The sequence below is a fragment of the Lactuca sativa genome, chromosome 5 (assembly GCF_002870075.4).
Source record: "Lactuca sativa cultivar Salinas chromosome 5, Lsat_Salinas_v11, whole genome shotgun sequence".
Classification (NCBI taxonomy): domain Eukaryota; kingdom Viridiplantae; phylum Streptophyta; class Magnoliopsida; order Asterales; family Asteraceae; genus Lactuca; species Lactuca sativa.
This window is the reverse complement of record NC_056627.2, coordinates 331,434,082-331,506,170: the sequence shown is the minus strand read 5'-3', so window position 1 is coordinate 331,506,170 and position 72,089 is coordinate 331,434,082. Positions and strand designations below refer to the sequence as shown.

General features: G+C 35.8%; 1 protein-coding gene, 1 long non-coding RNA gene and 1 pseudogene across 2 annotated transcripts; all 3 read right to left on the bottom strand.

Annotated features, from left to right (window-relative positions):
* Positions 1–30,314: 30,314 nt before the first annotated feature.
* On the bottom strand, positions 30,315–31,092 carry LOC128125985 (uncharacterized). Its single transcript, XR_008223585.1, has 2 exons — positions 30,997–31,092; positions 30,315–30,546 (listed from the first exon to the last, which is right to left on the bottom strand). It is a non-coding gene; the product is annotated as an uncharacterized LOC128125985 (long non-coding RNA).
* A 1,482-nt stretch (positions 31,093–32,574) lies between these two features.
* On the bottom strand, positions 32,575–33,442 carry LOC111887586 (kirola). The gene is made up of 2 exons (XM_023883759.3): positions 33,188–33,442; positions 32,575–33,059 (listed from the first exon to the last, which is right to left on the bottom strand). The coding sequence occupies exons 1-2, from the start codon at positions 33,372–33,374 to the stop codon at positions 32,788–32,790; spliced, it is 459 nt and encodes a 152-aa protein (XP_023739527.1). The 5' UTR covers positions 33,375–33,442; the 3' UTR covers positions 32,575–32,787.
* A 23,102-nt stretch (positions 33,443–56,544) lies between these two features.
* Positions 56,545–57,418, bottom strand: LOC111887589 (kirola-like; annotated as a pseudogene).
* Positions 57,419–72,089: the final 14,671 nt, after the last annotated feature.

Sequence of the window (72,089 nt, the reverse complement as noted above, 5' to 3'; positions counted from 1 at the left end):
TAGGGGTTTTAGGAAGCAACCAACGGGAGTTAAAGAAAGCAGAACGATCCAAATTGTTGCGGTCTAAGACGGAGGGGTTTTGGGAGTTCTTCGTGTATAGCGGCTGACTATGCTTTTAGGTCACTGGGAAGGGAACACGAATGAGGGAAGAAAGAATAAAGACGGAGGGGTAGGATGGTCTAATTTCCAGTCAGCGACTGTCAAAGAACTGAACGAGAAAGCAATTTGGTTCAGCTGATCTTACCGAGAAAACACAAATCAAACACTTCCGGTCTGACCGAGTCAGCCCAATTTGCTGACTCGACCCAATCAGACATTTATCAAACATTGCCTCAAGCTGAATTAATTTTTTTTTTTTCTGTATTTTGTCCATCCATTTTTCGAGTCCAATTTCCATTCCGACCAATTTACCTTCGATCCATCACTTGAATTCAATCTTCACATCTAGATCCACCTCTTGAATTTGGATTCACTTTTTTTCTTTTCGAATTGATTTTTTCTTTTTTTCAAATTGTTTTATTTGTTCCTTTTCAATTTTAAAACCAATTTCCATTTTATTTTTATCCCATTAATTTTTTTATAACAATTAATTTTATTTAATACCCAATATTTTTTTAAACCCATTAAGTTTTTTTAAAATCAATTATGTTATTTAACACCAATTTTAGCCTTATGGTTTAAAGCTTCATTCTTCTTGTTGATTACGAGTGAAGACACATTTATTTCAGAGATTATTATTTGTGTGCTCTTTCTCTTTCGAGAAACTCGTATTTACAGTGTCAGATTTATGTGTTTTAGAGATTCGGATCCACATATTTTCATTCGGAAACTTGCATGATCAACAACTTTTTCCGACGTTTGGATCCTTCCGATGTTCATATTTTACTTCATTTGGACTGGTTACATATGGTCTCGAACCATCATTCAGACCGATTAGAGATTTAGACTAGTTCATTTCGACCTTGATTGGCGAGTCATTGGTTGTGCTTTGGGAGTTCGGGTTTGTATTTCGGTTATCAACATTACTTCGGTTCAAAATTTATGGTTCTTCAGCAGCGAGTTTTATCATATATATATTCTACAATGTTTATTCAGTTCGGCAATACATCTTCAAGTCTACCCATGACTAGAAAAATAATATCATCGTTTTACAGGTAGATGCTCACATCAAGGGGGAGTGTGCGATGTTGCATCATATCTGACATATTCTTTTGCCTAGTTTCATGATTATTTTTTATCTTTATTGCATGGTCGATCAAAAATAGGGGGACAATCATGAGCATCCATTGTAATTTTATTATCGGAGTTTGAATTTTAGAGACATTTGAAGACGGAGATTGATTTAGTATTGTGATGTGGCACTGATTTTTGATCTTTACATATCGAATTTTTGGCATTACTAGATGTTCTTTGGATTACAATTATTTATCTTCAGACTCTACATTTTGGGATGTATCATTTGTGTTTGCATACGGATCAGGTCTTATGATTGTTTGAGTTTGGATCTGCGATACTTTGAAGACAAATATTCTTTTAGTGATGCGACGTGACAATGATTTTTGATCTTTTGATCAATTTTTTTGGCATTGCTAGATCTTTATTCAGATCCATATTACTTATTATTTAGACTTTACTTTGGGATGCTTCACATTTTTAGCAGGTTATTCTTCAGAAATTATTTGGTGCATTATCACTCGAGTTCGGAATGTTGAAGACGTGTGATCCGAAATTGTGCTCTTTGGTTCAACAGTCGAGGGGAGATTGTGAATATGATTAGTTTTTGGGGACTGATCAATTTCGAAGATTGGGATTTCATTTTTTTTTCAGAGATTGGGGTCCTCTGTGAGTTCTTTGATGCTAGAGATTGCATTTCTAGATGCTGAGATCACGATAACTTCAGCTCTATCGAGACACTTCAGCACCAAATCCTACCCATCGAATGTTCTACCTATTATCATTGCTTATTACCCTCACAATTTTCGAGCATTTATGGGAGATTGTTAGAGCATGAAAATGCTCTACAATGTTGACTGATTTATTAGGTTAGAATATTCCATTATATGAGAATATATTTCCTTTACTAGTATATAAAGTGGAGGTGAGTGGTCATTTATGTAAGAGTGCACTTATGTAGACTTTAGACTAGAGAGAGTTTGGACGGGGTCTCTCCCCATCCATGTGTAACATTCCAAAATACGGGCCGAAAATTTCATTTTTAACTAAACACTCTACAAAACATTTGTAAATAAAACATTGTCTGATCAAATCATTTCGCATCCATACATCGTGTTTGAAAACCAAAATACGAAATCAACCAAAAGTCAGAGTACAATCCCAAAACAATCTCGGAAGGCGGAAAAACAGAGTGTGTGTATGATGTGTTGCTACCGCGCCAACTCCTTCCCCTTCGAAGAAGAGGTACCTAAAACCAAAACTAAAAACTGTAAGCACGAAGCTTAGTGAGTTCCCCCACTGTACCCCATACCATATAACCACATAACATACATATATTGTCAGGCATATCTGGGTGCCCGACCTACCCCTTCGGTCCTCTCGACCGGATACTGACTAGCATAACTGGGTACTGGTCTCCCCTTCGGTCCTTTCGATTGGATACCGGGGACTATTTCACCCCCTACTACTACCACATAACACATATCACATAATCTATCTAGCATAACAGGGCATGACTGCCCCTTCGGCCCTATCGACCGGTAATCTGGGGACTATCTCCCCTGCTGTCACTAGCACATAGCATCATATTATACTAGCACGTAAACATATCACAGGTAGTAGCAACCCTAGATGAATATCACAGAGACAATCATCTAATCATACAGCTCCTACTGGTGGGCCGGCATTGTGGCCGTAGACCCACCGCTACTGGAATGTAACTCACCTCAAAAAGTAGGTGCTGAAAGTCTGCTTGCTAAGCGCCTGACTGCTGAACTGGTAATCCTCCGGCTATAAATTATAAACATAGATTAGCCACTCATAAATACCCTTAGGTCAGATGACTGACCCACCCCTGGTCCAAGGTCAACTCCTTGGTCAAAGTCAACTTCCAGTTGACTGGACTCGCCGAGTCATGGCACAAACTCGCCGAGTCCTTTTCCCACTAACCCAGTCCTACTCGACAGTCCCTCTTCTCACCCACTGAGTCACCTTTAACTCACTACTTGGGACGATAGAACCGAATCGCGATCCGACTCGCCGAGTCCCCACGAGCAAATCTCCTACTCGCTTCCAAATCCTCACCAGAGCATCCTTTATGAGGATTTAGGTTCCTGGGACTATTGTTACACGTTAAATTGCTGGTTCCAAATCCTCACCAGAGCATCCAACACCTAAACCCCTCTTACTCAGTAACAGTTCATATGACCCGCCGAGTTTGAAGTACAACTCGTCGAGTTCCAGGAAATCTTCATAGGACTCACCGAGTTGTTCATCCAACTCGCCGAGTCTAAGACCATCTTCATAGAACTCGCCGAGTTCCACTTTGGGACTCGCTGAGTCCCTTCGACCCACTTCCCTTACAGACCAAATCTGAGACATGCAGCGCTTCCAAACCATAGATCTATGTTCTTAGGGCATGCTTATCACGTAAAGTTGCAAACTTTACGTGCATGTATGGCCCTATAAGCTCCAAAAGGCAAATTCAAGCTCTTTATGAGGTCATACACTCAATAGGGACCTCAATCACTTCATCCACAGAGACTTTATACTTCTAACACGTCCATAAGGTCTAGATCTGAAGTCCTTTCAGATCATAGGGCACAAACACATGGAGTTTGGTGTTTTAGGGCTTGAAAACCACCAATTAGGGACAAAAGGTGATCTAATGAACTAGTGATCAAGGTAGGGACTTTTCTACCTGAATGGAAGCCTCTTGCAGGGTAGATGTCGGATCTACTTCCCCTCCTTGCACTCTTCCACCTCCTTCTTATTCTCTTAAGCTTCAAACTTCCTTCACAAGGCCAAAAATCACTCACAAGGACAAAAGGGGGCTAGGGTTTCACTTTACAGCTCTTCTGAAAGTGTTAGGGACAAGGGAGGCCGAGTTAGATTGTTTAAATAGGGTGCAAACACCCGGGTTAGGGTTTTTGCCCAAACAGGGCCTACCCGCCGAGTCCGGGAACCGACTCGCCGAGTCCAAAGCTTAGACCCCGCGTCTCATCCCGCTCCTACTCGGCGAGTTGGTCCTTCAACTCACCGATTCCAAGGCAAAATGCATAACTTAAGAAATATTAATTACAAGGAATATGTACCAGGAACCAGGTGCTACACCATGAGTGTTCTTCATGTAATATGTTGTTTCTCGCTATATATTCATCACAATTTACTCACATATTTTGTTAATCATTGTTCATATACGATTTTCTTCTTGATATTATTATTCACACCAATCCAATTAAGAAAACGGGAACCTACACATATAACTTTTCGAAGTGATAAGGAGGATTATGCATCTAAACATGACTCAAAACCTGCTCGGCCATAATATACCTGCGATTCCGATACCCTGAACAACTGTTCTGGTGTACAGATGTCATGGAGAGGACCCATAGCGGACATGACAACAGAAGTCGAAAGCATGATCTTGAGCATGTGATTGGTCGTGCACCAGTCGTCACACCTGAAACCCCAACCTATCACGAAGGAAGGAGTTCAGGAAATGATGCAAGCCATGCTAGACCAACAGTTGGAGGAAACAAGGTGACTACTTTAGGAGAATATGGATGCACTCACCGCACCAATTGTGAAACCTGAACTGAATGAGGAACAATCCAAAGAGGGAAGCTACAGTAGGACTGTTGACCAAGCTAAAGCACAAAGGGTTAGAAGGAACAACCCTAATGAGGAGATTGAAAGGAACGAATGCAAGTATAAGGACTTCATGACTGGCTAACCGTCAACTTCTAATGGAAAGGAAGTTTTAATTGGAGTTACATATTAGATTTATGAGATGAAACTAGCCTTCATAACATGTGGTTGCAAGGGTAAGTTGTAGACCACTTATGTTGTGCATTAATTTAGGGGTGGAGCTGTTCATTGGTGGAAAACATTGGGAAATATCATAAGCCCTAACGGGCCGCTACAAATGACATCAGAAAAATTCTTAGTACACTTCAAGCGCAAGTTCCGCTCAAACCAAAACATGATAGAGCTAGAGAATAAGTTTCTGACATTAAAGAAGGGCAACTTGTCTGTTGATGAATACACCAATTCCTTTACAGACAACATAGAGTTCACCTTGCACCTTGTACCCAATGAGCTTAAAAAATCAATAGGTACTCTAAAGGACTACCATAGAAGTACATTGTGCCAGTTAAGTAGGTTGTCACTTTTGAAGCAGCCATCCGGGCTATAAGATACATGGAAAACATGATAAAAGAAAGAACCACCGACAAAGCCAAAGTTGGAGATAAAGTGAAGAGCGAAGGATTCTCAAAATTCGATAAAAAGAGTAAATTATCGAAGTCTGTCCCCAACTACAATAAGTCTGGAAGTAACAAAGAATTAAAGCGGTGTGAAAAATGTAGAAGGAAGCATTTAGCTCAATGCAAGGAAGAAGTGACTTGCTACAAGTACGGAAATCCATAATCCAAGTTGTTGATAAGGAAAAGCACAAGATCGTGTTCGATGTAACCGGAGGAGATCTAGTGGAGGATAAATACAAGACCATGAAATTCATATTTCATACTGAAAAAAGGGAGATGCACAAGTTCTAATTGTGACACATATGATTCTTATCGCAATTCATGGAATTTTACAAGATGATGTCCGAATTTCTATCAATAAGATTTTTTTTTTTTTTTAACAACATTCACTCAAAGGTTATTGATGTAGAAGATTTGGATCAATGGAAGAAAGACGTTTATGTTACACTTTTTGAACTAGAGATGTGCTTTCCACCCTTATTTTTTGATATAATGGTTCACCTCATATCTCATATCGTACAATAAATTAAGGCTTATGGTCCTGTATTCTTACAGAACATGTACCCTTTTGAAAGATAGATGGGTATCCTAAAAGGTTATGTAAGAAACCGTAATCGTCCTAAGGACAATATTATTGAAGGGTATACCTCTGAAGAGGTGACTGAGTTCTGCCAAGGTAATCCTATTAATAATATATTACAGTTCTAATAATTTATAATATATTACATATAATATAATTTTTTTATAGGCTATATGAAAGATGTCGAAAGTGTTGGTGTTCCTAAAACTCGGCATTTGGGTCGAGAAGGTAAGGGAGGAGTCGGTTTGAAAATAACCATGCCAACTTATGAAGAGTTACAAGTTGCACATTTAGTGGTCCTAAAACACATAACATGTCTTATTCCTTACATTGATGAACACATGGACATGTTAAAGTCGAAATACTCGTGTAAGGAACAAATGTGGTACATAAAAAATCATAACGAAGAGTTTTTGAGGTGGATGGAAAGGAAAGTTGCAGAGACTAATGTTGATGAAACCATGAAAAGGTTGGGACGTGGGCCAGATTGTAGATTTAAATCTTATCAAGGGTATGACATTAACGGTTATATGTTTTACACCAAAGATCAAGATGAAAAAAGTACAATGTTGAATAGTGGAGTTATAATGACAACATCAATGACCGAATTCGACAGACGGGATCGTGATACTTTGATAAGAATAGCCAAAGATTCATATTATGGAGCTATACAAAAAATATGGGAGTTGAACTATTATGACTTTGTTATTTGTGTGTTCAAATGTAAGTGGGTGAATAACTGTACATGTGTTCAATTTGATAAAAATGGTTTTACACTTGTCGGCCTTAAAACTAATGGCTATGTATATGAGCCATTCTGTAACGCCCCGATCCTCAGGTATGGTTTAAATAAGATTTCTTGGATTAAGGCCTACTTGACGAGTTGGTTGCCCTACTCGTCGAGTAGCAATGAGGCGGGATCACGTGATAAGTGACCTACCCGACAAGTCCATATTGGGACTCGGTGAATAGGAGCTGGCAGATGAAACCCTAACTCTCGGGGTTTTACTGTAACGCCCGTAGATCAGGGCTAGTCAGTTTAGAGACGATAAACATCAAAAATGACTTTTTGATAGAAGATTATTTAGGATGAATATTCTTAAATAAGTTGTAGTATATGTTACAAGGATTCCGTACATATAAAGAACGCCGAAATCCGAGTTATAACGAAGAAGTTATGATCTGTCGAAGTTTCGCGACAGAACCGACAGGACACAACACGATGTAAATAGTGAATTTATGTTAGAGCGATATTTGGCCTTAGAAATCTAAATAAAATTTGTAGAATACGTTAAACCGAGAGCGTGCATAAAAAGAACGTCAAGATCTGACTTCGTATGAGGAAGTTATGATTTTTTAAGTTTCAGCTTAGCAGTATGCAGCCCAAAACTCGAATATGAGATCGAGTGATTTCTAGCTGAAGCAATCTAAACAAGAATCGAAGATCTCATTATTAGTAGTGTAACGGTAAAAAGACAGACGAAAACGGACGTCAGATGAAGAAGTTGCGAATTTATAACGGAGTTTTTCTGTCCCGGCCTACTAAAATAATATGATAAAAATAAATTCAAAATTAGCCAACGGAGTCTAATTGAAAGTTGTAGAGCATAGTCTCACCTACGTGTGGATATAAAGAACGTTGAAAACGTAGTTCGTATGAGGAAGATATGAATTTCGGAAGTTTTTAAATAATTAAAATATATTTATTTAAATATAAATTCGGATATTATCCGAAGGAGGAGGAATCACCGGTCTGATCCGGATTACGCCCAGCGTAATTCCTCAGTACGCCCAGCGTAATCCGATGATCCAGAACCTATATAAAGGGTGCGAGGGCAGCCGACCTTCTTGCTCATTCTCTCTTCTCTCTCTCCCGTTTTACCTCGTTTTTCGTGCTAGAAATATCCCGAAGCCCGGGTATCATCCCCGAGCCCCGAAGCAAATTCTGAAGCCCCAAAGATCCCGAGAAGTGAAATTCCCGAGCCGAAGCTCTGGCCGCGAGAAGCCCGGTTTTTGTGAAGATCTCCTGGTTTCACCGAAGAATACTACTACAAGCTGTAGTGGTGTCCGATCATCTTCTGATCAAGTGAGTGTGTGGTTACTTTCTCCTAACACATACATATGAAGTATTTGCTTTGAAATACGTGTTATGTGTGTGTATATATATATATATATATATATATATTGTTGTTTATTTGGAGTGAGTGTATAGTTACTTTCTTCTAACACATAAGTATGAAGTATTTGCTAGGAAATATGTGTTATGTGTTTATATATTGCTGTTTATTTGAGATGTTGGAATGAATAAATTATATAGGTTTTAATGAGTTAAACCATATATGTATTTTGTATCTACAAATATGTTGGGTATAACATGGGTAGATGAATGTTGAGGGATAAAAGATGTTGTGAGTAAACATTGACAGCTATAATCTTAGTGCCCAATAAATAAACACCGGCGGCTATGGACTTAGTGCCTATTGGACAAACGATGGTAGCTATGGACTTAGTACTTAATAGGTAAACACATGTAGCTATGGACTTAGTACTTGTTAGGTGTTGGTAGCTATGGACTTAGTACCTGGTAGCTATGGACTTAGTACCTGATAGGAATTGGTAGCTATGGACTTAGTACCTATTAGATAAACACCGGTAGTTATGTATTTAGTACCCAATGAATAAACTATAGCAGCTATGGAATTAGTGCTTTACGAACGAGCATTGGCAGCTATGGATTTAGTGCCAGTCCTATAACCCTGGAAGCAAGGGACTTCGGAATAAACGAATGCGGGATAGATGACTCTTAGGATAGATCCTTAAGAGTAAAGAAGATAATGGGGATGGGTAATTGGGTTGATTGTTTGATTGTTTAAACATAATAATTATATTATTGTGGGTTGAAAACCCTATGTACTCACCAGGTTTCCCAACCTGACCCACTCATCTTATTTATATCACAGGTGTTGATATGAAGTCACATTACACTGAGAGATTAAGGAGATATAAATCACTAGTGATAATGAATGTAAGTTCTGTTTATGCTTATGTTTTTGTATTGACGATGACATCCCAAATGTTTTAAAATGAATAAAAATACTTTTCTTCGGAAATGCTTTGATAACGTATTTATCATGTTTTACTGGGAACAAATTCCGCAACATTTTTATTAAAAGAGGTACTCTGATTTTTATAAAGCATAAACAAAATCGGTATTTTCTGGCCGTGAAAATGGGGATGTCATAGTTGGTATCAGAACATTAGTTTAAGCGAACTAGGAATATGGATTTATTTCGAGACTTAAACTTAGAATGCTAAGCAATGATTGTGAGGAGTGTGTCGAATAAATTTAGGTAATACACCTGAATAGACACAAGCACTAGCTTATTTTTGGAATGATGCCTAAATTGCTTTTACGTGCTAAATGATTTGTTATGTTTTATGTTATAGTTTGATCGGATCTATGGTTTGTTGCCAACCGGATCTGGAAACCTTATGTGTTTAGGATTCTAAACATACGAATACGATATTAGAACTAGCATATAAACGTTACGGAGTGATAAGGATGATTTAAAACGTCAATCCTAAATTAAGATCTAGATTCACCTTATTCGGTGTATAGATCAAAATGGAAAGAACCCGCAGTGGAGATGGGAATATAAATGGGAATAGGAATCAACCCCCGGTGATTCAGCAAATACCTGTTGTAGTAGAATATGTACCCGAGCCAATCACCATGGCTGGAGTACAAGCCATGATTCGGGCTATGTTAGCTGAACAATGGGATGAAATGAGGCGGATGTTGAATAGGGACGAACCTACTATGCCCATTGAGCAACCCGAGCTGATTCCCGAGCAATCAGAGGAAAGGAACTACGGACGCCAAGTAAGTCAAGTAGGGACTCAAAGTGAACGAAGGGGTGGCCCGGAGAGGAGAAACGACAAGGATGTGCGAATGTACAAGAATTTCTTGGGTGCGAAACCACCGAGTCTCTCTGGAAGCCTGAAGCCGGTTGAGATTATGGATTGGATCTCCGAGATGGAGATGGTGTTTGAGAGCTGCAGCTGTAGTGAGAAACAGAAGACTATCTTCGCAGTAAGACAACTGAAAACTAGAGTCTTGAGATGGTGGAAGGTATTGGCAGATACGATGCCACGAGGAGAAGCCCTAAGATGTCATGGGAAGAGTTCTTGGAATAGTTGAAAATGCAGTACTGCTCAGAGATAGACCTAAACAACGAGTTTTAGAACCTGAAGAAAGGGAAGATGAGTGTTGATGAGTGTGCCACCGCATTCACCGAGAGGATGAAGCTATTTCCCTACTTGGTTCCTACTGAACTCTCAAAGATTGATAGGTTTGCTAACGAACTGCCCACAGACTTTGGCTCAATGGTTAAAATGGCAACTACTTTGAAAACAACCGTTAGAGCAGCTAAGAATGTAGAGACCTAGATAAGAGAAAAACGTCTAGAAAGATATAAGGCAGGAGAAAAGCGGAAGTTTGAAGGATCTTCAAGGTCCAACAAGGAGATCAAATTCTCAAAGCTTGGAGGAGGAGAAAGAGGTGAAGCGAGATGGTGTGATAAATGCAAGAAGAAGCATTATGGGAAGTGAAACGAAGAAGTGACTTGTTACAAGTGTGGAAGGACTGGTCACTACTCCAAGGATTGTACACATAATGATAAGGTATGCTATGGATGTGGAGGCAAGGGGCACCTGTCTAGAAATTGCCCAAAGAAAAACGAAGCAGCAAGGCTAAACACACCACCAAGGCTAAGGGCATTCCACATGATCCTCGACGAAGCGGAAAACAACATGGGGAACCAAGGATGAGGAATTCATACCCTAAGACCGAGTTATGAGGTAGCCAAAGAGATAGAACCATATGATGTAGCCTATTAGAGACATAGTCTAGGGTGAACTTGAACACCTATGTAATAGTTTCAAGAAATAATAAAGCCTTCGTTTTGTTATCTGATGTGTTAAACTGTTATGTGATTTTCTTGCATGATGACTTGGAAAACTGCGAGACAATACTTGGGACGAGTATGAGTAGGTGTGAAAGGTAGTAGATGCATATACTACCGGAAGCACATGACTCACGCTTGGATTACGGAAAATCACAAGGCTACCAAGAAGCTAGTAATTGATTCCGTTTTATTCAAGTATGTCGTTACCATCGTTTCGGTAATGACTAAGAAGATTGTTGGTATTCCGACCCTAGTGGTCATATCGAATTGAGTCCGACTACGCTTAGTATGTTATGTGGTTTGGAAAATCAAGTTCGATGTAGCATCTGACTTAAGACGGAAGATTGGAATAAAAAGCGATCAGTAGAGGTATCGTGAAAAGTTGCTTGTAGCTATAAATGCTACCTTTTAAGATGTGGTTAGAACATGAAGGAAGGTATAGTCTGTTCTGGAATTTGAATCTAAAAGACCTGATTCCAAGCGATGCATCATACGATGAGAGGTCGTTAGAATATGACCCATCGGTCTATTTTGATAATCGAAGGAAGAAACTTATCTCAAGTTTCTTAAAGAAGGAGTCTCCAATAAAGATCGAGATCTCGACATGAAGATCATGATTGGAAGTCTAACATGAGATAGAGAGCGGGTCCAAGATCGGGCACCACCTACAGCCAAGAAGTCATAGAGTTAGATACTCGTTCGAAGAAACATGAAAGTTACGGTTATTACTTAGGATGAAGAAATAACGTATGGATTCATCATGTGAGTCCTGTTTCGTTGATGATTCTGGGACGTAATCTTCCTAAGGGGGAGATAATTGTAACGCTCGTAAATCCGGGCTAGTCAATTTAGAGATAATATGGGTCGAAAACGACTTTTCGACAAAACATTATTTAGAATAAATAATCTTAACCAAGTTTCAGAATATGTCTCAATGGTTCCGTACATATAAAGAGCGCCGAAATCCGAGTTATAACGAAGAAGTTATGGCTCATCGAAGTTTTTCGGCAAAACCGGCACGACACCAGGAGACATAAAATCATGAATTTACGATAGAAGACTTTTTGGCCTTAGTAATATAAACCAACGTTGTAGTATACGTTAAACCGAGAACATCCATAAAACGAACACACAAATCTGACTTCATATGAGAAAGTTATGATTTTTCTAAGATTCGGCTTAGCAGTGCACGGCCCGAAACTCGAATTTTAGTTCGAGCGATTTTTGGCTTATGCGACCTAAATGAGAGTTGAACATCTCATTAATAGGAACTCAACGGTAAAAAGAAAGACGAAAACGGACTCCGTATGAAGGAGTTACGAATCCTTCGCGGTCATTTAACAGTCTAAACTCCTCCTACTGTTAAACTTGAGATCGGTCGAGAATTAGCCAACAAAGTCTAAATGAAAGTTGTAGATCTTGTTTTTACCTACGCGTGGATATAAAGAACGTCGAAAACGGAGCTCGTATGCGAAAGTTATAAATTTTTGAAAATCGGCTGATTTCCACCCTGTGTGCGATGCCACGTGTCAGCACCAGGCTGTGACTTGGAGCCCAAGCTCACTCACAACGTGAACATCAAGAGATTCACGACGTGAAACTTCCTCCAGCCCCTATAAATAAGTGGTGAGGCCTCCATTCATTCTCACACCTTCCTACTTCTTCCCCTCTCTCTCTCTAGAACCTCTATCTAGCCCCCGACCCCCCCCCCCCCCCGAAAAGCCTAGGGAACCTCCCTAGCACGAGGCGAAAGCCCCGGAGCGCCCGACGGCTCCGAGAAGAAGAGCCTTTCGGCTCAGGAAAGATGCTCCAGCGGAGCCCGATTTTCTATAAAACCCGCTGTAAGTGAGCTACGCCTACGTAATTTTTAATGTAGCTTTTATTTAATTAAAGTAACGTTATTAGGAACTTATAATAATTATTTGGGCTATTATTATGAGTTATATATTGTTGTTTAACGCTTATATATAATAATAATAATAATAGCTAGATTATTAATTAGCCTCTATGAATATTAGACTAAACACTAGTGGTAATTATACTAGGTTTTGTTGAAGGAAATTGTTTTAAGAAGTAACGAAGTGCTGTCCGAGTGCTGAGTCACCACCTTAACAAGTGAGTGCATAGTTACTTTCATCTTACACATAGATATGAAGTATTTAATATAAATTACATGCAATGTGTGCATATTATCTGTATACTTGCTATCTATGTTGCATGAATGTTTTTATACATGTTTTAATTGATTTAAACTGTATACGTATTTTATATCTACAAATATGTTGGGTATAACATGGGTAGATAAATGATGAGAGATAAAAGATGATGTGAGTAAACATTGACAGCTATAAACTTAGTGCCCAATAAATAAACACCGGCAGCTATGGACTTAGTGCCTATTGGACAAACGATGGTACCTATGGACTTAGTACTTAATAGGTAAACACAGGTAGTTATGGACTTAGTACTTGTTAGGTGTTGGTAGCTATGGACTTAGTACCTGGTAGCTATGGACTTAGTACCTATTAGAGAAACACCGGTAGCTATGAATTTAGTACCCAATGAATAAACTATAACAACTATGGAATTAGTGCTTTACGAACGAGCATTCGCAACTATGGATTTAACGCCATTCCTATAACCCTGGAAGCAAGGGACTTTGGAATAAACGAATGCAGGATAGATGACTCTTAGGATAGATCCTTAAGAGTAAAGAAGATAATGGGGATGGGTAATTGGGTTGATTGTTTGATTGTTTAGACATAATAATTATATTATTGTGGGTTGAAAACCTTATGTACTCACCAGGTTTCCCAACCTGACCCACTCAGCTTATTTATATCACAGGTGTTGATATGAAGTCACATTACACTGAGAGATTAAGGAGATATAAATCACTAGTGATAATGAATGTAAGTTCTGTTTATGCTTATGTTTCTGTATTGATGATGACATCCCAAATGTTTTAAAATGAATAAAAATACTTTTCTTCGGAAATGCTTTGATAACGTATTTATCATGTTTTACTGGGAACAAATTCCACATCATTTTTATTAAAAGAGGTACTCTGATTTTTATAAAACATAAACAAAACCGGTGTTTTCTGGTCGTGAAAATGGGGATCAGAAAAACCTCATTGCTTATCATCAAGACATTAATGAACCTTTTCAAGATGGTTTACTTGATATGGTTAGTCTTACAAACCTATTTTATGCTTCGATTTATTATGTTTGTTTTTAGATTTTTATGTTTGTATATAATCATATCTAAGTACTAATGTTTTTTTGTTTGTTTTTAGATATTATCTATGAATCCGCCACAAGTAGATTTAAATGCACCCGCAGCCGGAGCCGGAGCTGAACCCGAACCCGAACATGAACACGAATAAGAAATCCGAATCCGAATCTGAATCCGAACCTGGACCCGAACCCGAATTCTATAAACTTGAAGACCCTGAGCTGTGTATAGCCTTGAGAAAAGTACAACAATAAAGACCTAAAATTCTATCTATTGCTTTTCAAGTATGACAATTTTTCGGGAATGCAAATGTCACTAATATTTTTTCACCCAAAGGGATGTATCGCCGCAGGGTTCAAGTTACCATCGCATATATCCAGGCATTACAACTATTTTTGAGAGATTTGCTTTATTATAGCCTTATGCATTGGTTTGCGATGTAATATTTTTTAATACGGTATAATAACATTTTAGATATAATTAATTTTACTAACAATGTGTAATAACATTTTAGATATAATTAATTTTACTAAAAAGAACCTGTTGCCCGTCTGTAACACCCAAAGTCAGGAAGGCCAAGAAAGGAAAGGAAACCCTAATTTTAAGGGACGACTCGGTGAGTCCAAGGAGGAACTCGGCGAGTCCGAGCGGGATCCGGGTCGAGGAGTAAGTGACCGACTCAGCGAGTCGGCCAAGGAGACTCGGCGAGTCTGGTCTGTGCGAGGAAAACCCTAAATTCGGGACTTGGAGCCTATTTAAACGTCTCATTCTCTCCTTAAGGTTCTTTACTGCCTCTTTCACCCAGAACATCGAACCCTAAGCCCCATTGTTGCTCATTCAAGCTTCCAAGCCATTTTTGAGTGATTTGAAGGAAGAAGAAGAAGGGGAATCATTGAAGTTTCAAGGATTGGCCTTAGGTCTGAAGATTGGGGAAAACTTCTGAGTTATTGAAGGTATTAAGTCATTTCCCTCCTTTAGATCTATTATGGTTGTGAGTTTTGGGGGATTTTTAGCCATGATTAGCTATCCATTTGAGTTAGAAGCCAGATCTGAAGTTGCTACTTCGGATCTAAGCATATTATGGTCTTGAGAAGCATAAAGTATTTGTCCTTGAGTTGATTATGGAGCCTCTTTGCCTTAAACCCTAGTTTATGGTGTATTTTTCCTAGATCTCCTTCTATACACGTAAAGTTTGCAACTTTACGTGAGGAATAGGCTTAGGAAGGGTAGATCTATAGTTTGGAGTCCATGCATGACTCAAAAGTCCTCTGCATGTATGAAGATCTGAATGGACTCGGCGAGTCCTTTAAGTGGACTCGGAGAGTAGCATGAAGATTTGGAGGAACTCAACGAGTGGGATGAACAACTCGTCGAGTCGGATGGAATTGGGCAGGAACTCGGCGAGTTGGAAGAACAACTCGGCGAGTCTATTGAAGGATGTCTTGGACTCGGCGAGTCTGTTCTTGGACTGGCGAGTCAGGTCGCGAAACCCCAAACTCTTCAAGTTGAGACTCGAGTCAATGATTCGAGTGGAGACTCGGTGAGTTGGACAGGTCAGGACTCGGAAATCGATAGGCTCGGCGAGTCATGGACTGACTCGGCGAGTCGAGTCGCGAATGGAAGGACTCTGAACATATGAACTCGATGAGTAAGTAGGGTGACTCGGCGAGTAGGCTTGACTTGGATGGTTGACTTTGACCAGGACTTTGACCTTGACCAGGGTTGACTTGGTTGCCTTTCGGGGGTCAGTTAGACTTAGTGTTGCATTGATATTGGTAGCTCGGGGAGCGAGTGGAGCAGGAGTTTAGAGAGTTGCTGGGCAGCGGCTAGTGGGATCATCAGCAAGTTCAGCCAGTGCAAGTGAGTTTCCCTTTGTGTGAATGGGTCTAAGGCCACAATGCCGGCCCATGTAGTTATGAGTAGAAGACCCAGGGGTTAGCCCTAGGCACCGTATGCTAGTATGATATTCAGGACGAGGTCCAGTGGTAGCAGGCGGGTGCCCAAGGAATGGTTTATGTGATAGTTTATACTTGTTGTCTGTGTGATGCTTGTATGTACCTGGTAGGGAGGTGAGTGTGGGCGAGGTCCCGTAACTCACCAATAGCAGAGTCTGGATGGTATTCCACATCTCACTAGCAGCAGATCAAGGGCGAGGCCGGAGTTAGGAAAAGAGTGAGTGTGGGCTGGGCCCATATCTCACAATCAATAGGAGCATGGACGGGGTTCCATGACTCATCAGTAGCAGGGCAGGGGCGAGGCCCAAGATAGGCGAGGCCTTAGGACAGGATCAGTTCGTATGTGTTTAGCTTATGTGTTGTGATATGTTTATGTGTTATTATTTGTTGGCGGGAGAGGCCCTGTGACAGGCGAGGCCTAAGTGAAACAGATCTGTATCCGAGCGGGGGTGGCCCAGTATGTGTAGTATGTGGTTATGCATTGTATGTGGTAGGGTGGGGAACTCACTAAGCTTCGTGCTTACGGTTTTCAGTTTTGGTTTCAGGTACTTCCGGTAGCGGAGGGAAGAGCTCGGGGTGATCGCATGGCACACACCATAAATTAGACAGCCTGGGAATGTTTACTCTGATAACGAACATGTGTTTTTGGAAATTAATACTCTGTTTATGTTTTGGATTGATGACCTTGCTTAAAGTAATGTTTTATTAAAAGAATTTTTTAGTCTTGAATTTTGGGACGTTATACCGTCGTTGAACATATCAAAGAAGTATTTTCGTATCATAAAGCCAAAAAATATGTTCTTGCTTCATATTTACAGAGGTACTTTTTTTCTTTTCATAATACGTTCACATACATATACACACTACACATATATGCTTACTTATTAAATAATTCTTATTTTTGCAGTAAACATTGAGTGCTTTTTATCGTATGTTCGGAAAGCAAATGTGGTTATCTTCTTGATTCTTTAATTTATAAAATGAACAAGGAAAAGAAAAATAATGATTACCTCTTTGCTTCTTTAATTGATAATGTTTTCCCAGACGATTTAATAAGTAGGAAATTGTAAATGTATGTTTTCTATTAGTTTTTATCAGTATATTTCAATTGGTTTGAAATAGTTATTGTGAATTAAGTATAGTGCTACAAACAAAATTATGAATGTGAATGTAGATTTATAGTAATAAAACATATGAAGGAGTTTGTTGAGATCATTCAACATGATTTAGAAAATAAAGTAAGTATTTTGAATATATTTTAAATATTAGTATATTAGTGTGTGTGTATATATATATATATATATATATATATATATATATATATATATATATATATAATTTTTTGTTTGTTGCAGTTTTGGAAAAAAATAAGTTTTGCTTGGCCAATAAACTTGAAGACATACTCTTAGAAATAATACCTCATTTAATTGACATGGTGAATAATGGTCGGAAAAGAACTTTCTAGGAATTATAATGTTTTGTGTTTTATTATAACTAAAATGTAAATAAGAAATTATTAGTTTTTTATATGATGATATTGTTTTTGTTTAATAGTATGTTTTTGTTTATCAATGATTTGTTTTAATGATCTGCTATTTTTAATAGTGTAGGATCTATTTGTTGTGCCATCGTTTAAGCAATAATGCTTTTATCGATTTTTTTAATAATGCGTTTAAGAGTGCATTTTTTTTTGTGCTGTATTTTAATAGGGCGGTTTTATATTTTTTTTATGTTATTCTTTAATAGGGCGGTTTTGTATTTTTTGATGCTATTATTTAATAGAGCGATTCCTAATTTTTTGGTACGATTTGCGATTTTTACTTAGATATTTTATAAGACGGTTTTTCACATTTTTCTAATGTGGTTTACAAACCGCATCAACAAATATTGTTATTTTTTGATGCTATATTTGTTGGTGCGGTTAGAAACCCACATCAACAAATAATAATAACCGCATTATTAGACCTCCTCTGTACTAGTGTTTGACACTACAACATTCTAGCGTTTAGTTTAAACAAAATGTACAATTCCAAAAGCTACTTCATATAGCATTTAACAAAACGCTACAAACTAGAAGCTACTGGGTACCAACTAGTTTTGCCGAACACGCCCTTCAAGTTTTACAAAACAGTTTGGTTTCCTACTCGGATACCATCTTAAATTTCGTTCATTCTTATTTTTACAGAGATAAAAAAAGGTTATTTAAATACAATACAATAAATGATATAAAAAGATCCGATACCGAGCTAGAAAATAGGAAATAAATAACAAGAATAAAAATCAAATCCAATATAAAAAACATGGTTCCTTTTCTGAAAATTTTCATTTGAAAAGGATTGATATGCAAATATACGCGTGCGTAGAGTTTCCATCCAAAAAAATCATTTGGGAAGCGATTGGGCCCACATCCATCCCTCGTCTTCTTTCTTCCCATTCTACTCTCCATATCTTGTCTGTTGAGCAAAAGATCCATTGTCTTCATCCTTGCTGTTAACGATTCGGCAGAGTTGTTCAAAAAGCAGAAAAATCGAATATTAGATGGCTTTTCAGGAGATGCACAACTTTTTCTAGTCACCCATTTGCGATATGGATTTCGTTTTTGCCAAGAAGCAAAAAAAATCGATGATTCGAGAGCATTTGAGATTTTCAGGCTATGTTTTACGATTTCTTTGAACACAAATGCTAGATTTTACGCTATACATGTTCTTGCAGAAAATTATTCACTCTAGTCTCTATACCAGCATTATCAAATTTCGCAGTTCACATAAACAGAGATTCATGGAAAGTTTTCAATCACAAATTTATCACCCTTTCAAACGAAAGAAATAGTGCTTCCTCTTGATGGTTTCTTTGAAAACTTCCCAAACTAGATCTGGTTTGTGTTATTTGGAGGAAGAACGAGATATAGAAAGAGATCTAGAACCTTCGAATTCCGATCGTCGGAGGGAGAACGGGATGGGAAAGACGGTGCGATTAGTTGCAGCCTTATGGGGAAGGAAAAACCAGAAGGTTTATGTGATAGTTTATACTTGTTGTCTGTGTGATGCTTGTATGTGCCTGGTAGGGAGGTGAGTGTGGGCGAGGTCCCATAACTCACCAATAGCAGAGTGTGGATGTTGTTCCACGTCTCACTAGCAGCAGATCAGGGGCGAGACCCGAGTTAGGAAAAGAGTGAGTGTGGGCTGGGCCCGTATCTCACAATCAGTAAGAGCATGGACGGGGTTCCATGACTCATCAGTAGCAGGGCAGGGGTGAGGCCCAGGATAGGCGAGGCCTTATGACAGGATCAGTTCGTATGTGTTTAGCTTATGTGTTGTGATATGATTATGTGTTATTATTTGTTGGCGGGCGAGGCCCTGTGACAGGCGAGGCCTAAGTGAAATAGGTCTGTATCCGAGCGGGGCTCGAAGCCAGGCGGGGCCATTATAGCGGGTGAGGCCCGAGGTAGGGGGCGAGGCCCAGGATAGCGGGCGTGGCCCAATATGTGCAATATGTGGTTATGCATGGTATGTGGTAGGGTGGGGAACTCACTAAGCTTCGTGCTTACGGTTTTCAGCTTTGGTTTCAGGTACTTCCAATAGCGAAGGGAAGAGCTCGGGGTGATCGCATGGCACACACCATAGATTAGACAGTCTGGGAATGTTTACTCTGATTACGAACATGTGTTTTTGGAAATTAATACTATTTTTATGTTTTGGATTGATGACCTTGCTTAAAGTAATGTTTTATTAAAAGAAATTTTTAGTCTTGAATTTTGGGACGTTACAAGTTGGTATCAGAGCCTTGGTTTGAGGGATTCGGGCATACTCTCGGGTGTGCCTGAACTCAAACTATGGGGTCGGATAAAAAGTTTTCAAAAATGAGAAAACAGTTTTGTAAAAAGAAAGTTTTTAGAATGAAACAGTTTTTGAAAAGCAAAAGAATTCAGAAAGAAAAGAACTTTGAAAAGAGAAAAGGGGTGTGGTGCATGCAATCAACCGAGCTCAAGTAAGTACCCCAAAATACCCATACAAGTTTATGTTATGATTATCAGTTAATAGAACAACATGCTAGATTAGGACTAAGGATATAGGGATGATGTCGTATGTGCCTGTTATATGTGCTTTTGAGCTGCATGATAGTGCTGATAAGACAGTAGTAGGATAGCATGTTTAGGTTATGCCTGAGTGTATGAGTTTGTGTGAGTCTATGAGTTTGTGTTGCATGCTAGTTCAGATTCTTTCTATGTGGATATGATTGCTTGAGTATGTTATGGTTAGATTCTCCCTTGTCTGAATGCTGCTTACTTTGTGCATTGTGGGATTCTGAGTGATGGGAGTTAGCCATTTGGTACACATGACACGTCACATGTGATCAGGGTTGAATAATATGAAAGTGTTGGATTTGGTCCTATTGTGCAGCTCTTGTTTGAGTCCAACCGTTGTAGGGATGAGTCTTTTACTTGAAGGATTATCTGAGCCTCGTCACATGTGATGGTATCCAGGTGATGGCTAATTGGCATCACAAGGAGACCTTCAACAGCTGAGGACTGGTTTGAGTTGAGTCATAGGTTTCCCTAGGGTAAGCCTAGGATGAGATAGTGTTGGGAGCAGTAGTAGTGGATAAGGGACCTGGTGGAGTCGAAGCAATTCTTCAGGAAAGTACAGATAGATGTGGAAGGTAGTATGGGCCCGTACTACTGAAAGCAGAGGATCCGTACTCGATTCGGGAAAGGCTGAGACAAGACCGGGGACCTGGTAGGGTGTGTTTGGGTCTCCCAGCAGCGATCATTATTTTGATTGAGTGTGTATTTTATTTTCAGCATGGTGACGTTGCGAGAGAGACCAGCAGGCGGATCAGGCGCCGGAGAGGGATCAGGCTCGGGTTCAGGGGCCGAGCAGCTCGAGGAGCGAATGAGGGAGTTGATATCCGCCGAGGTTATGCGCAGTATTCTAGATCAGACTCCTGTGATCTTTGGCACAGTCAAGGAGGGTATATTGGAGATTTTGGATGAGAGGCGGGGAGCCTTCCGTACCGAGATGATGGCTTTGATGGGAGCGCGTACCTTAACGTTTCGAGAGTTCAGGGCTTGCGGGGCACCAGATTATCATGGGGCTAGGGACCCCATCGCTAGCAGCAGATGGTTGGTTGATGTTGCCAACGCGTTCCATTCGAGCCAGTGTCCTGAGGAGGACAAGGTCAGACTCGCTTCCTGTCTTCTGAAGGACAGAGGGAGGGATTGGTGGGAGGAGATTGGCCATGCTCTGGGGGATGATGCCGCGTTGGACGCGATGACTTGGAGCGATTTCTCGGCCAGGTTCAGGGCAGAGTTTTCGCCAATTATTGAGGTGCAGCAGTTGGCACGGGAGTTTCAGGATTTGACGCAGACCACTGAGACTGTGGCGGAGATCACCGCCAAGTTCAGGGAGAGGGCTCTTCTTGTACCGCAGTATGTCGTGGATGAGGAGATGAAGAAGGCCCGATATCACGAGATGTTGAGGGCGGACATCAGGGAGTTCGTGAGCAGGTCCGGCTGTAAGACGCTGGAAGATATGATTTCTCGGGCTAGAGAGAGGGAAATTGATTTGGAGAAGATCTGGAAAAGGAAGCCGGATGAGGTTCAGGTAGCCGCGGGATCGGGCAAAAGGCTCAAGGGATCGGATTTGAGATCGAGGGATTATCAGTACCGCAGCCGATGCGGGAAGTGTGGCAGGGCACACGGGGGCGCGTGCAGGAGTGGTAGCGGTGGTGAGTCTGGCTGCTTCAAGTGCGGTCGGACTGGTCATTTTAGCAGGGATTGTACTGCTACCACGACATAGGGATCAGACTTGATATGTTTTCACTGCAATCAACGGGGCGACAAGAAGGCCCAGTGCCCCAGTTTGTTTTCAGCAGGACGGGTGATGACACCTGCCCCCTGCAACTTTAAGGATCACAGACAGCCGTTAGGGCCGTGCAGAGGCGCCTGCGGTAGGAGGCAAGGCCTTTCAGATGACTACCTTAGAGACGCGAGCAGCATCGGACGTTGCAGGTATGCAATTTCCGTTTTCAGTTCTTTTATTTGTGCATGATTATATTGTTATGGTTCTGCATCATTATCGGTATGAGTATTTTATTTTTGTGCGGCTTGCTTGTGATCGAGTTATATGCCATCTGCATACCTTGGATATTGAATGGTAGTTAAGGGATGTGCTCTATTGGGGAAGGTTGCTTAGGATGCAGTAACTGTAGCATGCCTGGGAGGGACTTGGTATGTCTCGCTAATTCGGAGCCGTATGATTTTAGAAATGGATTGGTTAGATCCCTAGCTATGGTAAGCTTGGGGATTCCTCAGCAGGTTGTTTATGGAATGGTAGCGAGGATGAGGATTTCTTTTCGAGCATTGAGCAGCAAGGGTTAAGCAGGATCGAAGTGGGGGACAATCCTCCGAGCGAGAATGGATAGAAAAGTAGGACTAGAGGGATAGAGGCGGGTGAGACCCGTGGGCGAGGCCCGTGAGTTTTAGCAGCATAGGTGGGACCTGGTAGGGACCTTAGTGTCAAGGTAGGGGATCGGGGATCCCAGGATTGTAGTGCCTGAATGGCAGAATAGATTGAGCGGTTATAGGTGGTCAAAGTTTTTTCGAAGTCGCTGGGAGCGACTAGGAGTTGTGTTTGGTCTAGTTACCGGTGGGAGCTGGTAATCCAGATATTGATAGGTTGGTAGGGACCAGGGTGGTCTCAGTTCATCCGGAAGTCAGATGAGGAATAGCATAATTTTCAGTCAGTAGCAGTGCGGGTAAGCAGTCTATGGTGAAATTCAGTTAGCTGATCGTGGGGTGCTTGACACCAAATTATAATATAAAGAAATGCCCATTGGATACTGGCGATAATGACCCGAACTAGAGGTAGTGGGAGTAATGGATTGGTGAAGATAGGATCTTCACAGTGACAGAGGAAATAGTTGGTTATGGAGCATTGCCTTGGGGACGCAAGGAAATCACGCAAGGAAAGAAGGGGTGAACCCCTATCGGTTCAGTGCAGTACTCGGTGAGTACCAGAAGGATTATCGGTTGAGTAAGTTGTGTTTCCAGAATGTTCAGGGTCAAGGTTGACCCAAGATTATTATCCACAAGGATTAATGTTAGTCGGAATGACCAGACGGAAGACCAGCTGTCACACCCCAAAACCGAGAACGGCGAAATACGTTCTGGGGTGGAGGACGTCATGTACAGTATCATAACAATTGCATAATAGTAAAAACAAGCGACAATAACCATTGCATTTATATAGTAAATTTAATTACAAACGTGTTCTGTAAAGTTTAATAGACACCAAAAGTATAACAAAAATAAAAGATGGGTCTTGTATGTGCTCCATCTTCTCCAAAAGTTGCACCTGTACCTGTCTATCTTTAACCTGAGGATACAAGTTATTTTGAAAACGAGTATCAGCATAAAGCTGGTGAGTTCATAAGAATTTAGTGTCGTTTTTGTGTAAAAGTGTTTACAAACTTATAGTATAAAAACTGAAACTTATGTTTATGAGTAGTAGAAATCCCTAGAAAATCCTATATTTTCCAGAAAAGTACATTGTAAGTTAAATCCTTTGAGTTGTGTGTAAGTATTATCATTGAAAACCTTCAGTTGTAAAAGTACGATAATAAATCTCATATGAGTAACATAGATGAAGAAAAGTTATGCCTGTTGACAGTAGTAGTGGTGCAACTTCCATTAGTAATAGATAATTACTTACTTCGGGATGTTAGCTTAGACTTAAGTCACAGTGTATTAATTTGGATAAAGGTGTAACCCCTCATGTAACCAGACTGGATGATAATAGAGAACCCGATGATCTTCCCGGTCATGCGTAGTGTAGTGATGTATGCCACCCCTGGGCCTAGTCGGCTCGGACTGTAGATAACAGTCGGGATGTAATAGTGTCCGCCCCGTATAGATCTATTCATGTAGTGTTGCCTTCCTTCCGGAAAGCCCTGGTCACATGGTGTAAGCATGGTAGAGTGTCTTATAGAGGAATAGTGTGTTATACTCTGGATTAGTATATTCTCTTGTGTTATAGTATAGTAGACTTTTAGTGTAGTTCATAGAGTGTTCTCTTATACGTGTATTAACTTGTAATAGTAACAGTTATAGTAAGTATAGTAGTAGTAGAGGTAACGAGCAGTAGTCTTAAGTATACCTATTATAGTTAACTAGAGTGTATGATTTCTTGCCTTTGAATAACAAAGGTATTGAATAAGATGAATACTTTCATATCTAACACAAATGTATATGATATATAACTAAGAAATCAACGACAGTCGGATGGATAACAGATACCCTAAGACCACATCAAACAAGAATAGGAAATAAGGCGAGCTATCGGTCCTAAGTCCTTCAAGTCTTACTTATATAAATATATTAGTGTAGATATATATTTTAAAAGAAAAGTAGTTTAAACACAGTTTTGAAAATAGTTTATCAACAAATAAATCTTAAAAACGTATTTAATAATTAATTAAAACAGTTTTATTGGTAAGTAGCTAAAAGTGTAGAAAAATCCCTTTTGATGATAATTTGTGAATCGCATATGATTTGATAATAAAACTTGTAGAATTATACTTGTAACACCCCCCCCCCTAAAACATGTAAAAACATTGAAAAGGTTCATTAAAGGGTATGAACTCACCTGCAATGAGTAGATCGGGTGGATGTGTCGGATGAGCGCTTGGTGTCAAGTAAAGACCTGTACACCCTTTATGACCCTAGTAACATATGAAGACATATGTTTACAAGTAATTAGTGATTTAGACTCTAAGTAAACACATATAGACATCCTAATGTGAATAAAAGTTCTATGGTTGAGTGTTAGAAGGCTAAAGGATTGCAAGGAAAGAGTATAAGACCTCACCATGGAGTTTACTCTTTTAAAACTCACCTTGAGTGAGTTTACGGTTGGGAGACCACATCCCCCATGATTTTACGCCCGTAAACTCATGGGAGGAGGGTAAGTGAGTGATTTCAAGCCTCTTGTGGTTCTAGAAGTGATTCTAAGGTAATATACAAGGCTATAGGGGTGTTTAAGGTTCCAAAAGAGTACTCCCTTGGAGTTTACGGTCCAAGGACCACTCCTTGGGAGTTTACGGCCGTAAACCCCATGGTTTACGGTAGTAAACTCTTATACACCTCCCATTCTTTGATTTCAAGGTCTTTGGCTCATTCCTAACAAGTTCTAGTGAGGATATAAGGCTTTTTAGGGGTTTAAAGGGTCCTTTGTCATGGTTTAGGGGAGTTTACGGTCTAAGCATATGCTTGGGCCGTAAACTCTAGTTTACCCTTCAAATGTTGATGTTTAGGTGTTCCAAGTCCGAAATAGCAAGTCCCTAAGCCATATCTTAAGCCTAAATGTGGTTTGGAAGTGTTTTGGGCTTGGTTTGCAAGCTTAGAGGGTGTTTACGGTCTAAGCAAGTGCTTGGACCGTAAACCCTCTTTCAAGCCCTAAAACTTGTTGATTCAAGGTTCAAACACTTCTAGGTTAGGTCCAAAACTAGTTTCAAAGCTTAAAGGGGAGAAATTTGGGCACTTTTGACATCATTTTAGGGATTTACGGCCTAAGGAGGTTCTTAGGCCGTAAACTCCTCTTTTTCAGCCTCTTTGCATGATTTTTGAGTTAAAACACAAATCAATGATGTCTAGAACAAGTTAGGGTAAGGGAACTTACGTTTTGGAGGCGGAAACTTGCGTTTTTTGGATGAAATCGGACTTGAGGAGAGAGAGAGTGGAGAGAGAAAGTGGGTCTAGTGTGGTAAAAGGTTTCTAGGGAGTGTCCACCCACCTTTTTATAGGACTTGGGTGTTGTACCCTGTATACGACTACCCGATACTTATATTTAATGAGGTTTAAACTTTTTACCCGGTTAAATGGTCGTAATAAAAATAAACTTTTTCCAACTAAATGGAAATGTAATTTACGTGTTTTATTTATTTTATTACGACTATAATAACATTAGAATGAAAATAAAATAGAACATTTATTTATTTGCCAATCCCAAATTAACGGAACTTTTATAAAATAGAATATTCTATTAATGGAAACGGGTTATAATGACGGAATAAATTTTGGGTTGTCACACCAGCGAAGGTAGGCAGCTGGTGATGGATCATTTAGTGGAATATTGGAAGCAGATCGCAGGCGGTGGGCCATAACAAACTTCGAGGACGGAGTTTATTTTAAGTGGGGGAGAGTTGTAACACCCAAAGTCAGGAAGGCCAAGAAAGGAAAGGAAACCCTAATTTTAAGGGACGACTCGGCGAGTCCAAGGAGGAACTCGGCGAGTCCGAGCGGGATCCGGGTCGAGGAGTAAGTGACCGACTCGACGAGTCGGCCAAAGAGACTCAGCGAGTCTGGTCTGTGCGAGGAAAACCCTAAATTCGGGACTTGGAGCCTATTTAAATGTCTCATTCTCTCCCTAGGGTTCCTTTACTGCCTCTTTCACCCAGAACATCGAACCCTAAGCCCCATTGTTGCTCATTCAAGCTTCCAAGCAATTTTTGAGTGATTTGAAGGAAGAAGGAGAAGGGGAATCATTGAAGCTTCAAGGATTGGCCTTAGATCTGAAGATTGGGGAAAACTTTTGAGTTATTGAAGGTATTAAGTCGTTTCCCTCCTTTAGATCTATTATGGTTGTGAGTTTTGGGGGCTTTTTAGCCATGATTAGCTATCCATTTGAGTTAGAAGTCAGATCTGAAGTTGCTACTTCGGATCTAAGCATATTATGGTCTTGAGAAGCATAAAGTATCTGTCCTTGAGTTGATTATGGAGCCTCTTTGCCTTAAACCCTAGTTTATGGTGTATTTTGCCTAGATCTCCTTCTCTACACGTAAAGTTTGCAACTTTATGTGAGGAATAGGCTTGGGAAGGGTAGATCTACAGTTTGGTTATCCATGCATGACTCAAAAGTCCTCTTCATGTATGAAGATCTGAATGGACTCGGCGAGTCCTTTGAGTGGACTCGGCGAGTAGCATGAAGATTTGGAGGAACTCGATGAGTGGGATGAACAACTCGTCGAGTCGGATAGAGTTGGGCAGGAACTCGGCGAGTTGGAAGAACAACTCGGCGAGTCTGTTGAAGGTTGTCTTGGACTCGGCGAGTCAAGTCGCGAAACCCCAAACCCTTCGAGTTGAGACTCGAATCAGTGAGTCGAGTGGAGATTCGATGAGTTGTACAGGTCAGGACTCGGAAATCGGTAGGCTCGGCGAGTCATGGATTGAGTCGGCAAGTCGAGTCGCGAATGGAAGGACTCTGAACATATGAACTCGGCGAGTCAGTAGGGTGACTCGGTGAGTAGGGTTGACCTGGAAGGTTAACTTTGACCTTGACCAGAGTTGACTTGGTTGCCTTTCGGGGGTCAGTTAGACTTAGTGTTGCATTGATATTGGTAGCTCGGGGAGCGAGTGGAGCAGGAGTTTAGAGAGTTGCTGGGCAGCGGCTAGTGGGATCATCAGCAAGTTCAGCCAGTGCAAGTGAGTTTCCCTTTGTGTGAATGGGTCTAAGGCCACAATGCCGGCCCATGTAGTTATGAGTAGAAGACCCAGGGGTTAGCCCTAGGCACCGTATGCTAGTATGATATTCAGGACGAGGTCCAGTGGTAGCAGGCGGGTGCCCAAGGAATGGTTTATGTGATAGTTTATACTTGTTGTCTGTGTGATGCTTGTATGTACCTGGTAGGGAGGTGAGTGTGGGCGAGGTCCCGTAACTCACCAATAGCAGAGTCTGGATGGTATTCCACATCTCACTAGCAGCAGATCAAGGGCGAGGCCGGAGTTAGGAAAAGAGTGAGTGTGGGCTGGGCCCATATCTCACAATCAATAGGAGCATGGACGGGGTTCCATGACTCATCAGTAGCAGGGCAGGGGCGAGGCCCAAGATAGGCGAGGCCTTAGGACAGGATCAGTTCGTATGTGTTTAGCTTATGTGTTGTGATATGTTTATGTGTTATTATTTGTTGGCGGGAGAGGCCCTGTGACAGGCGAGGCCTAAGTGAAACAGATCTGTATCCGAGCGGGGGTGGCCCAGTATGTGTAGTATGTGGTTATGCATTGTATGTGGTAGGGTGGGGAACTCACTAAGCTTCGTGCTTACGGTTTTCAGTTTTGGTTTCAGGTACTTCCGGTAGCGGAGGGAAGAGCTCGGGGTGATCGCATGGCACACACCATAAATTAGACAGCCTGGGAATGTTTACTCTGATAACGAACATGTGTTTTTGGAAATTAATACTCTGTTTATGTTTTGGATTGATGACCTTGCTTAAAGTAATGTTTTATTAAAAGAATTTTTTAGTCTTGAATTTTGGGACGTTATACCGTCGTTGAACATATCAAAGAAGTATTTTCGTATCATAAAGCCAAAAAATATGTTCTTGCTTCATATTTACAGAGGTACTTTTTTTCTTTTCATAATACGTTCACATACATATACACACTACACATATATGCTTACTTATTAAATAATTCTTATTTTTGCAGTAAACATTGAGTGCTTTTTATCGTATGTTCGGAAAGCAAATGTGGTTATCTTCTTGATTCTTTAATTTATAAAATGAACAAGGAAAAGAAAAATAATGATTACCTCTTTGCTTCTTTAATTGATAATGTTTTCCCAGACGATTTAATAAGTAGGAAATTGTAAATGTATGTTTTCTATTAGTTTTTATCAATATATTTCAATTGGTTTGAAATAGTTATTGTGAATTAAGTATAGTGCTACAAACAAAATTATGAATGTGAATGTAGATTTATAGTAATAAAACATATGAAGGAGTTTGTTGAGATCATTCAACATGATTTAGAAAATAAAGTAAGTATTTTGAATATATTTTAAATATTAGTATATTAGTGTGTGTGTATATATATATATATATATATATATATATATATATATATATATATATATATATATATATATATATATATATATATATATATATATATATATAATTTTTTGTTTGTTGCAGTTTTGGAAAAAAATAAGTTTTGCTTGGCCAATAAACTTGAAGACATACTCTTAGAAATAATACCTCATTTAATTGACATGGTGAATAATGGTCGGAAAAGAACTTTCTAGGAATTATAATGTTTTGTGTTTTATTATAACTAAAATGTAAATAAGAAATTATTAGTTTTTTATATGATGATATTGTTTTTGTTTAATAGTATGTTTTTGTTTATCAATGATTTGTTTTAATGATCTGCTATTTTTAATAGTGTAGGATCTATTTGTTGTGCCATCGTTTAAGCAATAATGCTTTTATCGATTTTTTTAATAATGCGTTTAAGAGTGCATTTTTTTTTGTGCTGTATTTTAATAGGGCGGTTTTATATTTTTTTTATGTTATTCTTTAATAGGGCGGTTTTGTATTTTTTGATGCTATTATTTAATAGAGCGATTCCTAATTTTTTGGTACGATTTGCGATTTTTACTTAGATATTTTATAAGACGGTTTTTCACATTTTTCTAATGTGGTTTACAAACCGCATCAACAAATATTGTTATTTTTTGATGCTATATTTGTTGGTGCGGTTAGAAACCCACATCAACAAATAATAATAACCGCATTATTAGACCTCCTCTGTACTAGTGTTTGACACTACAACATTCTAGCGTTTAGTTTAAACAAAATGTACAATTCCAAAAGCTACTTCATATAGCATTTAACAAAACGCTACAAACTAGAAGCTACTGGGTACCAACTAGTTTTGCCGAACACGCCCTTCAAGTTTTACAAAACAGTTTGGTTTCCTACTCGGATACCATCTTAAATTTCGTTCATTCTTATTTTTCCAGAGATAAAAAAAGGTTATTTAAATACAATACAATAAATGATATAAAAAGATCCGATACCGAGCTAGAAAATAGGAAATAAATAACAAGAATAAAAATCAAATCCAATATAAAAAACATGGTTCCTTTTCTGAAAATTTTCATTTGAAAAGGATTGATATGCAAATATACGCGTGCGTAGAGTTTCCATCCAAAAAAATCATTTGGGAAGCGATTGGGCCCACATCCATCCCTCGTCTTCTTTCTTCCCATTCTACTCTCCATATCTTGTCTGTTGAGCAAAAGATCCATTGTCTTCAGGGCCGGTCCATTGATTTGAAATGCCCAGGGCGAGATACTAAATTAATGCCCTTTTATATAGAAAATGTATATAGAAAAAGTGAAATACATTTTATAGCCAAACTAACTCAAGTTTATACAAACAATAACATACATAAATTCATCTAAAACTATGTCCCCGTGTATTTTTTAATCAAAAATGTCTTTTAATTTATGATAACAAAGAATCTGTTGAAATTGACTTTCATACTCAAAATTAGTATCTCGTTTAATCTTTCTTGAGTTAGCTATCTGTAACCACAAAAGAAACAAAAACATCAATCAGTACAAGAACCAACATTTCAGATTTTCATAAACCAAATTAACATATCAGATTTTCAGAAATTAAAATAACTTATCAGATTTTCAGAAATTAAAATAACTTATCAGATTTTCAAATACATCAAATTTTCAGAAACTAAAATAAAAAAATAATACATTAGATTTTCAATAATCGTATTTTCCAGATTTTCCAAAAATCTGTTACATCAAAATATTCAAAAACTAAAATAACCTACTAGATTTTTATAAACATCAGTTTATTCAGAAAACAACATATGAAATATTTTGAAATAAAAAACATACATTTTAATAAATACTGTTTAATTGATAAACATTACAAAAAACAACTTAAAAAGAATAAAATGCAAAACCAAGACACAATTACATAACTTGATGTTAACGAATTTACAAGATTTGTACCTTTTGATGTAGTAACAACAATAAATGATCAAAAACTAATCTGCAAGATAAGTAGAAAATTAAGTTTCATTAGACTCGCTATTTATATGATGTTTTGAAGAAAAATGCAATTCAAAGTTATAATTTATAAGTTTATACCAATTTGGACAATTGAGAAAGCATGGCTAAGTACAAAATACTTAGACAATTTGACTTGTTGATAAGCATAAAACAATTTTATAAATACAGATTTCGATAAAATAACTAGAAAACTCAAAAATATAATTCAAAAGTCATAACTAAGAATTTACAGGGGAATGTAAAAGAAATCTTGAGCAAACCTTTGAAACTTGAGAAGAATTGACAGCTCTTTAAAACTATACAGATAGGCAGTCCACTGAAGCGAGAATTGATGAGGAGTTGGAGATTAATGGCCTATATGAAAATGGTACCAGATATTCACGAGAACAAGAGACTAACAGGGCATATTAACTATGAAATTATGAGGATTTAAATCTTTTTTAGGCTGAGAACGAGAGAAGAAAGAGAACCGTGTGTATTATCTGTTGAGATCAACACGTATGTTAATATTTGTTGGAATCGTCATCTCCAGAACGCCATTGAGAAGAACGCTTTGTCTTCTCCAACTGTAATTGTAATTACTTGGCATGCTATGTTGCTTAGGAGATTGAAGAGTCGTGCGTTCCAAATGTATTTTAAATTGCCGCTATTGTGTATTAGGTAGGTATCCAAGCGTTTGATGCTGCCCTTTTTCATTTGGACCGGACTTGACAGTATTAATGGATCAAGAGTTGTAGCAGCCCAAGTACCATAAACCCATAAAAGACCAACAAAAATTGATGCCCCTTGAAATTTGATGCCCTGGGCCGTGGCCCAGCTCGCCCTGGGCTTGGGCCGGCCCTGGGCTTGGGCCGGCCCTGATTGTCTTCATCCTTGCTGTTAACGATTCGGCAGAGTTGTTCAAAAAGCAGAAAAATCGAATATTAGATGGCTTTTCAGGAGATGCACAACTTTTTCTAGTCACCCATTTGCGATATGGATTTCGTTTTTGCCAAGAAGCAAAAAAAATCGATGATTCGAGAGCATTTGAGATTTTCAGGCTATGTTTTACGATTTCTTTGAACAAAAATGCTAGATTTTACGCTATACATGTTCTTGCAGAAAATTATTCACTCTAGTCTCTATACCAGCATTATCAAATTTCGCAGTTCACATAAACAGAGATTCATGGAAAGTTTTCAATCACAAATTTATCACCCTTTCAAACGAAAGAAATAGTGCTTCCTCTTGATGGTTTCTTTGAAAACTTCCCAAACTAGATCTGGTTTGTGTTATTTGGAGGAAGAACGAGATATAGAAAGAGATCTAGAACCTTCGAATTCCGATCGTCGGAGGGAGAACGGGATGGGAAAGACGGTGCGATTAGTTGCAGCCTTATGGGGAAGGAAAAACCAGAAGGGAGGGTATATTGGTAATTTAGGTTTATCAAAAAGATAAATGGCTTATCTTTAAAATTTAAAAACACAAAAGATGGGTAAATGTTTTTTATGAAAACGCTATTAGTATAAAACTCCATAATAACGATACACACACATTCAATTATTCATCACGATGTATTACATTGCTTCAAATTACTTTGTGTATACAAATTACACAAGTACTGATCATTTGATCATTTCTATCTCTTTATTCACCTTCAAAGATGTAGTTTATTCGAACATTAATAGGAAAAACACACAGAACTTCCATCCATTTCCCTCTTAATTGATCCATTTATTAGAAGCTGCAGAGCTACTCAGTTTTGCCATGAGCATCTATATCCTTGAGCATATGGCAAAACCAGTCCATAAAAGAAGTTGGATAGGGTACACTCGTGTCAAGCTTCTCAAACTCAAGTGTTAAAGTAATCACCTGTGCATCGCCTTTTTTCTCAGTATGCAGTATGACTTTCATAGTCTTGAATTTATCATCCACTAGATCTCCTCCAACTACATTGAACACGATCATATGGTTTTCCTCATTCACAGCTTCGATTACTGCTTTATCAATTTTCTTCTTTCCCTCTATTTTTCATACCCACATGCAAAGACGTAAAGTATTGTTAGTAATTAGATATGATATAGTAATATTTTTTTGATGTAAAAGTATGTATGAACAAAGAAACAAAAATAGGGTTTTCCCTATTACGTACCATGACTGTAGTGCCAATGGACGAGAGATCCAACAGTCCCTCGATCACCATCAACCAGTTCACAGGCATGAATCTTGTCAGGAGATATGACAGCTATCTCGTTGGGGTTGTGCCTAAAGAGATCATGGAAGACATCTCCCTTCTTACTAATCTTTATATAACCAATTAACTTTCCGGATAAAGCCATATTTCGATTATTACAAAAACCTGAAAGTTAATTGTTTACAAGAGAGAATTGATGAGTTTGTGAAAAACATGGCCAATAGCGTTGGCCTTATATAGATACTTTTGGCTGTCCGAATCCGACCCCAGCATTTTAGTAATTTTAGTTACACTTACTATTTTGAATATACGATCCAACAAAACATGATCATTCACGTGGGTTTTTTTTTTTAACTACAATAATAAGGCTATATTAGGAATATATAAATAAAATTAAATTGAATGATAATTTGTCATAATTTTAATAGGTAGAAATAATTGTAGGAATAAAATGTAGGAGGTAATTTAATTTAATTTCTCTAGTTTGAAATAACAAAGGGTAGAAATACAAGTTCCAAAAACGAATGACAAACAGAGTACAGAATTAGGAATCAAATAACAGTTACAGCAAATCAAGAAAATTGAACAACACCCATATTTGCTTAACTATCATCAATTAAGAAAATTGAAGAACAATGCGTTCATGTGACTTTCCTAAATTACCATATGTATCTTAATTTCATTTTCAGCAACTTGTTATTTCGCATTAAATACGAAAGAAGATATCTTATCTTATCGACCTACTAAATTTAATACTCATGCCCTTGATAATCAAATGCGTGAATCCCATTCGAATTTAATATGAAGAAAAGGAAGTCTTTCATGATTGAAGCTGTCGTACACGTGGTCAAACTTTAGTGCCCACAAATTATGAAGCTAATTGAAGTGATTGTTTTCCATGTCAGGATCAACGTGCACATTAGTAAGTTTGTCGTGAGTCCTCCGCATCCAATTGAATCTCCAATAAGGTAATCATCAGGTCATTGTTTTCCGTTGATCCGATCATATTGTATTTTGGATATTGATTCGGACATAACGGTTTTGCTACGTACACAACAAAATATGTTTTAAAATGTTGAATTTTATAAGAGTTTGTTTGATAGTTACTGACCGAGTCAGACTCGGCTAGGGCCAGGCATGAGTCGATGAGTCACGCCGACTCGGTATGAAGCTCCGACTGAATTTGACTATGACTAAAATCATGTTGTTTGATTACGTCTCTAAGTGGCTATGTTGAATGCTAGAAATAACCATTTTATCCTTCTTTTCTATTTACCAAAACAAAACTATAGTTTAGAGGTGATCCACATATTTTCTCATTTTACAACAACATCCATATATTTAGCATACATACATATATCATATGATTGATAAAGTTAACAAATGACACAAATGACACGACATAATTTACAAATTTCAACACCCAAAAAAATGAAAATACATTGATTTTGAAATTGAAAAGCATGTTCACAAGCTCACATAGATAGCAAGAAATTATGTTGACCTTCAAATAGCTAAAGCATGAACATCTATTACAAACTTTGTATGATTGAAGCATTCAACTGTTTTGAAACTTCAATTTTGTCATTCAAGCATTTTGACAAACAATTGGGGGACAAAAGACTCTTATATTTAGCTCGGTAGGTCATGCCCTGTCAGTCTTCAACACTCTCTAAGTTGATTTATCTTTACATCATCTCATCATATAAAAGTTCTATAAGAGGCAAAATTTTAATATTGATTAACATTGCAGATATATATAATTACACAAGGATCTGATCAAGTTAAGCGAAAGATAGAATTATACAGAATCATGTATACATATAAACTACAAAGCACACATTACAAGGCAGTATTAATTGCACAAAAAGATAAACCTACAAACAGTTTAACATGTGTTGACTGAAAAAAAGGTAAAGCACATAAAGGTTTTTGTCGGTGAACTAAAAAAATTATGTGTTAGCTCCAAATATGCACCATCAATAACTGTATGCTTATAACATCTAGAATATCCTTAATTGCTTATATACCAATGAACTAAATTTAACAAATAGATGACAGGAAGCATGCAGAAATGCTTATATAACAATGAACTAAAATTTTTATGTGGTATCTTCTTCTCAATTACTTCTCGTATCATCACACACATCAATTATAATCCTTATAACTTTTTGGTAAGATACGAAACATGATTTTTCTAATTTCATCATAGAAGCAAAAAAATTTATGACAAAAGTAATCAAAACACAAAATATAAAACATAGAAACTCAAATAAATCAAATTTATATGCAAGATTCACAAACAGAAACCATACTTGAATGTATGTTTACAACATAATCACAATACACGAAAATATGTAGATTGAGGCACGTAAATTGCATTTTCATAAGACAGAAATTGCCCTGGTATGTGTTTGTCTTGAGGATACAACAATCAATCAAGAGGAAATCTTGATTCTTTCGAAATTCTCTATGTTCCCATCGTGATCTTGAATTACAAAAAAGTATCAGAAGAGTGTGTGATTTTTATAACCCCCAATTCCGATTTTTGGTGATGTATTTATAGGCTTCTTATTGGCAGTTGATCAAACCCAACCAACACACCAGTTCAAATCAAAATTAACTGGTAATTAACTATCTAACAGTTAACTAACAATTAACATGTTTAATAATTAAATAAAAGTCAAAAATTCAGAATTAATATATAAAATATTAATTAGTCAATGAGACCCAAGATCCCCAAGACCCAAGGTCAATCTTTTGATGATTAAATATGTATATTAATCCAAGTCTTTCAAGACCAATTTGACTAGCCCAATCACCAAATCCAACACAATCCTTTTAGCCCAAGTATTTAATCGTATTAATAAAATATTAATAGAAGACTTTATAAGGAAGCAAAGGTTTCTTCTTACTTCCAATATGGGACAAGTCCCATAAATGTGATTTTCCTTAAACAAAGCTCTAACAATACCCCATATTTTTTATTCAAATTCCTAGAATACCCCACATTCGAATATAAAATAAGATAACATTGATATTCAAATAGGCGAAGTAAGATATGACATGCATCTGAATAGGTGTTGTAAAACTTGAACCTTTCATAGTGAGTATTACATGGACCTACTTCCTGGGTAGTGAACTAAAGTCTTGAACTAACCACTTTTTATAGTAGAATTAAAGACAAGAAGTATCACACATATCATATCTAAGCATAAATCATTTCTTACTGTTGTGTTCATTTCGGTCGTGAACAATACTTTCTTCATGATACTTTTAGAGAGCTTAGCCATATCAGCTCCCAAAGATATGACCTCACATCTATCTCACATAGGGAATGATAATATGAAATAAGCTGTACAATTCCACTATAAAACTATTCGTGTTATTAAGAGTAAAAATTTATCCCTGTATCATTAATAAAAAACACAAAATGAATATCACAGGAGTGAGTATACCTTTGTGCTAGTGCTACTTTGAGTCTTCCCCATCTAGTTGTCCTATTGAACCTAGACCATGGGATATACAATGTTGCTAGGTTAGATTTCCGCCAGGTGGGGACTCATTGTGTTGGCTTTAAGTCCATTCCCCTCGATGTAAAGAGAACTTCCTTTCTAGTAAGGCATTTTTTCAAAGGATCAACTATATTTTCCTTTGACTTTATGTAACTAATGAAATGATACCATTCTTTAGCAAGTCTCTTATTGTAATGTCTCCTCACCTAATGTGTCTTTACTTGCCATTGTATATCTGACTTTGTGCTCTAGTGTGAGCAGGCATGCTATCACAATGTATACCAATAGCAATGACAGGTTTAGGCCACACATGAATACATTCTAGGAAGCTTTTAAGACATTCAACTTCTTCAGCAGCTTTGTCTAAAGCAATAAACTATGCTTCCATTGTAGAACGAGTATCATAGTTTGCTTAGATGATTTCCAAGAAATAGTAGCTCCACCAAGAGTGGACACATATACAATTGTAGATTTTACCTCAAAAGTATTGGAAATCCAATTTGCATCATAATATATATCCTTAAGCACTCTCACTAATGCATAGCAATGATCTTTCCCAGGATTGTGGGAGTAACAACTTAATCTAGATACACTATACACCATGTCCAGTCTAGTACAATTCATAATATACATTAAGTTACCAAGAACTTGAGTATATTCTAACTAAGCTACAATATCACCTTTGTTCTTCTTAAGATGACTTGAAGGATCAAAAGGGGTGACTACATGCTTGCCATCATAGTGTCTAAATTTCTAGAGTACACTTTAAAGATAATAGGACTGAGTAAGAGTATATCTATCTGGTCTTCTTTGAACTCTTACACCAAGGATCACATCTGCTATTCCCAATTCCTTCATGGAAAATGAGTGTAGCATTTTCTTGGTTAGATTGATCACATCCAAACTAGTACCCATTATAAGCATATCGTCTACATACAAGCATATGATGACACAAGCATTCTTTTATTGTTTGACATAAACACATTTATCACATTCATTAATTCTAAATCCATTAGAAAGTAATGTATTTTCAAACTTCTCATGTCATTTCTTTGGAGCATGTTTTAGTTCATAAAGCGATCTAACTAACTTTCAGACTTTGTTTTCTTGACCTTCAACCACAAACCCTTCAGGCCGATTCATATATATCTCCTTATCTAGTTCACCATACAATAAAGTAGTTTTCATATCTATTTGGTGTATTTCCACATTGTGAATGGCTGCAATTTGTATAATGTCCGAATTAATGTAATTCTTGTAACTTGTGAATATGTGTCAAAGAAGTCATGACCTTCCTTTTGATGATACCCTTTAGCTACTAAACTAGCTTTGTACTTCTCAATGGTACCATCAGGTGTAAACGTCTTCTTGAATATCCATTTGTGCCTAATTCGTTTTTACCTAGGTGGAAAATCTACCAATTTCCAAGTGCTATTCTATACAATGGAGTCAATCTCACTTTTGATTGTGTGACAACCCGAAATTTCCATTCTAATCAAACCATTTCAAATCCAATAGAAGTAGAGCAGTTACAGTGAAAATTCAGACTATGGAATAAGTTGGCAGTTACAGGGTTTTACACCTAAGGAGTTATTAGGAGAGTGGATGCACTAGGATTTTGTGCAACACTGTAATTCCATTACTCTAGGTCATTAGAATCCATTCCGAGAATAGAAATATTTTCTGCCAAAAATCTCAGGACTATAAATAGAATTCTGAACCAAATTGGTTCATTAGTTGAATTCCAATTAAAGAAAAGCCAATTTCTCTCTCACGGATCTTCGGGTTTTTATCCCAGATTGTGAGTCTACTTCCCTAAATGTGTTTTAATACTTGTTATATGCTTTATAACATTGTTTACATGTCCAAAACACAAGATCCGGGAGTTTACTGCCCAAGAACGTTCTTGGGGAGTAAACTCCAAATCAAAGCCTAAAGGCCATCTAGTCCCATTTCCGTGTTAGGAAACTAATTAAGAACTTTATGTATGAACATTAGGGGTTAGAAACCATTGAAGAACATGTAGATTTAGGAGTTTACGGCCAAGGAACATCTCTTGGGCCGTAAACTCCAAGTAAAGGGCACAAATGAGTGCCTAATGTTCCTTTAGCCTTAGAACAAAAACCTTGAAGCCTTAAACTCATGATTTATGCCACCAAAACAATTAGAAATCAATTCTAGAAGGGAGTTTACGGCCAAGAAGCTCCTTAGGCCGTAAACTCCAAGTTTAAGTGCCAAAATCCTTTCAAACACTTCCTAAGGCTTGGAATCTATTTTAGGCAAATACCTTAATGTGTTTAGGACCTAGGAAACATAAGAAAAGCACATGTATTGAAGAGTTTACGGCCAAGAGTGGTTCTTGGGCCGTAAACTCCCATAAAGGGGTCAAAGGACACCCTTGACACTTCCTTAGGCCATGAGACTTTTAGGGAAAGTACCTAGATGAGTTTTGGACTACTTAAAATTCTTAGAACCTCATGTGTGAGGGAGTTTACGGCCCAAAAGCTTCCAAGGCCGTAAACTCCATAAAATGGTTCCATTTAGGGCCATAAACCTTCCTTAAGCCAAGTGCTAAAGCCTAGACTTGTTCCTAGAAATGTTGGAGACTTGAAAGAACAATAAGAACCCTCCCAAGGGAGTTTACGGCCGTAAACTCCAAGGGAAAAGGGTCTTTGGGCCGTAAACTCCCCATAGGAGTCAATATGGTACCTTACTCACTTGTTAAGCCTAGAAACAATTCCCCACTAGAGTTGTAGTAATTCTAAGCACCATTTAGAGCATTGGTTTAGAGTTTACGGCTAGGAGCTTACTCCCCTGGGCCGTAAACTCCAATGAATATGGTCTTTTGACCTTAAACTTCCATTAGGGGCATTGCACTCCTTTGTTGCAACCCATTAGCCTCCTAGCACTTGACCAAAAGTGTTGTCCTCACGCTTAAATGTTTATACTTGTATAGTTAGTGATTAAATCTCTAATTATTTATATACATATGTCTTCATATGTAATTATGATCATTGTGTGTGTCTAAGTCTTCACTTGACACCAAGCACTTGTCCGATCCTTCTGTACGATAACAGTCCGTCAATTCCAGTCACATACTGCAGGTGAGTTCATACCCCTTAACTAATGTTTTAAACTATTTTAAATGTTTTATGGGGGGGGGGATACAAGTAGAATCATGCTACTTATTATGTCAATCACATGTGATTAGTAAGTAGGATTATATTACTTATTACATCAATCACATATGATTAATATACAACATTCAAAAGATTTGGCTACTCATTAGCCGTTTTACCAAACAGTTTCCTTCAAATGATTTTTATAAACATTTTATATGTTTCAAACTACTTATTACACTATACATCTTACTCTGTACATCTCCTTTCAAACTTATTTACAATTGTGTTTCAAACTACTTACTACACTGTACATCTTACTCTGTACATTTCCTTTCAAACTTATTTACAACTGTGTTTCAAACTACTTATTACACTGTACATCTTACTCTGTACATTTCCTTTCAAACTTATTTACAACTGTGTTTCAAACAAATGTTTCTTTATACTCAAAACTGTTTATTCATACTTATGCCTTCAAATTGTTTTATAGATTGACATCAAGTCGATTTTTTCTTAAACTAATATTTATATTTCAAATGTCTTACAAAACTTATTTATGCTTTTATATTATAAATTGCATGCCTCTATATGTATAGTTATATAAGAAATGTTTAAAAGACTTAGGAAGGCTATCCACCCTATTTCCTTTTTGCGCCTTGAGATGTGGTCTGGTGGGATATCGGATACTCGTCCGAAGGTCGTTTAAATATTAGTTATATATCATGTGTACATATAAAGTCATAAAAGGTCCTTCCAATTCATCCTATGCCCTTGGGTAGCAAGGGTATACATCCACGTCCATACGTACCACTTAGATTACTAGTAAGCTACCATATGGGTAGTTCAGGAAGATACTAGAACCATTACTAGAACGCGATATCATACAATGAGTCAGTTCATTCATGAGTCAATACTTTCTAGAACATTACTGTACATTACATATACAACTATACTAGGATGAGAACATATACATCTATACTAGAACCGTTCATTACATTACTATACTTGCTAGAATAGTTCATTACATTACTATACTTGCTAGAACAGTTCATTACATTACAGCTAGAACAGTACATTACATTACATATACAAGAATACGTTAGTTACTGTGATTTAAATCGGAGCATGACTTAAAACCTCATGACTTGAGTTACGGCCAGAGTCTCTTGAAGGGGGAGCGTTGAGTTTGCATATAGATTCTATAATGGATTGACTATCCTACACCTTGCTGCTAGCTACAGCGGGACCTGCAGGTCTGCGGGTGCCAAACGTCATACATTAATTTCGACCATTCTTATGTCGATGAACCAGTCCATAGTATGAGTTTGTGTATAGATCTATATTGGATTGACTATCCTACACCTTACTGCTAGCTACAGTGGGATCTACAGATCTGCGGGTGCCAAACGTCATTCCGTTATTACGACCATTCGTATGTCGTTGTTACAGTCGATAGTATGGTGCAATTTATCACATAGTGCCTTAGCCTAAAATCCGGCTTAAGGTAGTTAGTACGGCAGTAGTCCTTTTAGAGCTACGTTTTAGTACTATGTTAATTTTTCCATTACATATTTTTAGTGATAACCTCACTTAAACATAAATGTACAAACTATATTTTTGGATAATAATAGTTATACTTTGGAGAAACACATACTCTTACAAGAGACACACACACAGAACAGTTAGGTCTTGGTAGAAGACACCTTCATATACTAGAAGGAATCATAGGGATTCTAGGGTTTTTCAAACACTTACAATTCATATACATTTACAAATTCTTACAATACTTACACTTACAAATTCTCACAATACACAGACTTACAAATTCTTACATACAAATTAAGACACTAAATACTTATGATCTCACCAGCTTCAAAGCTGATACTCGTTTTCAAAATTACTTGTATCCTCAGGTCATCATAGACAGGTACCGATGCAAGGAGAAAGGAAGATGGAGCTTGTTCAAGACTTATCTTCCATTTTGATTTATGCTTTAGTGTTTATCAAAATTTGACAGAATACAATTGTATAATAATTATTTTATTAATGCAATGGATGATGTTGTTGCTTGTTTACTACTTTACATTGTTGTTGATATTATACATGACGTCCTCCGCCCCAGAACGTTTCTGCCGTTCTTGGTTTTGGGGTGTGACAGATTGCCTCTTTCCAATAAGAAGATTCAGAAGAATCCATAACATCCTTATAAGTTTGGGGTTCATTATTCAATACGTAGGTCATATAATCAGGTCCAAAGTCTTTGGCTATTTTTCCTCGTTTTCTTCTCTTAGGTTCTAAGTTCTCTTCTTGAAACTTGGAAGAACTCTCTTCATTTTATTGTAAACTTTTGTCAAGAATAGTTTCGTTCGGTCCATCATCTAGAGTTCTTTTCCTAGAACAAGAATCCTCTTCCCCTTTATCCTTAAAAGGACATCTATTTTCAACGAATTCAGCCTCTCCTGACTCATTGATGGTTTGATTTTGGATATCATCAATATGTGATTTATACACAAGAAGCCTATAGGTTGCAGTATTCATGATAGGGCCAAGATAGATGCAATCTATGGTTTTTGGTCCAAGTTTAGTCCTTTTAGGATGAGGTACTTGTACCTTTGCAAGGTAACCCTATAGTTTCATCCTATTGTAAGAGGGTAATCACGCTTTCCACATATAATATATTGATTTATCACTCTTTTTATGTGGAATTCCATTAAGTATTGAATTTTCTGCAAGACATGCTTCTATCCACAGATTATGTTGTGCTCCAGAAGTAATTAACATTGAATTAATCATGTTTTTCAATGTTCTATTATTCATTTTAGCCACTCCATTTTATTGAGGAGTATATGGAGCAGTTGTTTGATGTATTATACCATGTAAAGAGAAAAATTCATAAAAGTCTTTGGACTCATATTCTCCTCCTCGATCAGACCGTAGAATTTTGATCTTTTTGTCAAGTTGATTTTCAACTTCAACTTTATAATTTTTAAACGAATTCAAGGCTTCATCCTCGTTAGTTAACAAATAAATATAGACATACTTGCTACAATCATCAATAAAAGATATATAATAATTGTTTGCTCATCTTGTAGGTGTTGCTCTAAAATAACATAAATCAGAGTGGATTAAGCCAAGTGTTTCGTTAGATTTTTCAATTGAATTATGAGGATGTTATAATAATTATTATTCTACACAAACCTCACATTTCAAATTTTATCTAATGAATATTTTGGTAACATGACAAGTTTTTCCATTCTTTGAATAGAATGAAAATTGACATGGCCCAATCTAGAATTCCATAAAAATGAAGGGTCATGTATATACATAGAAGAGGGGCTAGTAGTGCCCATTATTTCATTAACATTTAGTACATCATCGTTGTTTGGTGTTTCAACACCATTGTACAAAGATAAAACATTGACTTTAAAGAGACCTTCACTAAGGTATCCCTTTTCAACATACACTTCACCTTGGTGAGAACACACTTATTAGATTCAAATACAAGTTTAAAACCTTTGTTACTAAGAATAGGACCAAAAATCAGATTCATAGTAATTTCAGAAACATGAAAGACATCACTTAGAATAAGTTCTTTGTCAGAAGTCAGTTTCACATTCACTTTTCCTTTTCCTTCAATTTTTATAGTAGTATCATTCCCCATAAACATTGGTTTAGAATCAGAGACTTTATGGTATGTAGAGAACATGGTTTGAGAGTTGAAAATGTGCCTTGTGGCTCCAGTATCAATCTACAAATCCTCACAATTGCTAACCATGTTGGCTTGAATCACAACAACAAACTGATTTGGTGATTCAACCATGTTGGTTTGGCCAAAAGTTCCTCCAATAAAATTTTCACCATTGTTTACATTGTTTCCTCCTCAATTGCCTCATTAACCCTTCTTAAATCAATAATCTTTGTCCTTGTGTCCAGTTCTACCACAAACATAACATGGACCCAAATTCTTTCTTGTTTAGACCATGATTTTTGTGGAAGAGTTTTTGGAGTTCCCTTTCTTATTGTTGTGCTTTATCTTGGAAGTACTTGTTTCTCCAACAAAGTTTGCACTTGGTTCCAAGGAATTTGCATCAGCCTTCTCATTCAATCTGTTATCTTTTTCAACACAAATTCTTAACACAAGTTGCTCAAAACTCATTTCATCAGTTAAGTGCTTAAGATATAATTTGAAATTATTCCAAGAAGGATGAAGTTTTTAAATGATTGAACCAACAAGAAAGTTGGAGTTTATTCCCATACCTTCAAATTCAAGATCATGAGTGATTACTTGAAGTTCCTACATTTGTTTGAGGACAGGTTTGGTATCCACCATTTTGAAATTCATGAAGTTTCCAATCATGAATTTATTGGAACATGTTACTTTTGTTTTGTATTTCTATTCTAATGATTTCCCATATCTCTCTTGCAGTAGTGATGGTAGAGTAGATATCATATAAGAAATCATCCATGACCTTTAGAATATAATTTCAGTAATTATATTCATTTGTGTTCCAAGATTCCACAACTATTTGTTGTTCTGCCAATTGGACTGCAGTGGGTGCAACCAACTTGTCGAGTAGCCCTTGAAATCAAGATGAATTCTTATATAATTAATACCTGTGAATCGGAACGTGACACATCTCCTTAGCCAAAATAATTTTAAAGTAGAATTCCAAAAAATGCCCTTCACCTCTTAAAATCTCACCTATCACTATTCAAGCTTTTCCATTCAAAATTTAAATCTCAAAAGGCTCTAATTACCCATTTAGTAGCATGATTTATCTCCATTCAGTAGCCCATATGTATAAGCACATTTCTAGATTAAGTGTATTTTTAAATTAATAAAATTCATATAACTTTACTCCTCTGTTACACAAGGTAATAATCTTGTAACTTACCAAAGGGCTTCTAGCCCAGCGGTATTAGGTGGTGCCCTCCCTCTTTGAGGTCGAGTGTTCAAGTCCCGTTGTGGATATAGGTGGAATTAGGTGTTAGTTTAGGAGTGGATTATAATATTTGTATTTGCCGGTTCAAAAGAAAAATAAAAAAAATAAAAATAATCTTGTAACTTTAGTCATCTGTTATATTTTTGAAGTACTCAACCCATTTATCAGAGCATAATGATCAATTTTGGAAAATTTGAAAAGTTGAATGCAATGAAAATAAAAGAAAGCAAAAAGAAGAGAAAAATGGTATTGTGTTCCAGTTATGTATTTATGGTTATTTTATGAAGACTGGAGAAAAAAATTGAGATTATGAAGGTGGTATTGGTAACATGGATTTCAAAAAGATTGGAATTGCATAAAGAGAAAAGGGTATTTTTTTTTTGCAAATTACCATAATATATGATACATCAAATTGCACCAAAAGGTTATTTGTGATTATTAAGGATGAGCATATAATGGTTAATTCTGGAAAATTAGAGAAATTGAATACATTGGAAATAAAAGAACGCAAAAAAGACAAAAACGGGTATTTTTTTCCTTTTATGTCTATTTGGTTCTTTATGAAATGATACTTTTGGAATATGTTTCTGAAAATGATCAAAATCTGCTTTAGTTTTAACTGCATCAAAAAATTAGTTTGGGTTAATGAAGGATCATTTTGGTCATTTCCTATACAATTTCATAATAATCTTTTTTTGGTGGGTTCATGAGGGTTGGTATTATAGTCCCTCTGATAACCCCTTAATTTCAGTGAAATAGTGAAATCTAATGAGAACATAACTTTGGAAAGCATCTAAAATGTTTGAATTTATAAAAAATAAATAAATAAAACCTTTTTCTCTACATAGAATTATGGTATTGATGACTTTGAATCCAATTTTAAAATAATTGATGTATATTAGGGTTCTCGGTTATGGTGCTTAAAATTATATGTTCTTGTATTTTAATAAAAGACTCCTAAAGCCACGGCCACTCCTTTTCTTTGAGATTTACTCCATTGTGCTTTTATCAACATGTCCTTCCTCTCAAGATTTTTTTTTTCTTGCACTTTTAAATAAGTAAAGTACCCAAACATAAAACTTGTTATAAATTACATCTCAATGCCTTTATATTTGTACATTATTTGAATCATTATTTCTATCTTAAATTAACCGAATAAATCCAACATTCAAGGAAGTAATTGTGAATAAATTTCGTTTGATACTTTTTATTATGTATGTTTTATTTATCAATAGAAATTTCATAATAATACACTCAAAATCCGTAATGTATTTTTGGAACTCATTTAATAATAATGTGTGTATATATATATATATATATATATATATATATATATATATATATATATATATATATATATATATATATATATATATATACACATTATTATTAAATGAGTTCCAAAAATACATTATGGATTTTGAGTGTATTATTATGAAATTTCTATTGATAAATAAAACATACATAATGATGCAATTTTTCTAAATATAATTTTGTAAAAGTATATATTATAGGATACAATCATACAACAAAAAATAACCATCGTGCTTTAAAAAAGATAACCTGCTCACGATGATTCAATGCAATTTTAGTTAATTATATTAATAACTTTAATTATAAGGTATAAGTACCGTAAATAGCTACTCAATGCATGACATTTATTCTAATTTATTTCATGTGTATGTTACATATATTTAATTTTGGAATGCCAACAATCACGATATTCAATGCAATTTTAGCGAATTATGTTAACAACTTTAATTATAAGGTATAACTACTGAAACTAGCTTCTAAATGCATGACATTTATTCTAATTTATTTGATGTGTATGTTACACGTACTTAATTTTGGAATGCCAACAATCAGTTAATTTCCTTCATCTTTCAATCATAAGAATCATCCTACACGAATCATGGTACACGATTTGCATCATACATGAGTAATAATTTCAAAAATTGTCTTTAAATTTCTTTTATATATATATATATATATATATATATATATATATATATATATATATATATATATATATATATATATATATATATATGACTTAACGATTACTTTCATTCACTGTAAATATCAAAGCTCTCTAACATCGAAATCAGGATATCGAGAACTACACAATGTGAGTGATTTCATTCTTTTTTATGTATACAATATCATTTTTTTACTTGACATATATTCAAAGATAAGTATGTCATTTCGGAACATCGTTCTCATGAAGTATTTTCATTTCGTTCAGATTTTGAAATAGTAACTATGTTAAGTATAAATATGTGATTGTATATATTTTAAATTGCATTCGAAAACCATTATTTTTTCTCATTAAGATATTTACTATTTTATATTAGTTTATGATTGAATAATTTGTTTTTTTTTTCTTAATTTATAATTTTAATCGTCAAATCATGTTTTATTTTGTTTTATGATATTAATGTTTTTTATTATGTCGACTTTTTATAACTTTATATGTATTTTTTATATGTTCCCCCGCATTTAACATGAGTCATAATCTAGTAAAGACACCTTACGATCAGAGGAAAACGACGGATTCCAAGCATAGGATGGTCACCGGTAGTAGGGGAGCAGGGGTCGCTTTCTTTCTTTCTGTAAGGCGTCTTTACGATCAGTAGGGCAAAAGTGGAACTAAATGCATTTTGTCCCAGTCCTTCTAATTTGAAGTTTGGACCGAATCACTCAATTTTGATGGACCGAGTCCACATTTTGGACTGAGTCCTTGACTCTAAAATTCAAATCAAACATGCTAAATTATGTTTTTTGGACCCGGTCCCTCTTTGGACCCAATTAGAAGCTAAATCAAACGATCCCTTAGTGATTTTATTGAAAAAAAAGGGAAATCTTTAGAAAAGTTCTAAAATTTTAGTCCATTTTATGATAAAATCCCAAAATAAATTTTGTTTATAGAAAAAACATAGAATATCGGTTAAAACTTCGAAAAAAACCATTTTTGGCGGGTTTCGCAGATTTAGCCGATATTCTGTGTTTTTTCGTTAGTTTGCATATAATTTTGGGACTTTTCCAGAAACTACATGATAACCAAAATATTGAGACTTTTCTGAAAATTACCATGAAATTAATGGATATTATTATTAAAAAATCATTTATAAACATAACAAATATTTGTGTTATAAAAAAGGAAATACAATTGTTGCAAATTTCTAGGAATAAATTGGTGGTCTAAGTATTCCTTTATTGCTTATTGACCACATCAAACACTCTACATTACTCCTATGCATCATTTTGGGTATAATGGTAAGATGTACTTAATGATTGTTCCTCTAATGTTGGTGCTCGTCTTATGTTGTTTAACCTAACTACCACCTAACATCCATGCCTCACACGGTAACAACCATAGGCTAACACACATCTATCAAATGTGAAAAAGTAAATCGTAAATGATAGTTTATAGGGAAATCTTTTGAAAAGTCCTAAAATTTTAGTCTAATTTATGAAAAAGTCTCAAATTATATTTTATTTATAGAAAGCACAGAATACTGGTTAAAACTTCGAAAAAACCCTTTTTGGCCGGTTTCGTAGATTTAGCCGGTATTCTGTCATTTTTCGTTAGTTTGCTCAAAATATTAGGACATTTTTTGAAAATTAATTGATAACCAAAATATTAGGACTTTTCTGAAAATTACTATGGAATGAATGAATATTATTATTAAGAAATCAGTTATAAACATAACAAATAGTTTTTATTATAAACAAAGGAATACAGTTGTTTCAAATTTCTAAGAATAGAATGGTCGACTAGGTACTCCTATATTGTTTGTTGACCACTCTAAACTCTCTATGTTCCTCATATGTATCGTTGTGGGTGTCATAGTGAGATGTACTCTGTACATTTCTTCAATTAAATATAAGAGTTGATAATATTTATTAATACACAATCAATAAGTGTCTACTTGCTATTAGGCGTGATGCTATAGGATCATATATTATTAGAAAATATCATTACACAATGGATATTGAACATATATATCTTTCATTATGTTCCTTAACCTAAATACCACCTAGCCTCGATACATTACTTGGTAACAACCATCAAATTACACACATAGTGAAAAGTAAACTTTGAATACCAATTTAAATAGATAATCACCCTTCACTTGTTTCCATATAAACTATCATTCACGATTAACTTTTCACATTTGATAGATGTGTGTTAGCCTATGGTTGTTACATTGTGAGGTATAGATGTTTGATGGTAGTTAGGTTAAACAACATAAGAGGAACACCAACCTTAGAGGAACACTCACTGAGTACATCTCACCATCATACACATAACGATGTATAGGAGGAACATAGAGAGTTCAATGTGGTCAATAAGCAATAGAGGAGTACTTAGACCACCAATTTATTTTAAGAAATTAGCAACAAGTGTATTTCCTTTTTTATAATAAAAATATTTGTTATGTTTATAAATGATTTGTTAATAATAATATCCATTAATTTCATGGTAATTTTCATAAAAGTCTCAATATTTTGGTTATCACGTAATTTCCGGAAAAATCCCAAAATTTTGAGCAAACTAACATAAAAGGACAGAATACTAGCTAAATCTGCGAAACCGGCCGAAAAGGGTTTTTTCGAAATTTTAGCCGGTATTCTGTGCTTTTCTATAAACAAAATTTAGTTTGAGTCTTTATCATAAATTGGACTAAAATTTTAGGACTTTTATGGAGATTTCCCTAGTTTATATGGAAACAAGTGTAGGTATTATCTATTTAAATTGCCATTTAAAGTTTATTTTTCACTATGTGTGTAATTTGATGGTTGTTACCGAATAATATATGGAGGTTAGGTAGTATTTGGGTTAAAAAACATAATGAAAGATCTATATGTTTAAGAATCATTATTTAATGATATTTTCTAATAACATGTGATCCTATAGTGTCCAAGGTTGTAGAATTCGTTACTCGGTACCTACTCAGCCGATTACCGAGTAGCGAGTACTCGGGAGTACTCAGATTTGGTAATTCATGTAGTAATATTTTTAGGAAAATTATATATGTCAAAATCATAAGTTTAAATTATAAGTTGATTGAAATATATAACAAAATTAGATATATGTGAATACACAAAAACTAAAAAAAAAACAAATAATGGTTTCACATCGTGAATAATTACTGAAAATTTAAGATATATATGTAGTAATTGTAACACCCATAAAAATTTACGCCAAATTTAAACTTTTAATACTAACAAAAGAGTCAATAGTAATTGTTTTTACAAAACATTTCAAATTCATTTATCATCAGAGTGTCCCAAAATAGATCATGAGGATGAGGAGCGGTACGGTCACGCCTTTGTCTTCCCTCGCTCTCCTGAAGTACCTGAAAGAATAAACTGAAAACTGTAAGCCCGAGGGCTTAGTGAGCTACCCCCAAAATACCAATACTACACTGGCAGAAACCATAGCCATAACGATCAATCGAACTACATACATACTGGGCCATCGGCCGGACTGGTCCGCCCTACTGGGCCTACAGTCTATCTGAATCCATCCCGAGCCTTCGGCATGACTGGTCCGCCGCGTGGGCCTACAGTCTCCCCGGACCGCTCAGAGGGTGTGTTGGCCTTCAACACAAAGCAGGACCGCCTCAACCCAACCAACAAGCAACTAATCCTGTACGCATACTATCATATACTGACATATACACATAGCAAAATATCTATCTCATTGACCATCAACCGTAGAGTTTCACTCGTAACTAGAGTATCGAACTAACAGGTCGCTAACATACCAAACCTTACGGATCATAAAAGCATAACATACTATCTACCCTGATCCCGATCTAACAGATCAGAATCATATGTAGCATACCATGACAACCGATCTAACCGATCTCTAGTATAACTACCATCCTAAACAGGATGAATTCTAACAGAGTAATAACATACACCCATCCTAAACCAGGATGAAATCTAGTATGACAATAACAAAGAAGCCATCCTAAACCAGGATGAAAATCATAAAGGGCCGGCCTTGGTGCCGTAGACCCTATCGATATAGTGAGGATAACTCACCTCGCAGATGTCGATTGAAATGCAAACTCCAACTATCAGATCACTTGACATCGGCTCCACCACCTATAGCCATATCACAATATACTCATAAGTTCTTACCCTTATGAGACACCTCATAACCTCTTAGTAATTCCTAATCAGGGTCAGAGTCCTCAATCAAGGTCAACAGTCCATGTTGACCTCAACTCGCCGAGTCCATGGAGCACATTCCAGCTCGCCGAGTCATCGGAGTGACCCGTCGAGTTCCTTTGAATCTCGATCAATCTTTAAGGTCCACCCGTTGAGTTTCCTCCTTGCAACTCGATGGGTACACTCGCATGCCTATCCAAGGGAAAAGCCATCCGACTCGCCGAGTTATTCTTCAACTCGTCGAGTTTTATGGTGATCTTCATCGGACTCGCCGAGTTGTTCATCCAACTCGCCGAGTTCAATGACCATCTTCATGCGACTCGCCTAGTCATCCTTGAGACTCGTCGAGTCCATCCAGTCCTCTTTCCATACAGACTTGTTTTGAGCCATGCAGCGGCTCCAAACCACATATCTAAGCTTCTAGGGCATACTTACGACGTAAAGTTGCAAACTTTATGTACATGCATGGTTATAAAGGTTCCAAATGGCTATTTTAAGTTCTTAATGGAGCTTCTAGTCCAAGAGGGACTTCAACCACAACCAATTCAACAACTTTATGACTCTAGCACCCAAGGAGGGTCCAGATCTAAAGCTACAACTTTAGATCTAGCCTATAGCTCAACATCCCAACTTGAAAATCCATAAAAAGCCCTAAAACTCAACAAGAGGAAAGAAAAGGAAGTAAGAATGGCACTTTGATACCTTCAAAAGATGCTAGCTGAGGAAAAACCCGTTTCCCCCTCCTTTCTTGCTTCAATTTCCTTTGTAATCTTAGCCTCCTTCCTCCAAAATCCTCTTTTCCAAGCTTCAAACCCACACTAAGGCACACACACACGAATTAGGGTTTCAAGGGCTCTCAAAGACTATAAGGAAGCCCAAAGGAGGCTGAGGCTCCTTTAAATAGGGGTGTAAACCCCGGGATTTAGGGTTTCATCTGCCAGCTCCTACTCGCCGAGTCCCAATGGTAGACTCGCCGAGTAGGTCACTAAACACGCGTTCTTACCCCGCTGCTACTCGACGAGTAGGTCAACCAACTCGCCGAGTAGAGCTTTATCCAGAAATTCTTAATAAATAAATACATGAGGATCGGGGCGTTACAGTAATAATCACATGTGTGTATGTTATATAATAAATCATTAAGTATATTATACATATTAATCACCGAGTTGACCGAGTTTTACAACATTGCTCAGTTCAGTAAGGGGCCGATCGGGGAGTACTCGAGATTCTGTAACTCGCCTCGGCAAGGGGCCGGGTTGTAACGACCCGTTTCCGGTATGTTAATTAATTTGTTTTGGGCTAAGTTTTCAAGAGGGACTCGGCGAGTTCTAGCCTGACTCGCCGAGTCGGGTCGCGCATCTTGGGCACGCGGGAGCCGGCGACTCGACGAGTCCATATCCTGGACTCGGCGAGTCCATCCGTCTGGGTGAAACCCTAACTCCCCGGGTTTGCTCACTAGTTAAACCCCATTATAGCCTCCATCTCGTCACTTTCCCCCTGAGAGCACTGTGAGAAACCCTAAACCTTCCTCTTGTGAGCTTATAAGTGATATTGTTCCATTTTGGTGAAGGAGTGAAGAAGGAGAAGAAGAAGGAAGCAAGGAAACGAGTTCTAGTGCCAAGATCCAAGACCAAGTGTGAACTTATTCAGGTATTTTCGGAGTCCTCTTCTGGTTTCATGCTTAAACTTCCATTAGAGCTCTTTTAAGGGCTATTTGATGCTTGTTCCAAGCTTTATGCTTGCTTGATTGTGTTATTAAGCCGAAATACCTTTGGATCTTAGTGTTGGGGTGTTGAAGAGTCCAGATCCACTGTCTTTTTGGGGTTACATTGCTTATCAGCCATGGATCTACCCTTATTGTGCATATTTTAGTCTTATTTCCCTCATTCATGTAGTTGTGCACGTAAAGTTGGAAACTTTACGTGGTAAAACAGCTTAATGGACCTAGATCTATCATTTGCATGTGTTGGATTCAAGAGAAATCGAGTAAAAATATGTTGCATGGCGGCGACTCGGCGAGTCGGAAGAACGACTCGACGAGTCACGTCGCGGGTCCCGAGTTCTCCAGTTTCTTCAGTGTCGAGTGGACTAGGTGAGTTAGGGAGTGGACTCAGCGAGTTAAGAGTAGACTCAGTAATGGAGGGACTCGGCGAGTTGTTCATACAACTCGGCGAGTCCAAGGCAATCTCCTTAAGGATTAAGAACAACTCGTCGAGTCTGTTCATCTGACTCGGCGAGTCGGATGAAGATCATCTGAGTTCTTGGATCCAGAGGGTACCCGTCGAGTCGATGCCACACTCGACGAGTAACAGCATGTAAGAGTTGAACGGAGAATCTAGGACTCGGCGAGTCGGGTATCCCGACTCGGCGAGTCAGCCCTGAGTAAGTCAACTTTGACCAAGGGTAAAAGGGTCATTTTACCCTGAGTATAGTGCTAGTGATTGATTGAGTGTGTTTATGGATTTGTAGCCGAGGAGATTCAGGAGCAGCAGCCGTTAGCTTTCCGAGCCACACACTCATCCGCTAGCTTACGAGGTGAGTCTCCTTTCTGTAGGGACGGGTCTAAGGCCACAATGCCGGCCCGTCCAGTTAATAGTAGTTTCCGGACTTCGGCCCGATGTAGTAGTTCGTATGTTTGATGCCTTCGTGGTTCAGACACGTTTTATGTGCTATGTGTATGTGTTTGTGTTCCGGGCCACGGCCCAATGCAGTATGCAATATAAATGGTTATGATATGCTATGCTATGTGCAGTCAGTCCCGGACCTCGGTCCGATGCAGGGGACACGGTCCCAGCCAGTTCCGGACTTCGGTCCGATGCAGTCAGTTCCGGACTTCGGTCCGATGCAGTTAGTTCCGGACTTCGGTCCGATGCAGGGGACAAGGTCCCAGTCAGTTCCGGACTTTGGTCCGATGCAGTTTCCGGGCTTCGGCCCGATGCAGTGGGCAAGGCCCAATATGTGTTTATGTGTTATTGTATGGTATGTGGTAGTTTGGGGGAGCTCACTAAGCTTCGTGCTTACAGTTTCAGTTTTGGTTTCAGGTACTTCCGCAAGCAAAGGGAAGAGCTCTGGATGACGGCATCGCACACACCACCGCCTCAGCTTTAGCCTGGGATTGATTTAGATGTTTTATCTGATGTAGCATGATACAGTTGTTCCGCACAGTATTTTACTATGTTTTGGAATACATCACGTATGGTTTTATTATATGATGCTCTGATTGCAGTTTTGATTATATTAAAAACAAAAATTTTTGGGTCGTATTTTTGGGTTGTTTCACGGGTAGCGAGTACTCGGAGGAGTAATCGGCGAACTCGGCGAGTTTTACAACACTGATAGTGTCAGACATAATAGAAGGTAGACACCTATTGATTGTGTATTAATAAATATTATCAACTCTTGTTTTTAATTGAAGAAACGTATATAGTACATCTCATTATGACACCCACAACGATTCATAGGAGGAACATAAGGAGTTTGAAGTGGTCAACAAACAATAAACCTAATCGATCATTCTATTCCTAGAAATTAGAAACAAATGTATTTCATTTGTTTATAATAAAAATTATTTGTTATGTTTATAAATGATTTGTAAATAATAATATCCATTAATTCCATAGTAATTTTCAGAAAAGCCATAATATTTTGGTTATCGGATAATTTTAAAAAAAGTCTTAATATTTTGAGCAAACTAATGAAAAATGACAGAATATCGGCTAAATCTATGAAGTTGGTCAAAAAGAGTTTTTACGAAGTTTTAACCGATATTTTATGATTTTCTATAAACAAAATTTAGTTTGAGATTTTTTCTTAAATTGAACTAAAATTTTAAGATTTTTCTGAAAATTTTTCAAAAAAAAAGAAAAAAAACTATGTTTGAAATGTAGTGATAACAACCAGTTGGGTTATATCAAATCATAAATGTCTTTTTTTTTTTAAAGTTAAAAATGAGATGACTTGTGAAAACTAAATTAATACAATTACTTTTTAATAAAAATATTTAACATAATTGTTTCTTTCATATAAAAGATTAAAAACGTGGTTCCGTTTCTGAAAATTTCCATTTGAAAAAGATTGTTATGCAAATACACGCGTCCGAAAATAAGTTGGTTTTGCGATCCAACTATCCAAGTAGAGTTTCCACCACAAAATTCATTTGGGAATATAATAAATGGAGCTTTTTGTCAATAGTCATAAAAATTATTTATAAAAATGATGTAATTTGAAAATTATTTAGATGTGTTTATTTTCATAATATTAAAAGGAAATCTAAAGCAATTGGGCCCACATCCATCCCTCGTCTTTCTCTCTTCCCATTCTACTCTCCATATCTTGTCATTTGAGCAAAAAATCCACTATATACACCTTAGTGGCGGACATAAAACATTTTAGTAGGGTGATATTAAATTTTTTTTTTTAAATAAATCTATATTAGTAGTGTCACTCGTTTTTTAAGCCGGTGCATCCAATAGAAAAAACATAAAAAAAATTTTTACACTGCGTGCCGGCGTCAGAGCAGTGGCCTGGGACCCTGGGACACCACTAAGGTCGCCACTGTAATCAACCTTGCTGTTACGATTAAGAAGAGTTGTTCAAGAAGCAGAAAAATCGAAGATTAGATGGCTTTTAAGGAGATACACAACTTTTTCTAGGGACCCATTGGCGATATGCTTTTGGTTTTTGATCAAGACGTACGACGGTACGAGGAGAGCATTTCGGATTTTCTGGCGACATTTTATAATTACTTTAAACACATAGGATAGATTTTACCGTATACCTAATATTTGCAAAAAATTAATCAATCTAAGACTAGACCAGCATTATCGGAAACATTTCCTTGTTCACATAAAGAGAGATTCATGGAAGTTTTCAGTCACAAATTTATCACCCTTTAAAACGAATGGAATCGTGCTTTGTCTTGATGATTTCTTTGAAAACCTCCCAAAAACTAGATCTATTTTGTGTTATTTGGAGGAAGAACAAGAAATAGAAAGAGGTTGGTGAAGGAGAACTTTGGAATTCCGATCGTCGGAGGAAAAACGTGTTGGAAATCAGGCCTCAGGTCATCTCTCAAATAACACACACTCACAGGTATATATGTATGCAGAAAGAAAATATGGAAGTAATTTGGACTCAAAAGCTGCACACACCATTCATATTCAGAAAAAACAAGGGCTATAACCTGTACATATCCAACCGAAATAAGAAAAAAAAAAAAAAAAACAAGCTAATTATTCCTAAAGAATAGGTTCCTTTGATGACCCACTTGCACATACACTGCCAATGACCAGATCACCCTTTATTCAAAAAATAAGTAAATAAAACAAATACTAAATATTAACCCATACCCATTCTTGACTTTATTCAGCTCAATCTTCCACCATCAAGATTATACCCAACAGAACCGGATGGGGAAGACGGTGCGATTAGTTGCAGCCTTATGGGGAAGGAAAAAACAGACGGCGAAGGTATATTGGTAATTTAAGTTTATCAAAAAGATAATTAGCTTATCTTTTAAATTTACAAACACGAACGATAGGTAAATGTTTTTTTTTTATGAAAACACTATTAGTATAAAACTCGATAATAATGATACACACATATTCAATTATACATCACATGTATTACATTGCTTCAAATTACTTTGTATATACAAATTACACAAGTACTCATTTGATCCTTTCTGTCTCTTTATTCACCTTCAAAGATGTAGTTTATTCGAACATTAATCCGAAGAACACACAGAGCTTCCATCGATTTTTCCTCTTTGATTCATTTATTAGAAGTTGCAGAGCTACTCAGTTTTGCCATGGGCATCTATGTCCTTGAGCAAATTGCAATAAAAGTCCATAAAAGAAGTTGGATAGGGTACACTTGTGTTAAGCTTCTCAAACTCAAGTGTCAAAGTAATAAGCTGTGCATCACCTTTTTTTTCAGTATGCAGTATGACTTTCATGGTCTTGAATTTATCATCCACTAGATCTCCTCCAACTGCATTGAACACGATCATATGGTTTTCCTCATTCACAGCTTCGATTACTGCTTTATCAGATTTCTTCTTTCCGTCTATTTTTCATGGCCACATGCAAAGACGTACAATATTTTTAGTAATTAGATATGATATATATTTTTTTGATGAAAAAGTATGTATGAACAAAGAAACAAAAATAGGGTTTTCGCTATTACGTACCAATACTGTAGTGCCAATGGACGAGCGATCCAACAGCCCCTCGATCACCATCAAGCAGTTCACATGCATGAATCTTGTCAGGAGATATGACAGCTATCTCGTTGGGGTTGTGCCTAAAGAGATCATGGAAGACATCTCCCTTCTTACTAATCTCTACATAACCAATTAACTTTCCGGATAAAGCCATATTTCGATTATTACAAAAATCTGAAAGTTAATTGTTTACAAGAGAGAATTGATGAGTTTGTGCAAAATATGGCCGATAGCGTTGGACTTATATAGAGAATTTTGGCTGTCCGACTCTGACCCCAACATTTTAGTTAGGCCTGACAATCGTGTCGTGTTCGGGTTGGCGTGTCATGGGTTGGCGGGTCAAAATATGTCAACCCAAACACGACCCATTTAAATATACAAGTCACGGGTTGGCGGGTTTGAAACATAAACCCATATATGACCCACGAACCCATTTATTTATACGGGTTCACAGGTTGGCGGGTTTGTGGGTTAGATTTGGATTCGTGGGTCAGATTCCATAAATAAAATTAACAATTAAACATGAATAAATTCTTGATGGTTTATGCAAACATATTTAAATTTTAGACACTTAACTACTTAAGTATTAAAGTCATAAACATCCAAATGAAAATTGAAAAATTCATAGAAACATGTTCAATGCCTCAATCGCTTATACACCATATGCCGATATGCCATTTGATTTAGGGAAAAAATGAGGAAAATCAATTGGTTACAAACTTACATACGACCTTATGAGGTAGGACCACAAGTCAAAATATAAATACATTTAAAAATAAAAAATATTTTTTTAAATTAAAAATATAAACGGGTTGGCGGGTCAACCCATTTATTTTTTGAGAAACCCATATATGACCCGTTTAATAAACGTGTTGGCAGTTTGGCGGGTTGGCGTGTTGAAAAATTCAACCCAAACCCGTTTATTTTGTGTCGTGTCGCGGATCGTGTCGTGTGTTGTATCGAGAATTGACAGCCCTAATTTTAGTAATTTTAGTTACGTACGCTTACTAGTTTGAATATACAATACGACAAAATATGTTTCACGTGGGTTGCAGCATGCAAAGTGGTTTATGAAATTTATAAATTTTATATATTAAAAGAAAGAAAGAAAACAAACTAAACTAATCTTGTCAAATATATATTAGCGATGGTTCCACTCCGATAACTGAAACGCGACCAGTGACTGTGACGGTGTCCTTAAAAGTCCGATGATGTGTCAGATTCGGAGCCTACTCGGCTACTCATCTCATGTGCAGTGTGGTTTGGGTTGGATACAATGGGTAAGTTAGTTTAGCTTTTATTTCATTGAATTATCCTTGTTTGGGTTTATGTATTGCTTTTGAGATTCCTCTACTAATTAATACTAACTTCTGTAATGAGGGCAGGTTATTAACTAAATTCACAAGGTGTTTGATGAAAGTCATCAAAGAGATCAAACGTCATTGCGATTTATGCAGTTGTGTGAGGCGTATGTTGTTTTTATGGAAGGATTTTTAATTTTTATTATCGCATAGAAAATATGCATGGTTCTTCAATTGGTAATGGAAAAGTTTACGGGGAAGAATAGTTTGAAATAACAAAGGGTAGAAATACAAGTTCCAAATACGAATGACAGAGTACAGAATTAGGAATCAAATAACAGTTACAACAAATCAAGAAAATTGAACAACACCCATATCTGCTTAACTATCATCAATTAAGAAGCTAGAAGAACGATGTATTCATGTGCATTCCTGAATTACCATATGTATCATAATTTCATTTTCTGCAACTTCTTATTTCGCATTAAATACGAAAGGAGACATCTTATATTTTTTTCTTTTTGCGAAAGGAGACATCTTATCTTATCGACCTACTAAATTTAATACTCACGCCCTTGATAATCAAATGCGTGAATCCCATTCGAATTTAATATGAAGAAAATGAAGTTCTTCATGATTAAAGTTGTTGTACCACGTGGTGAAACATTACTGCCTAGAAATTATGAAGCTAATTGAAGTGATTGTTTTCCATGTCAGGATCAACGTGCACATTAGTAAGTTTGTCATGAGTCATCCGCATCCAATTGAATCTCCAATGAGGTAATCATCAGGATTGTTTACCGTTGATCGGATCATATGTATTTTGGAAATTGATTCTAACATAACCGTTTTTCTACATACACAACAATATTTGTTTTAAAATGTTGAATTTTATAAGGGATTGTATGACTCGGTCTGGGTCAGGCCTGAGTCGGTGAGTCATGCCTTACTTGGTATGAAGCTCTAACTGTACCTTTGACTTGTTTGATTACAGCTCTAAGTGACTATGTTGCATGCTAGAAATGACCATTTTACCTTTTTTTTTTGTTTACCAAAACCAAACCAGAGCTTAGACGCGATCCACATATTTTTCTCCTTTTACTATATCATCTGTATATTTAGCATACATACATATATCATATGATTAATAAAGTTAACAAATGACACAACATAATTTACAAATTTTAACACCCCAAAAAAGTGAAAATACATTGATTTTGACATTGAAAAGCATGTTCACAAGCTCACATAGATAGCAAGAAATTATTTTGACCTTCAAATAGCTAAAGCATGAGCATCTATTACAATCTTTGCATGATGGAAGCATTCAATTGTTTTGAAACTTTATTTTTGTCATTCAAGCATTTTGACAAACAATTGGGGGACAAAAGGCTGTTATATTTAGCTCAATAGGTCCCGCCCTGTCAATCTTCAACACTCTCTAAGTTGATTTATCTTTACTTCGTCTGATCATATAAAAGTTCTATAAGAGGCAAAATTTTGATATTGATTAACATTGCAGATATATATAATTACACAAGGATCTGATCAAGTTAAGCAAAAGATAGAACTATACAAAAGCACGTATACGTATAAACTACAAAGCATAATCTACAAGCCAATGTTAATTGAACAAAAAGATAAACATACAAATACTTTAACATGTGTGGACTGAAAAAAGGTAAAGCACATAAAGGTTTTTGTCGTTGAACTAAAATAATTATGTGATAGCTCCAAATATGCACCATCAATAACTGTATGCTTATAACATCTGGAATATCCTTAATTGCTTATATACCAATGAACTGAATTTAACAAATAGATGACAGGAAGCATGTTGAATTACTTATATACCAATGAACTAATTTTTTTTATTTTTTTTTATTTTTTTTTTATTATTTTTTTATTTTTTTATCTTTCATCTTATTCTCAATCACTTCTTGCATCATCACACACATCAATTTTAATCCTTATAACTTTTTGGTAAGAAACGAAACACGATTTTTCTAATTTCATAATAGAAGCAAGAATTGTTATGACAAAAGTAATCAAAACACAAAATATAAAAATCAGAAACTCAAATAAATAAAATTTATATTCAAGATTAAAAAACAGAAAACATACTTGAATGTTGATGTTTACAATATAATCACAAAACATGTAAATATGTAGATTGAGACATGTAAATTGCAGTGTCATTAAACATAAATTGTCCTGATATTTGTCAGTCTTGAGGAACAACAATCAGTCAAGAAGAAATCTTGATTCTGGAGAAATTCTCTATGTTCCCATCTTGATCTTGAATTACAAAAAAAAAAAAAAAAAAAAAAAAAAAAAAAAAAAAAAAAAAAAAAAAAAATCAAAAGAGTATGTGTTTTTTTGTAACCCCCAAATCTGACTTATGGCGATGTATTTATAGGCTTCAAATCAACAGTTAACCAATCCCATCCAACACATTTGTTCAAATCGAAATTAACTATCTAATAGCTAGTTAACAATTCTTTAATATAAAGTCAAAAATCCAAAATTAATATATAAAAGTATTAATTAGTCAAAAATCCATGTCTTTCAAGACCAATTTGACTAGCCAATCACCAAATCCAACACAATCCCTTTAGCCCAAGTATTTAATCATATTAATAAAATACTAATAGAAGGCTTTATAAGGGAGCAAAAGTTTCTTCTTACTTCCAATGTGGGACAAGTCCCATAAAGTAGATTGTCCTTAAACAAAGTTCTGACAATACCCCATATATTTTCCATTCAAACTCCTAGAATACCCCACATTCGAATAGAAAATAAGAGAACTTTGATATTCAAATAAGGGAAGTAAGATATGACATGCATCTGGATAGGTGTTGTAAAACTTGAATCTTTCATAGTGAGTACTACATGGATCTACTTCGTGGGTAGTGAACTAAAGTCTTGAATTAACCAATTTTTATAGTATAATTAAAGACAAGAAGTATCACACATATCATATCTAAGCATATATCATTTCTTACCACTGTGTTCATTTCGGTCGTGAAAAATCCTTTCTTCATGAGACTTTTAGAGAGCTTAGTTGTATCAGCTCCATATGTACGTGTAAACCAAAAGGCTATACATAGAAAAAGTTGTAATTAAGATTTGATTGGTAACTCACGTTTTTTTTTCCAAACATGAGTTGTTAAACGTCCATCTGGTGCACAATCTTCAGAGGAATTGTTTTCACCTTCTACACTTTCCACTAGAGATCCATTCATTGTTGGTTGTGTTGGTGATGGCGTAGATTCTGGGATAGGTGTTGGGATGGTAATGTAGATGCAGGTTTTGAGGTTGTGGTAGTAGATATAGGTGTTGATGATGTGGTAGTGGGTGTCGGTGTTGATGATGGTTTAGATGATGTAGGTGCTAAAGTTTGGTTATTGGTGTAAGTGTTGAGGATTGTATTGCTCCAGTTTCTGAAGTTTTAGATGTATTTTCTAAGGACGGTGTGGATGTTGTAAGTGATGTTGAGTAAGTGGTAATCATGGTTAATTTTAATGATAGAGGTTTAGGGGTTCTGTTGGTAGATGTTATAGGTGCTTTAGATGTGGTTGTTGGTATTGGGAAGTTGATTTCTTCATCTTGTAATTGTCTGTTTACGAATTTCACAGTTGATATCCTGTTGCGTTTCATAACCTGTAGTGCAATGAATTTAGTTGGCTTCACACCGGATGCTCCTTTTTCTTTCGAGTTCGACATCTTTCTTACTTAAAAATTAACAAAAAATTGTAGTCAATACCAACATATTAAAGATGCTAAACTACTGATGAGAAGAGAGAAACAAGCAATAAAAATAAACTATATATGAAGGCATTACTACGCATGTAAACTATTGAATACAATTAAAACCAATTTACTTGTAATTTAAGATGATAATATACATGAAGATGATCAGAGAACAAGAAACAGTCATCACAATAATAGTAAATTAAATAAAAATAAATTTTAGATGTGTGACAACCTATATCGTCAAAGTGAGCGCATAAACATATAATGAACAAAGATTTCGATCAATTAGCCGCCGGAGATGATGATCACAGAAAATGTAAACCCTATTTCTAATCACTAAACATACCCTAATATGCAACCTAATCGTGTGTAGGTTAGAGGGAAAGGAATTGCGAAATATTTTGAATCTCCGCTAATGGAAATTTTGAACAATGCTAATTACCGCTAAATAGTTCCAGATTGATGGATAGGGTATATACATCTAGCTAACGTCAAGAAAGAACATAGACTAACGATGTGTTCATAGTATAATTTCAATTTAAAATTATACATGAGGATTAAACATTAATAAACTATACATCTTTATGCTTTTATGTTTAAACCAAAATTTATATATAAAAGACGTACGGGTCATGTCAATATATATGGTAGTTGCTTATAGTGTGATGGTATTACATATGGATGATATATGGGTCATTGGTCAACATGGTATTTCCTTATGGTGTCCATGGATGACATACGGGTCATTGGTCAACATGGTAGTTGCTTATGGTGTGATGGTATCACCCATGGATGACATATGAGTCATTGGTCAACATATATCATTTGTGTCGGTTGTGTATTAAAATTTAAAATTTTCAAATACTTAATTTTGTAGGAAATATTAATTTTTTAATTAATTTTATTAATAATTTAAGGTCCTCGATCAATCCTCGCCGAGTCTGATTAATCGTTTATCGTCAGTCGACCGTCGAGCTACCGCTGAGCAATGTTTACAACCTTGATTAAAATAGAAAGTGATTTTTCTTTTAATTATGACTTTTTACAAAACTACCCTTACTAATTAAATACGAGTCATTGTATGTATTAGGGCAATTTGGTCATTTTATAATGGAACATCTTCGAGGCGCCATAATGTTTTTCGACGAAACACGTTGTTTCAGTTCTTCACTCTTATTTCAGTCACTTGCAAACAACCCCAATTTAAAAATTCCGACAGACAAAAAACCCTAAAATCATTTTCGCATAATCGTTATCTTAGTGAATGTTTATTATTATGGAAGCCTGTACTTCTTCTAAGATTCAATCAAGAAATCAAACGAAATCGTTAACAGACATGCCATTTGAAGTGATGTAGAAAATAATAGTCGACTTGGAAAAAATTTCAGCAGTCGAGGCTTTTAGGATGAAGAGTGTGTAAGTTTTGTCTTCGATCATTCTATTTCATAAGTGTATTTGAGTTGTCTTTACATTATGGAGCCAATATTGTGTTTCGTTTGCAGTTGCATATTCTTTAACGAGGCAGGAAAAACGGATGAAGTATATAAACATATGGAGTTAGATGGATTACGATTTCGTGGTTGGTCTAACCAGAAACATGCAGATGTCAAAAAATGCATAGAGATGAGAAACCCAAATATTCTATTTAGGAATGGACTGGAATATTGTTATAAATATGCATAGTAGTAATTGATTTGTTTCTTGTTTTGCATAACTTTAATTAGAAATTATTTGTTTGATGTTTTTTTTCAGATAAAGTTATTTTTCTTAGAAGCTGAACACGAAGGGAAAACGATGCTTGAAGAAGCATCTGCATTGGGACATTTAGATTCAACATTTGTCTTGGGAATGATGCTGATGGCTGACGGGAGACATAGGAAGCAGGAAGCTTTGGACATGTTGAACAATGCTTACCACAGAGCAAAAGGTAAGTGGAATCTTAGAGCAACTTGTTCTAAGGTTCATCTCAACTTAAATATGGACGGGAGGAAACATGTACACTTCCATGGCTTCCATAGATCTTCTGTATTGCATAATTCTGTAATTAGTGTGTTAGACGCTTTTGTGAATGGATACAGATAGGTGTTTATGTGTGAAATTTGTTTGTGGGATGCTTGTTTCGTTAGGTTTTCTAGGGAGTTTGGTATAATTTATGTGTAGTTTGTTGATATATACTTTAATATTACGACAATTAATGTTATGTACATTCTTTTGGTTTAATATACGAATATATAGTAATTTACTTGATAAGTAATTAGTTGTTGTTGTTACTTGATTAGTAAATATGTTGTGTTGTTAATAAGGGACTAAAAGAGTAAAAGTTTGGAATGATGTTTGAATAATGTGTTTTGGACTTTGAATATTAGTGTTTATATTGTATTGTAATTATAGTTGAATGTAGCAAATGTTAGTTCTTTCCTAGTATTAAATACATATAAAATACAATTTTAAAGACATAAACATGCATGTATTTTATTTTGGATTTGGTAATTTGGTTTAATACCAACTAGTGGAGAACCCATGCTTTGCATGGGGTAAAATTGTAAATGAATAAACATAAGGACTAAAAGTGGCAAAAAAATATTATGGCTAAAATCAAAGTAAAAAAAGTTACTATAAATATAGGGACTAAAAGTGGCAACAAAAGAAAACTATTGTGTTTAAAATCTAAAGTAAAAAAATTTACTGTTAAAATCTTGTTCCACTTTTAATATATATATTAGTACATGAATATATGCTAGTAATTTGATGGAATGTTATTATATATATATATATATATATATATATATATATATATATATATATATATATATATATATATATATATATATATGTTATTTTTGTCTTTTTAATTTCAAGAATCAAAAGTTAACTGTTACCTAGCTATAAAAAGGTAAAATATTTGAATAATGCGTTTTGACACAAATACCCTTAGTATTCACATATTTGGAATGATTTCAGGGGCAATTTGGTCTTTTTGCACTCTAAATTGTTAAGGCGCCATCACAACATTGACGTCACACCGACGTTCCAATTCTTCAACCATTCAGAACATCTCAGCTTTTTCGGACGATAAATCTGCATGCAAACACTAAAACCCCCAAATTGTCGAAGGATAATCGTTCTCAAAAACGATTTTCTCCGATAATAGAAACTCATGTACTCCTCTCGACCAGATCATCATAAAGTAAGTTTTTTTTCATACCCTGTTACACTGTCTTTCATAGTTACGCTTAATTTAAAAAAAATTGAATACAACAACTCCAATGTGTATTTTGTAAGTAGAATGTCGAATACTAGAAGTCGTTGTTCGTTAGATGATCTCCTAATAGAGATTTGAGTCGGATATTTGTAGTATTAGGGTCGAAATCTGCGAAAGACATCATCTCTGCACGACTTTGGCAATTCTCAATAAACATCAACTAATGAATGTATATTTGATGAAATACAACTTTATTTATTTGTTATTTACTGTGTATTTAAATTTTTGAAGTTCAAAGAAGATGTATGAAGCGGGGGGTGATCCTCAAATGTACAGAACAACATACATTGACATGTTTGAAGGAATGGGTCCCAAAAATCTGAAAGCTGATTTATTTATACACACATGTGCATTGCATAATAACATTGAAGCCATGTTCAGACAAGGAATTATATGTGTAGTTTCAATAATTATATGTAATCTATACCATCATACATACTTATAAAGCTAGCATTTTTTCTTGAATATCATGCATTTAAAACCCCTTTTTTTTTTAACTTCCTTTCACCACATTCATTTGAAACTTCCATGACTTTTCAATTTCTTTAAAATAATATTATAAATAAGTTAAATAATGTTCTATAAATAAGAAATGGTGTTTTATTACAATGTCTTCATCCCACATCGATGGTGAGAGTAAACAAGAGAATGTTTGCTCTTCTATAAATATGAAATGTTGTGAAATGTTTCAAAGGGACCAAACCATGAGAACTTCCTCATGCCTACCTTTGTAGGATTTTGAAGGTATTATTTGGTGAGATTGTCTATATTGGCAAGTGTCCAGTTAACTTTTGGAATTCCAAAAATGGTTTTGAACTGAATTTTTTCAGGTTTAAACCGTGTTTCACTTAGAAAAAAAAATTGTGTAGTTGGGTATATTGAGTTGAACCAGAGCTGGATCAATTTAGACCGATAAAGGAATCATTTTCCTTTCACAACAAACATTTGAAACTCCCATGATTTTTCAAATTATTTCTAATAATATTATAAATAAGATACATAATTTTATATAAATATAAAAAAGCATCTACCTAAACCTAAAATTATAACTGTTTGAAAAATCACTTTGATTCAAAAGCACGGAATATATACAAACCGGGTTTCACTAGAAAAAAAATGTAGTTTGGTATATTTAGTTGAATCAGTCCGAGTTTGATCTATTTGGACCATAAAAGAAACATTTTCTTTTCACTACATACATTTGAAACTCCCATGATATTTCAAATTGTTTTCAATGATATTTTAAAAAAGTTACATAATGTTATATAAATATAAAAAAAAACATCTACCTAAAAATAAAATTATAATTGTTTGAAAATTCGATTTGATCAAAAGCACAAAATATATACGCAGATTATATTTTATAAATGAATTCTTTTTATAATGAACATTTGGATCCTGAAAATATATATAAACAAACTTTCTATATTAAGTACCTAACTGAATTTATGATTTTAGAATTGAACAAAGAGTTATTCAATAAGAACTTACTTTTTCGGATAGCAACTTACGGCATTATAGAAAAATGGAACTATTGAACAATAAATAAAGGGTAAACAAGAGAAATAGCGTTTTACTAAATAAGTTGAATAATGTTTTATTAACAAGAAAGCGTGTTTTATTACAATGCTTTCATCCCACATCGATGGTGAGAGTAAACAAGAGAACGTTTCCTCTTCTATAAATAAGAAAGGTTGTGAAATGTTTCAAAGGGACCAAACCATGAGAACTTCCTTATGCCTACCTTTTTAGGATGTTGAGGGTATTCTTTAGTGAGATTGTCTTTATTGGAAACTGTCCATTTAAGTTTTAGAATCCCGAAAATGGTTTTGAACAAGATTTTTTAGGTTCAAACAGAGTTTCAGTTGAAAAACCGTTATGTAGTTTGGTATATTGAGTTGAATCGGTTTAGGTTTGATCAATTTGGGCCGATAAAGAAAGCATTTTCCTTTCAGCACATACATTTGAAACTCCCATGATTTTTCAAATTGTTTCTAATAATATTATAAATAAGTAACCTAAACATAAAATTATAATTGTTTGAAAAATAAATTTGATTCAAAAACACAAAATATATACAAACCGGGTTTCAATAGAAAAAAAGTTATGTGGTTTGGTATATTAAGCCGAATCGGTCCAAGTTTGATCAATTTGGACCGATAAATGAAGCATTTTCCTTTCACCACATACATTTGAAATTCCCATGATTATTCAAATTGTTTATAATAGTATTATAAGTTACGTAATGTTATATAGATATAAAAAAATCTACCTAAACATAAAATTATAATTGTTTGAAAAATCACTTTGATTCAAAAGCACAAAATATATACTCGATTATATTTTATAAATAAATTCATTTTATAATGACATTTTGAATCATGAAAATACATATACACAAACTTTCTATATTAAGTACCTAACTGAATTTATGATTTTAGGATTTAACAAAAAGTTATTCAATAAAAACTTGATTTTTTATAGCAACTTACAAGATTACTGAAAAATGGAACTATTGAACAATAAATTTTTTGGATAACGTTTTATTTTTATTATTTAATATTTTATTTAACAAAATGAAATTATTGGCAAATAAAGAAATGAGTTTAATTAAAATGTCTTCATCCCACATTGATCGTGAGAGTAAACAAGAGAATGTATTCTCCTCTATAAATAGGAAAGATTGTGAAATATTTTAAAGGGACTAAGCCATGAGATCTTCATTGCATCTAATTTTGTAGGACGTTGAGTGTATTCTTTGATGATATTGTCTTTGTCGACAAGTGACCAAGTAAATTTTAGAATTTCGAAAATGATTTTTGGATCGTATCTTTTAGATTTGGGTCGAGTTTAATAAGGATCCGAATGTCTTATGGCTGAGTTAGGCAAACTCGCTTCCATTGGAGGTTGAGTTTAAGTAACATGTCGAGTATTTGGTTGTGTTAGCCAAGTTTTACAACCTTGTATGTAATACAATTTAAAGTTTTAACCTTATAAAAGACATCACTATTATCATATGTTCTACATAATTATGGTAATATTTATGATAAAAAAACATTTTTTTTTACTATTTAAGATAAAAAGTTGTCTCTATTATCATATGTTGTACACAATGATAAAATTTAAGATAGATAAAAAGATGTCGATGTTATCGTATTTTCTACATAATGATAATATTTAATATAAATGTTTTAATTTAATATGAAATTATTATTTAATAGATAACAATAACGATTTTTTTATTTTTAATTTTTTTTTTCTATTTTAATCATATAACTTTGTATATGCAAAACAACTTCAAGTTCCAACCTTATTTCTTATAATATAGTTCAACATAATAACAATACTAAAAATCATTTTTTATATTTTTTATGAAATTATTATTTAATTGTTAATAAAAATGATTTAGTTATTTTTAATATAAAATATTTTTTATATCCCACGCAATGCACGGGCATTCGCCTAGTTTATTAATATTTAGTGTCATTGATGTTATATATTGATATTGTTATTCTATCAACAAGATGAGTGCTTTTATTATGACAATTTTTATTTAGGATTGACTTTATTGAGACAAGCACCAAATGAAAATCATCTTGAGGCAATTTATTTGCTTGGAATGATCTACATTTCAAGAGGGCCTCATCAATGTGATGAAGGTATGTATATATGGTATATGTGTAAATTAAATTATATATATAGTTAATTAAGGCATGTTTGTAGTTTGGGGTTAGTATGTAGTTGTGTTGTGTTGTATAATGTTTATTGTTGTATTAAAAAGGGTACATCGGATTAATTGATGGATATTTTAATGTGTAGGCTTACAATTACTTGATGTCTATTTTGGCTGGACAGTTCTGGATGATGGGGAGGACACATGTGTTGTTGATGGTGCCAAAGAGTTGTTGCGGGTTGTTGATGTTGTTCATAGACTTACAACGAATAACATCACATTCCAATGTGAAGACCCACGTCATTCTGTTAAAGGTGCATTGGCAATAGGCCAGAAGAGGATAAAGATCGATAAAGATATTGCATGGTTTGTCGTTGGTATGTAGAGTATGGTAGGTTTTGTATATTTCTTAAAAATATTAATGGTTGATAATAGAATGAACATTGAATATTAGTGTTCTTATTGTATTGTATATGAAGTTGTATAGTACTACTATAATTTTATTTTGGTTTTGTGTTTACATCATTCTGTTAAAAGGGCATTTTAGTCATTTTTGTTTGCTATGTTGTTTGAGTAGGATGAAGTATACGTAAAACCCATGTTATTTTTGTGATGAAGTATAGTTAATGTAATTAAAAATAAGTTTGTAATGAATTCGTTATTAAGGAAAATAATCTACATAGATTATATACTTTAACATGCCCGGTTAATGTAATTAAAAATAAGTTTGTAATGAATTTTTTGTTAATTATTCATTATATACTATGTTTTCAAGAAATTATACACAACTTCATTAGCACAACTGGCTTAATTGTGCCCTTTTCTAGCATAAGCTTAAGTTCGAGTCTGCATGCCAGCAATATCTACTTTATAATTCATTTTTTCATTTTTTAGCCATTAGTTTATGACACATATTACCAATTCAAAAACATTTCATTCAAACCATATCTTACAAATTCCATTGATCATAATAATAACTCATCCATAGTTTAAGAAGATTAATTAAGCATACAACATCCCAACAAATGTCGTCACAAATTAGCTACGCGTTTTGTTCCATAGCAAAACAAGCAAACGAAATCATATTCCATAGCAGAATTCCCTAGCAAATACCTACGAATGGTACTTCCATAGCAATTCAACTATGCAATTGGTTTCCGTCACAAACTCCATTGCATAGTAACCATAATAATGAATTCCATAGCAGCAGTACAACGGAAAGTGATTTGGTGACAAATGTCGTTGGAAAATTGCTACGAATGTTTGTTCCATAGAACTATCAGTAGCATAATACCAACGTATATGGAGTCGGTAGCATTTTCCCTAGCAAATCCCATTCTCGCTACCAGAAAATAAAATCCGTAGACAATGTGGTAGCAACATTGCTATGGAACGACATTCCATAGCACGATCCAATGCAGATTAACAACGAAAATACGTTCCATAGCGACCTTCCCTAGCAAAATCGTGTTTTTCTTGTAGTGTCGGTCCATCTGAGTGTGGGTTGTCCCATATCTTATAAGGTGCATTTTCAGGTGTATATGAGTGTGTCAAATCATAAAAATGCAATCTCGGTCTTGTTCTTCCATTCATGCATGAGTTTTGAAGCTTGGAATCTTATGATACGTTAGGCTTTTGGATTTGGACCTGTTCTAGCCATGCAACATCATAAAGTTGGAAATTTTATGATTTAGAATATAATTTGGACTTAGATCTGAGCTTTGGACAAAAGGCCTTAAGGGACAAAGTACTTAATGGAAATATTAGAGCCAGCTTGTGTATGTCGGGCGTAAGTTGAGTACATCAGGCATACTTGGTCTAAACCACATACGTTGGGAGTAAGTTAAGTACTCAGGGCATACTCAGCATGCCTTGGATTTGTTTTTTTGTTGACTTTTGTTAACCATTGACTTTTTGACCAAGTTTGACTTTGGGTCAAACTTGAGGATTTTGGGCTATTTATTATGATTCTATCTGGTTCTGGTGTTAGTGGATTTGCGGGTGCAAGTAGTTCAAAAAAGGGATCGTGTCATAGTGTTTAAGAGTTCTTCAATTCAAGTGAGTTTTTCCTCATTGTATCGTGGTTCGAAGGCACCAATTTCGGCCCACTAGCTTGGTTATATTTAGTAGAGGGATGCCATAGAGATTGTATGTTGTCAAGTAGGATAGACTGAGGACTCTTGATCTAGTCTTTTTTTCCTTCTTCCTTGTTTGGTTATGGCTTTAGAGTAGGATCACCTGTCCAGGTGTCTATCACAACTCTGAGTAGGGATGTGAGTGGGTCCAAACCCGGAGCGGTAGACCCGGGAACCGGTTCACGAGATTTTTTAGGACTGAAAATCGGACCGGTATATAGGAACCGATTCCGGTTCGGTTCTGGGTAAGGTACCGGGTAAAGTGGGTCTAGAACCGAAAAAACCCAGAAATATCAAAGTGGGTCGAATGGAACCGGGTACAGTGGATCTAAAACCGAAAAACCCGGGGAACCGGGTAAAGTGGGTCGAATGCATGTTTTAAAATTTCACAAAATACAAAAATAAAGCTGAGAAAAAAAAATTGCAGCTTTGATATCCCAACTTTGGAAGACTATAAATCAATGAATATGAAACCAAAAATGATAAAATTAAAGTCTAAAATCATGTACAAACTCTATACTACACTTTGGAAAAAACCGCATGCTATTCCGACTTCAAACGAATTAAATATGTATGTTTTAAATCTGTCACGAAATACAAAGAAAGCTGAAAAACATAAAATTTTCAGCTTTGATATCCCGACTTTGAGAGACTATAAGTCAATGAATAAACACCCAAAAATAACAAAATTATAGTCTAAAATCATGTAAAAACTATAAAATACACTCTGGAAAAAACTTCATG

What these genes read in the sequence shown, in the direction of transcription:
- LOC111887586 (XM_023883759.3), bottom strand. Translation starts at nt 33,374, where the DNA reads ATGGCTTTATCCGGAAAGTTAATTGGTTATATAAAGATTAGTAAGAAG. An exon ending in CCATTGGCACTACAGTCATG is followed by an intron (nt 33,060 to 33,187) that starts GTACGTAATAGG and finishes TATGAAAAATAG; the next exon opens with AGGGAAAGAAGAAAATTGAT.